A 72,089-nucleotide genomic window follows, 5' to 3' on the forward strand; every position below is an offset into this window, starting at 1 on the left:
ATCCAAAAACACCAAATCAATGAAAAATCACATACAAAATTTCGTGAACAAAATCTCCATAGCTTGTGCAACCATAGGTTTCTCTTCCTTCATCTCCAAACCTCCCCACCTCCAATCCTTCCTTGAACAACCCCTACCTCTCTCTCACCAAGAAGAGTTAGCGCTAATGGTCCTCCAAGTCCTGGCCCTCTCAGACTCATCCTTTTCTGCTTTCTTTTCACAGCTCCAACACCTCAATATTATCTTGTACTATTCCAGAGTCCGTCTCCACTGAGGTTGGCCACAAAGGCATGACACTGACTAATATGGGTGTCGGCGATGTTACTTGTGTTGAATAAATTGGATTCTTTACCGCATGTGAGAAGGGGAACCCTAATAATTTGCCCTTTTTCGATGGGATGTTTGATTTGATTTTCAGTAAGTAGTTGGTGTATGGGTGAACATTCGGTAGATTCGATATAACCGAATCTTTCAAAATGTAAAACCAAACCGAAATCTATTTCATTAAAAATTAAATCAAATTAATTTAGTTCGCTTTGGTTCCAAATTCATTTTCCAAGATCAAGTGCAGAAACAAAATTTCAATTTTTCTCCTCTCAATTCTCAGCCTCAAATCAAAATTTCATTTCATAAAATCATAGTTTGAAGATTAATATCAAGCAAATCTCATCAATAAACAAATAAATCTCAACAAGTAACAAATTTCATCAACAATTATTGTTTCCACCCAAAGACACAAAGGCTCAGTCACTCAATTACATATGCAATGGGTAGAAAATCTAATTCAGAATTTAAAACCCACAAAGGGAACATGCAATGCAATGGATAAACAATAGACTCCCTTGCGAGATCCATTTTCTTCTCAATCAACACTTCATCTTCTAGTCCACAACCACCACATGGAGAGTCAAGATGAGGGAGTCGCTTACGGCTTTCATTGAGGAAGCAGAACAATAACATAAAGAGCGAAGATCAAAGTCATTGGAACTTGTTCACCACATGATGGATGGTGACGCTCGGTGCTTTGTTGTGACTGTGAGGGAGTGAGGGGGATGGATTGGAGGGAGTGAGGAGGGAGATGGTTCTGAGGTAGTGAGGGAGAAGGAGAAGTGGGGGAAGGGGTGACAATGGAAAGCGACATCAAGCACAAACCATAGAGATTGAAGGTAGCTGAGGTAGTGAGGGAAGGAGAAGAAAAGATAGTACATATATATATATATGGGATGATTCAACAATTGAGATTTGAACATTATGAATGAACAACTAGGATCAAAAGTAAAAAAAAAAAAAAAGTTCAAAATTATAGAGCTGAGCTTCAGATTTGAACTCTGGGCTTTACCACTAAAACAAAGAAGCCTTTATGCATATCTGTATAGTGCCGATATATATCGGTTCAGTTCGGTTTCATCAAAATATATTCTCCAAAACTAAATCGAATTAACAGAAATTTTAAAAATTAAAATCAAACCAAAACAAGTTACTATCGAATTGAATTACCAAATCAAACAAGTTTGGTGATTCGAGCCAAATAATGCTCACCGCTCACCCCTTGGTGTAGGCGTTGCTTCCATTTAGGTGGAGTTGTATGAGAATGTGGCGTGACTGGAATCATTGCGTTGGCGAGGATGAGGGATGAGTAGAGTTGCTAGGTTCAGGAAAAGGAAGGGGGAAGAGAGAGAGGGAGAGGTGAGAGTGTTTCAAATGAGCAAATTTTAGTATTTTTCATTAATGATTAATGGCTAAATGTTTGAAAAATATTAAAATAAATAATGTGATTATTTAATTGATGAAATTAAATTGAAAAATGCAACAATATAAATTTCAAAATATAAGAACCGATTCATGAATAATGACAATTGAGCCGTTGCTAAAAATTCAAGGGCACTTAAAATCCACAAATGCACCTCATAGCAATCACATCCCCTGCTTTTACCAAAATTATGGAACTCCAAGCTCATACTTTTCTGAATCCTGTTTTTACATTCAGCCACATTTTCCAAATTCAATTCTTGGAATATAGGCTGAGTGAGTTTTGAGGGTGCAAATGTCATCTCATATCATCAGGCAACAAATTTGCTAAGGAATGAAATAATAAAGGTTAAAAAAACACAAGCAAGATGCACTAAACAGAAGAATATTTTGGCAAAAATCAGCACAAATGACGCTTCAATGCGTAATTTTTATACATGAAAAGAAAATATGCTGGGATTAAAATATTTAGATACACAACATCTGATATTTTATATCTATAATTACAAACAGCATAGTAGCACCAACCTTCAACGATAATCTAGATGAATGTGTATACCATAATAACTATTGAACTGTATGGAGAATCTGTTAATATGATTCCACCACATAATTTCAAGCACATACCTCCACAACAGAGTTTGGCAAGGTTGAAATTGATTCCCTGACGTAAACTGATTCTCACATACTCTGGATAGGCACTATCAAGTAAAAGGTGAATCTCTGGCTCCAATTTCACAATCAACTGGTACATCTAAAACCATCACAGATTGACAGCCAAATTATGAATAGTATCAAGCAAACAACAGCATCAATAGCAAGAATAATCCTCACTTGGCGACACCACTTCTTTCGAATACTTTGAGAGCTCGACCTGATCCTCATTGAACCCAAATCCTTTTGTAATGAAATTTGAGATGCTACTCCACCTTGGTTATTAGAATCCAATGAAGTCGAATCAATTTTAACTCCTCTATCTGTAGATTTCCTATGCTCCTCTAACTCAATATCTCTCATAACAATCACATGTTCCTTTGATTTCTTCTTCTCTTGCTTGTTAGATTTTGCCAACAAAGGGGCTTTAGTGGATGTAAGAACTTCAATTTGCCCATTTGCATCACTTGGTGATGGAGACAAACCCATATTATCAGATGAGGAAGTTTCAGTATTCCAATCATGTTGAGATACATGTTCCAATGAAGTTATTAGACGGCGAACAACAGGCACTAGTTGTTCTTGTATGTTGATTGAACTCAAACCTGAAAAACTTCCCCGTGAACCCTTTCTAGCTACCTTCTTAAACTCATCCCTCACATGTTCTAAAAAATGAAGTACAGCTGGGTTTCCAAGACCTTCATCAACAATTATAAAATAAACATAACCGTCTTCTATCAAAAACCCAAAAGTCCTCTTGCCAATTGTCTCAAAATACCACTTGTGATACGCAGGAATCCTTTCCAATGACAAGGCCGCCAAATTCTCAATCTCATCATCACCCCCACTATACACATACAAGTTCCGATTACCCCTAAATACACAACAATAATGAACAGTATTTTGAATTGAACCCATCTTGCTAAAACCTAGTTTAGAAAGTTTTCACATCAAGAACTTTTCTACACACCACCAAATAACTAAAACTCTACAATTGGGTTTTATATCAATATCAACCAGCCAAAGAACATACTAGGTGAATCTAAGAGACCAAGATTTGGAAGAAGATAAACACAATAAATTCCTCAATAGAATATATGAAATCCAAACAAAACACAAGAAACCCTTCAGCAGCAAAGTCAAAAGCTTCCAACAAATACCAGCAAACTCATTCAGCTAGACAAGTCCCTCAAGCGTTTCATCAAGAGTCTTACTAGCACAACCTGAAATAGTGGAATTAAAATCATATTGAAGGTCAAATAACTCACATAAGCACTCAAAACACAACATCGTAAAAGAAATTTAGGGTTTTCGATCAACAATCTTAGCTGCCAGTGCCAACACAACCCCAGAGAAAAATATACAATATTAAATAAAAAATTGACTTACGAAACAGTCAAGAAGTACAAATTTTGAGAAAATCCCAACAAAAACTATCCAATGAAGTGAAAGATCGATCTAAGAAACTGAAAGTTTCGTGCCAAAGTAAAGAATGGCAATCAAAATTATGTTTGGAGATCAGGAAGTGAAGAGAAAGATCAAAACATGTACATCATGTGCAAATTAACAAAAAAGTGGACTTTCAAACAGATCAATTAGATAAGTTTTCTTGGAAAGGAATCATTACCTGTGAAATTTTCCCAAAGCATTGAGGATAGGACTCGAGTCCGCAGGGAGAGAAAGAGGGACAGGGGCCGAGGAGGGGGGCTGGGCTGAGACCAAAATTTTAATTTGAAGCGTGAAATGGTAATTTTGCAGTCAAAGATAAAATCTGACGAGGTTAAAGAGTGATATTAGAGATTTTATTTTTATTGGGTTCACTTTTTAAGGCTTTTTTTTTTTAATTTAATATATTTTTTTCCTATAATATTAAAATTTATCAATTTACCTAAAAATAATAATTACAAATTACAAATTTATGATAAAGACTTTCCTCGATCGAATTGAATAATTTATGTTTTTATTAATTATTATTATTATTATTATTATTATTATTACATTATAAATTAAAATTAAAAATATAACTAAAATTAAATTTAAAATGAGTTAAAACTAAGTTTAACAAATTTAAGATAAAGCCTTAATTAAGAAATTAAATCAAATTACAGTTTATTAATTTATTTAATTTCATTTAATTTAATTTATTAAAATTTTAATTTTTTATTTTTTAAATTGAAGAGAATCAAACCGATGATACTTACCCTAAGAGTATCCATCAGCTTTATTTTACTCAATCTTAAACTTTTAAAAATTCATTTATAAATTTACACTCATTATATTTAGTCTAAAAAAATGTATTTGCAAATTTATATTATAATAAATTTTATAAAATTAATTATGCTTTGTTAATTTCTATTAAATTTAATTATCTTGCATTTTAAATCTTAGCCTAAGTTTATTTTATTTGTATTTTCTAGTATTTAGAATATTTAAAAAATATATTAATAAAAAATATTTTTTAATTAAAAAAAATTAAATCATTTAAAAAAAATACTTCCTTCTTTAATAAGAGAAAGTTATTTTTAATATAAAAATACTTATACATTATTAATATAAATATATATTATTAGTTTAATATTATAATAAATAATAAAAAATATTTTTATTAAAAATATTTTCATAAAACAATAATTATTATAAAAAATATTTTCTACATACGAATTATTTTTTATGAAATAATTAGAGTTTTAATAATTAAATTAATTATAATTTTAATTAAAATATATTTTAAATTATACATATTCACCTCTAAATGTAATTATCATTATCATTTAAATATTTTGAATTCATTTAATTTGTATGCTTAATTTGAATAAAATAGAATCTAATTTCTAAATATTAAATTTTAGAAAAGTTTAATTGAACCGATTAAAATATAAAGGTTAACAATGCACAATTAATTAATAACTATGTTCTTCTAGAAGTGAGCCGCAAATTTTATTTTATTTTATTTTTTCCCAATTGACATAGCCAGTATGTATGCCACTAATTTATAATTAGAGGGGAAGGGAAGAAACAGTCAAAATGTTTAGTTTTCTGGTTGATTTAATTTCAATCGGGATTTTAACTAAGAATTTGTAATTTTAAAATTATTAAATTAAAATTTATTAATAAATATTTACTACTTCCTTTGTTCTATTTTCAAGTAATGGTTTTGAAAATTTTTTTTTGTCATATTTTGTTTGTTATTTTAACAAATTAAAAATATTAATTTTTTAATTTTACCATTATTTATTATTATTTTCAATGATTTATTTTTTCTTATCACTTTTTTATATTGCAAACTTACTATAAGGTAATTTTAGTTAATTATTAATTCTTTTTAATAAAAATGAGGCTATTTAATTATTTTATTAATTTTTGTGAAAAATTAAAAAAAAACCACTTAAAATGGAAAGGGAGTAATTATTTATACTATTTCATCCATTTTTAATGTTGATTAAAAAAAGTAATTAAATCATTTAAATTATAACAAAATATAATTTAATTTGACTAGAGATTGTATTTAGTAGAAATAAAGATAAAATTTTAAAAAAAAATTAATTAATAAATACTTCTAATTTTTTTAAAATAATAAATAATTATAAACAAAATAACTTAAAAAAAAAAAAGACAAATAAAAGGAGCCAAGGCCATATTGTAATATTTTAATTTACTTTTTTTTATGTATAATTAAGTATTAAATCTAAATAAGAAGGATATCTTAATTATAATTTATAAGAGTTTAAGTGTGATATAGAATGGCATGTCATAAGACATTTTAAAAATTTCGGTTGCTATGAAATTTTTTTGATAAAATTCAAGGGTTATGTAATTAACCTATATTTTTTTAAATTTAAAATTCCATAAGCTGCATTTAGATTAAAAAGAAAAACAATTAAAACCTATTCTTTTTTTGTTTAAATTGTGTGCCTCAACATTCAAATTCATGAAGAGTGAGGGAAAAAATAAATTTCATTTTAATTTGTTAAAATTCAGGGCCTTCCATGCGGGCTTATCCCCAACCCTAATAACTAATATTGAATTCAATGATTTGAAATAATTTATTCAGCGTTTTCAAATTGCAATGCTACAAGAAATATCAGAGGATCATTATCATAAGCCAACTACTTCCAATTTGTCAAAGTAACATATTCCAGCAAATTCTGATTTCTCTTACTCCCTATCATCTCTGTTCCTCACACACATCATGCACAAGTCACAGCTAAATTACAGCAGGTATACAGCCAAACTATTACAGCTCCGGTAATGCCTTTTCTTTCTTTCTTTCTTTCTTTCTTTCTTTTTTTGAGCTGGGGATTAGGGGAGTGGGTTTGCCAGGTGAGGTATATGCCTTCGGCCACTTAATCAAACCAGACTAGACAATGCCCTTTTCTATCTTATTACATCCCATTATGCTTTTTATAGCACTGATACATTAATGAAATCCTAATCAAGGATTGATTCTCTCTTATAGCACCAGTGCAATGTCCAGGGATGCATCATCCAGGTGATCATGCGATTACTCTCCCTTCTTCAAGGACCTCGTAACTGCAACAGCAACGTGAACATCATCTTTTGGAAGGTTTTATGGAACCATTCTTTTCAGTTAAGCAGGATAACAGATGGGTTGGTGAATACAGTTTTGGCTCCACTGTCTCAGTTCATGCTGGGGATTAAACTGCCAACAGACAAACCAAGAAAAAATAAAAGAATTTCAACAACTTAAAATTGGCATACAAAATAGTAATATATCAACCACTATGATTAAATATGATTAATTAAGAGACTTATTGTTTGCTAGATATACAAAGAAGATAGTTGCTGTTGATGACATGAAAGAGACTAGATAGCTGATGCTGAAGCTAATTGTTATCTACAAGTATTCTCCATACGTTCAACATCTTAACATTATTAAGTGTCAATGCAATTATGCATATAAAGACATAATTCTTGCATTAATTTCTGCAACTGCAATGATGTTCACTAGTGAAATTGGTCAAATAATAACCACAGGGGCGGAGCTAGAATTTTTTTGAGGGGCCAATGTTATTATACATAAAACCGATTTGAAAAATTGTTAACCATACTCATTGTCTATATATTTTGATAAATCAATTTTGTATATTTAAAAAAATACCACAATAGAGAATAGTTACACTAATTTTTTTTTAAGGCCCCAATACTTATAAAAATTTATTAAATATATAACGAGAAATAAATAATTTCAATATTTTACATTGTCTATATCATAATAAAACAACTCAACTCAACTAAGCCTTTATTCCAAAAATTTATTGGAGTCGGCTATATAGATTCTCTTTTTTCACTCTAAACGATTTTGGGTTAAATCCTCGGAAATGTGTAATAATTATAGGTCATATTGTATTACTCTCTTCCAAATCAGTTTAGGTCTACCTCTTCTTCTTTTTCTATCCTCTAACCCAATGTGCTCTAATTGTCTAACTGGAACCTCCTTATGTCTACGCTTCACATGACCAAATCACCTCAATCTCCCTTCTCTCAACTTATTCTCAATTGGCACAACCCCTACATTTTCTCTAATACTCTCATTACGGACTTTATCTAGTCTAGTATGATCACTCATCCGCCTTAACATTCTCATCTCCGCAACTCTTATCTTAGACACATGCGACTCTTTCATTGCCCAACACTCACTACCATAAAACATGGCCGGTCGTATGACTGTACGGTAAAATTTTTCTTTCAATTTATTAGGAATCTTGCGATCACATAAAACTCCAGTGGCACGTCTCCACTTCAACCATCCGGCTTTAATCCTATGACTAACATCTTGCTCACATCCCTCATTTACTTAAGGATTGAGGCAAGATATTTACAATGATTACTTTAGGGCAATATCACTCTATCCAAACTAACTTTTTCCCTATCACCAGTTCGGCCTTTACTGAACTTGTAATGCATGTATTCTGTCTTCGTTCTACTTAAAACCCTTTGACTCTAGAGTACTTCTCCAAAGCTCTAGCTTTCTATTGACTCATTTTCGCGTCTCATCTATCAAAACTATATCATCCACAAATATCATGCACCAAGAGATACTCTATTGTATATGTTTCGTCAATTCATCTAGAAATAATGTAAAAAGGTAAGGGCTTACAGCTGAACCTTGGTGTAATCCAATAGGAAAATCTCTTGTATCCCCTCTCACTGTGCGCACAATAGTAGTTGTTCCTTTATACTATCTTTCAACACTTGTATGTATATAATAGATACTCTCTTTTGTTCTAACACTCTCTATAAGACATCTCTTGGAACACTATCATAAACCTTCTCCAAATCGATAAAACCATATGTAGATCTTTCCTCACATCTCTATATTTCTCCATCAAGCTTCTAATGGGAAAGATCGCTTCCATAGTTGAACGGCCGGGCATGAAGCCAAATTGATTGGGAGAGATAGAAATGTCATGATGTAGTCGATATTCCACAACTCTCTCCCACAACTTCATAGTATAGCTCATGAATTTAATTCCCATATAGTTTAAACAACTCTATATGTCTCTTTTATTTTTAAAAATAGGTGCTAAAATACTCCTCCTCTATTCATTAGGCATTTTCTTTGAGTTTAGAATCTTATTAAACAATTTAGTTAACCATGCCACTGTCATATCTCTCAAAAACTTCCACACTTCAATTGGTATTCTATCGGGTCCACAGGCTTTACCCACCTTAATTCTCTTAAGTGCTTCCTTTACTTCTGAAGATCTAATCCTTCTAGTATAATTCACATTCTTTTCTATCACTCTGTAGTCTATATTCACGTTATCACCACTTTGCCTATTATTAAAGAGATCATCAAAATAATTTCTCCATCTTTCTTTAATGTCCTCATTTTTTATCAACATTTTTCCTCATTTATCCTTAATGCACCTAACTGGATTGAGATCTTGATATTTTTTTTCTCTCCTCCTTGCTAATCTATAAATATCTTTCTCCTCTTTCTTAGTTCCAAGTTTCTCATATAACTTTTCAAAGGCCTGCGCACTTGCTTGACTAACTGCCTTTTTTGCCTCTTTCTTTGCTATATTGTACTGTTCATACGCTTCATTATTATCACACTTAGGTAATTTCTTATACCATTCTCTCTTTCTCTTCACTGCCTTTTGTACTTCCTCATTCCACCACCATCTCTCTTTTGAGGGTGGTCCATGTCCTCTAGACTCTCCAAGTACTTTTTTAGCTATTTCTCTAATCTTTGATGCCATCTGTATCCACATACCATTGGCCTCCACATCCAGCTTTCATGCTTCGGACTCGAGAAGCTCATTTGTGAACTTCACTTGCTTTACTCCTTTGAACTCCCACCACTTTGTTCGAGCTACAATATTTCTTCTAGCCTTACTTGAATTGTTCCTAAACTTAACATCCAAGACCACTAATCGATGTTGACTTGTTAAAGCCTCTCCCGGAATGACCTTACAATCCTTGCATAGAGCTCTATTTGTCTTCCTGGTTAAGAGGAAGTCAATTTAGTTTCTATGTTGCCCACTTTTGAAAGTCACTAAATATAACTCCCTTTTTATAAAGTAGGTATTTGCTAGTATTAGGTCATACGCCATAGCAAAATCTAGGATGCTTTTCCCCTCCTCATTTCGGCTACCAAAACTAAAACCTCCATGAACATTCTCATAACATTGCCTATCACTTCCTACATGTCCATTCAAATCTCCACCGATGAAAACATTCTCTTCATTCGGTATGCTTTGCATTAGATCATCCATATCTTCCCAAAATCTTTGTTTACTCTCACTATCTAGTCCTATTTGTGGAGCATAAGCACTAACTACAGTTATTGTTTCTCCTTCCAGTACTAGTTTTACTAGTATAATTCTATCTCCTACTCTTTTTACAGTTATTACGGCATCTTTCAATGTCATGCCTATGATTATGATCACTCCGTTTTTGTTTCTCTCATTTCTGATAAACCACAGTTTGTATCCTGAATTACTCACTTTCTTGCTTTTCTCTCCTACTCATTTAATCTCCTGAATGCAATCAATATTCACCCTTTTCCTTTCCAAAGTATCCACAAGCTCCAATAATTTTTCTGTAAGTGATCTAACATTCCAAGTACCAACTCCTCCTATCCTGTTCCTTCCTAATTAATCTCCTTCTATGATACCTTCTATTATTCTCTGTGCCTATCTTGTGTTTTGTTCCACTATCTGTTCTACTATCTGTCCTATGAACTAACTTCTTTACCCACACCTGTCCATGATGTGAGAACCCTTGCTTATTTAACAACACACCAAGGCGCCAATATAGCGCATCGCTTTAGGTGAACGCTCTACACCCTTGCATATTTCTCACTGCCGATGTAGCACGTCGTAAGTAGAGGACACCCCAACTTTTATATCATAGGAATCCATATAATGAGGTGTGACAAAATTTTACGCTGGTTGTGTCACCTACTGCAAGCCCCCTCCTTTATCCGAGTTTGGAACCGACTAAGCATAAACTACTTAGGCGGAGTTCTATATCATAATAAAACAATATAAATTATTTTTGAGGAGCCACTAGCTAAAATAAAATAATTTCTTATATAGGGGGCCAAGGATCACCCCCTCCACCTCCAAAAAAAAAAAAATTACTGCATGTAAATTTTGAATTGAAAAGATCTCTAGAAAAAGATTTGCAGCAGAAAGAAAATGCTATGGTGGTGTGCAAAAAAATGCAAATTACCACATCTGATATTCTCATGCTCTTCAGGTTCATTCGTCGCACCTCCAAATTCTCTCCCCACATCAGCACATTCAGATCTTCTTTCCTCAGCACTGTTATGAACAAACCTGGAGTCTTCATTCCCTGGCTCAGAATGTCGTGCAGATTGTGATTCACCAAAAGACTCTGTTGGCCCTGATTGAACAGATATTTCATCACTATTCCCTGCCACAGAAGAATCCTGACGAGTTTCTGCTTCATTATTAGGTAATTCACTTGGAACTTTAGCAGATGCAATGAGGGAAAGGCGGCAGAGAGGGCAAGTAGTGTGATTGGCAAGCCACTGGTCAATGCACTCCATGTGAAATGTGTGGCCACATGCAGGTATCTGTTGAAGCCTATCCTCTGCTTGGTAGTCCCCTAAGCATATGGGGCATCTGTAATCACAAAGATGACACCTCATCAGATGATATAAAGATTAGAAATGAAAGGATTTGGTATTTACTATGAGATCCGTGGATTTTTTAAGTAATGCATCTAATTAAAAAAATTTGTATCATTATGAGTATGGTAACAACTGTCAGATTTTCATGAACATAGTCCATACTTTATGATCAGATTATGTTTCTTTAAATATTGCATTAAACTCTCTCAGGACAACCTTCAGATTTTCATGAACATAGTCCATAATTTATGACCGGATTATGTTTCTTTAAATATTGCATTAAACTCTTTCATGACATTAAGAAACTTATACTTGACAAAACCAGCAACTACTCCTTATGACATCAAAACTTGTCAACTTGTCACCTTTGTTACCAAAAATCAATCCTCCCCATGCCATCCATCTGGTATGCTCCAAAGGGGTGAGTTAAAAACCATTATTCAAGACTTAGGCAACTTCAGCGATGTTAAGTATGAGGCATATTTCCTACATCCTATCAACCACGCAATATACAAAATTTAAAGCTTTTACGTAGTTATGCCCTTCAAGCTGAGTCCAGATGCCCCATGCTTTGTAAGCACCCAGAGGCAGTGATTATATAGCAGCAAGCTATCTTGAGGTCCATGCAAAGACTACTAACAAAACTAGCCTATTTGATAATCTTCTCATAAATAACGGTTCTGATATGAAATGGCCACATAGGATCCAAACAAGCCAAATAATGTAAACCATTAGAAGATATTTGTCCTTATTAGCAATGCCAGGATATCAATTCTCCCACAATATTAGCAAAGAGAAACAATCTTGAAAATAACAGAAGTACTAATGGAACTTCTTTTGCGGTTAACAAACTTAAAAATAGTTCCTCGTTGGTCCATATATAGCAATGATTTACAGAGGAATATATGATCCCTCAACCAGCATACATTGACCATAATGCTCAAGAATCAGTCTTGACCAACTCTACCATTCAGGCATTCTCGTCCTTTGCTCAACTCTAATCCACTATGAAGTTATACCACATCAAAATCATCAATGATATTCTTCCCCATGATATATCTGTGCAGTGAACAATACTCGAGGGAAAACCTAATGAATGAAATCATTAGAAGCTAAGTAGCAAGGTTGCCATAAGTGCTCCATTGACATCGAAATTTGTGCACATTTTACAATTACAAATATAAAAGCGATATATGAATATTTCCTGGGATAACAAAGCTCACTTCAAAAGAAAGTAAACTAATTTAGAATTTTCAACAAAGCTTGAACTATTTTAGGCCATTATCATTAAGTGATCAGAAAAATTAATATATTATGATTAAATGAAGGTCAAAAAGAGAAAATAGCAACAGAAATTTTGAACTTCTCACTTCTGATAAACACAATACGCCTTGTGAAATAATTAATAAGCATATAAACATGTAAATGAGTAGGATTTATAAAACAATAAACTAAGTCAAAGGAAGCCAGCTCACTGTGTGTCTTTGACAGAGAAGCTCTCCTTATACACAATAATGGGTAACATCTCTCTCATCTCTTTCTTCAAGCCCAATTCAGCCTGCTAAATCACAAGCAATAAAAATAAGAACATAAGCACTTACACACATGAATGTACACATAAAACTATGAAAAGATCAAATAATTTTAGAAAAACTATTAAAGGGCAAGATCTTACTCTAAAGATATCATTGCTGTCTTGTAAATTAGCTCGCATTCGAAGAGAGGCCCAATCAACACTTCTATGGCGAAGATAGAACAAGTAGAACAAGAAGAGGAGAATCAAGGTGAAGAAAATAGGCACGAAGAAGATGAAAGCTTGATATAGCTTCAGTTCAGTTGAAGCTGCAGAAGAAGAAGGAGGAGGAGGAGGAGATAATGTTGAGCAACAATCAAGAGGCTCTGATTTGGAATGAGACATCACCAATAATATGCTAGTTCAATCATACAAGACTCACAGATCCCACAAAATATTGAACACAAAATTATAAATCCCAGATTAGAAATGCAAGTTTCCACAGAGAACTCAGATAATAAATGAAGCTCAATAGCTTTGCAGTGTTGGACGGTACAAAGATCGGAGAGAGAATTACCAAGAAGTCAACAATGCAAGTGTTTGACGAAGACCCAAATGAGAAAAAAGTGCAAGAAAATAGCCAGAGAAAATAGCAAAAATAAAATACCCAAATGGGAGATAATCTTGAAACTTTCTTCGCTTAAGGCCAAAGAAAATGAAGTATCATATGAACAAACACAAGCCAATGGAAAAGGGAAGCTGAGAAAGAAATGGAAATGTGCTTTTAAGTGCCTGGAAGAGAGAGATCACAAGTTCAGGAAGGTAAGGTAGGTGAGAGATGATTCACTTGAAGTATTTCAAGAAAAAAAAAATCTTGACTAAAAAAATAAACATCATCAGGCGTAAAAAAAAAATAAAAATAAGAAAATAGAAAATCTGAACAATTTATATAAAAGAACAAAAGAAAGTAGACAGCGGGATAAATGCAAACAGACGAAGAAAACATCCGGGCGCTTGATGCTCTGTTCGCACGCAAAATTCCCTTTTTTTTTTAACTAAAAATTATGGATTATCACTATTATTATTGAGAGGGAAACAAATAAATAGCTGCTTTTTAGTTCATGTGGAGGCTGCTGGATTTCTGCAGCAAAAAGTTGCAAGGTCTCTCTCTCTCCAATAATATATTTACTAAAAATAGTTTTTTATAAATATTTTGTCAAATCTAACTTCATCTAATTGCTAAAGAGATATCACCCACCTTTTTTTAAAGGATATCACGCATTAGGTAAATGTTAAATTTGGGTCCTTACTTTTCTATTTATTATAATATATATATATTACATCATCATCATCTTTTTTTTTAATTATTCTTTAATTATTATATTTTAATAAAAATAATTATTTAATTTTTATATTTTAATAATTATATTATCTAACCCATTTTACTTTTTGTAAACTTTTTAATCCATGTACTTTGATAATTAGAAATTTTATTGTGTAAAAATTAAATTTAAATTTATATTCTTTTAAAATATTCAATTCCATCATTTTTGTATTTTTTTTTTGTAAAACAATTTTTCTAAATTATTTTGTTGATTAATTGGAGTTTTAAGAGAATCGATTAATTTTTTTGCATAGGCTACTTGTGCTATTTTTATCAAATATGAAAGACAGAGAGAATGAGTGGGTAAAAGATGCAAAAAAAGAATAGGGTGAGAGAGAAATAAAGAAAAGTAAGAAAGAAATAAAAAGGACAAAATCAAAAAAGTTTAGGTATAAAAAATAAGAAATAAGATTTAATTTATCCTCTTTACTTATTGGAGGGGTTCAATTTAGTTCATTTTAACTTTTGATCTAATTTAATCTATAAATTTTAATTTATGCTCAAATTAGCTCAATTAACAAAAATATTATTTTTTAATATTAAAATATAATATAAAAATAATTTATTTGATATTTTAATTATACAAATTATATAATATAAAAATAATATTTTAATATCATTTTTAAAATATTTAATTATTTTGTTTAAATAATATTAAAAAATGACTTTTGTTAATATTAAAATATTATTTTTATATTGTATAATTAATTAATTAATTTGTTTATATATCAAATAATTTATTTAAATAAATTATTTAATATTTAATTATTTTTTAATATTAAAATATTATTTTTTATATTGTATAATTAATTAAATAAAAATATTATTTTTATTATTCAATATTATTAATTGGAATAGTAATAATTTTTAATTTTAATTAATTACATGAAAATATAAAAAAATTTATATTTTCAGTTTGATTAATAATATTGAATAATAAAAATAATATTTTTTATTTTTATTAATTAATTATACAATATAAAAATAATATTGAAATATTTAAAAAATAATTAAATAATTACACATTTTTGTTAATTGAACTAATTTGAGCATAAATCAAAACTCATAGATTAAATTGGACCAAAAGTTAAAAATGGACTAAATTGAATCTCCCCAATAAGTACAGGTAGCAAATTGAACCTTATTTCTAAAAAATAATCAGAGAAACTAAACAATTAACGAAATTAAATTAAAATGACTAACTAATATATTTTTAAAAATATAAGAATTAATTAATTAGTTTCACTAAAATAGAGAGATTAAATCATAATTTGATTGGCATTAAAATCAATTCACTAATAAAAAAATTAACAGAGAGATTAAATAATTTTTTTTCTATCAAAGGGGACTAAATAGTTTAATAGATTAAATATAGATAACTAAAAAGTATATTTTTTAAGACCAAATAATTAATCCATATTACATATAAATAAAGGAGAATGAACATTGATTTGGTCAAAATTGTCATTCATTCTTAAAATAATTATAATTATATTTTTATTATTTAAATTAATTTTAAAATTTAAATAAATTTAAAATTTTTTATTTTAGAGTTAATATAAATTTAAAATTTTTAATCTTATTTATACTTAATTTCAATTAAATACAAACTTTTACGAGAAGTAATTAATTAAAAAAATTAATAAATAAAAAATAAAAAATATAATTTAATCGTATTACACTATTAAGTAAAATATTTTATTAGTATTTAATTTTTCATATTTAGTTATTTATTATATATATTTAAAAATATTTATTAGTTGCATATTGTTAAATTTCCATATAACATTTTTTTTATTTAAACGAAACAATATATTAATGTTTATAAAATTATGAATATAACTAAAATTAAATATTTTAATGACTATAATTTATAAAAAAATAAAATAAAAATAATATAAATCATCTAAACATAATTATTAATTTTAAAATTTATTAAATGAAAAACTTAAAAAGAATTTTATTTAATTTTAATTAAAAATTAATACTAATAAAAATTATTAAAATAAAGAAATAATTAAAGTTTAAATCAATTTATAAAAATATTTTTTATAATTTTTTTAAACATAATATAATTTTAATATAATTAAAGTTTAAATATGTAATACGTGTATTTATAATAATAGATTATATGTAAAATAATATACGTACAAATACAAATAAAGGATTAACTTTTTGAACTAATAAAAATATTCTTATAAATATTAATAATATAAATTTTTATTTTTATTTTTTTAATTATTTTACAGAAATTTTTTATAATTTTTAGTTTAAAATTAAACCTCTCTCTCTCTCTCTCTATATATATATATATATATATATATATATATATATATATATATATATATATATATATATGCAGTTTTCACTAGAACGAAAAAATTTTAAATTTATATTTATATTTTAATTAATAATATATTTATAACATATATAATATAATTTATAATTTAAAAAAATAAAAATAATTATTAAATATATTAAATAATTATTATATTTAATAAGATTTAAAATTTTTTATACTAAAGAATACGACAATATAAAATTTTAAGATATAAATATAATAAAAATAAAAATTTTATAATAATAATACACTAAACTAACAAAAATTCATTTAAAATTTATTTTATTTTTATAAATAATTTCTTCCACATTAATCTAGATACATAATTTTTCATAAAATATTATTTTAAATTTTTAATAAAAAAAATATACAAATCAAACTTAAAAAAATAAAGTAATAGAGTTTAATTAAATGAATTAAATTCAACGAGTTAATTTGTATTTATTATTAATTTATTTTAATTTTAAAATATTTTCAATTATTTATATTTTTAAAATTTATTATTAAAATAATATAATACATAATTTTCATAAAAATATAATAGAGTAAAAAAATTAATTTTAAATTGATAAATTTTTTTATTTATATAATTAATTAAAAATACATTAAAATTAATATTTTAATCTAAATAATTAAATATAATATTTATAATAATATGATAATATTATATAATATATAAAATTAATAAAAAATTATATTAAAAAATTATATAAAAAAAAATTAATCATGAATTTTTATAACAAGTATAATAACATGTAGTGAACCTTTTGCAAAACACTAAAGAAAAATAATTTTTTTTCTTATCTTTCTGAAAGAGAAAGATATTTTATTTTATTTAAACTTTGACAATTTTAACACAAGGGCGTGAATTTTTCCATAAAGGAATCACATAAAACAAACCATTTAGTTTATTAATTATTGTCAATAACAATTAATAATTTTAATGTATTTTTAATATCAAAATAATTATAAATTTGAATTTATTATACTAAATTTTTTTTAAACTATGAAATTTTGAGTTTAAATTAAATTAATTATGAATAAATAAAAAAATATATCTAAATAAAAAAATATATCTCACTAATTTTTAGCATTGCAATAAAAAACTAGTTATTTATTAAAAAACATTTTTTCTTATTGTAAATTAATTAATTTTTACAAAATAAATGGACTCTTAGTGTATTTGAATTGAAAGGTACATCAAACTTATGCTACTAAACGGTGACTCCTCCAAATAAAGCCATAACTATCATATATGCACAATTTAAATAATATTCAACCTCCTATATGATATGGTCATGGATGTCCAATAGAAATTGAGAAAATATAAGTATTCTACGTCTCATTATCCAAATCCAATACAAAGATAAGACCAAATTACTTGCAAGCATTGACTACAATCCTTATCCTTGCCAAGTGCCGACAGCTTCTCTTGCATATGCACATGTCTCTGTCATGGAGTTCTGTTTCATTCTTTGCTCCGAGCTATTGCTGCGAAGGAGAAATCAACATAACAGAACTGTCCAATGCCATTGCTGCGAAGGCTGCAGAGAAGGAGGTAAGGGCTAAAACTAATGAAAAGAAATAGAAGGACGTCCTCGTTTGCTGTGATCACAAGCCTGTAAAATCTATATCACCACGTGATTTGACAAACGTGCAGGACCTTCTCACAAAGAAGGCTCTTAAGTCCAAGAAAAAGAGAGATGTCAATTACCCGTCTTCGGAGAAGGACAAGCTTAAGAAGAAAGAAAGCAAGAGAAAATTAATGTTGAAAATTCAAACGAAGTTGCTATGCTTCTTCCTATGCTGGGTTTTGGTCTTTATAATCTTAGGCGAGTTGTTAACTGATGATGAGGGTCCCAAACCTTGGAGAAATTATTCTATGATTTTATAATCATTGATTATTGATAAATTTTATATGAATCTCATCATAATTAATAATAAAAAATTTATTCGCCATACATATAATAATTATATTCTGAAATTTTTTTAGACTATGATCTCATTTCTCCTGTAGATTCTCTAAAAGCATGATTTTATTGAAATTAAATAATAATTTTTTTGACATCATCTAATAAATGGTATTATCAAAATATTTCAATCTTCAAATATTTTGCAAATCATATATATTTTATTATGATTTAATTCTTAATTATGATAGATTATTATTACAGTAAATGAAATTTTAAAATAAAAATAATTAAATAAATTAATTACTCCTTAGTATGTAGTATGAAGCAATTTTTTTATTATTTTAATATTAATAACAAATTATAATTGTTAAGATAATTAGTGACTGGAAGATAAATAGATAATGATCCTAAATTAAAAGATATTTGCCTAAAATAAAGATGTTCACAAGTTTGAAGTGCCTTATCTTATATACTATGTCGGGTTTTACACGTGTTTTTATTTTTATGGATTGAGCTTTGAATTTATGTTTATTTTATTATTTATAATTTATGTAAAATCACATATGATAATAAATTACAGAGTATGTATTCAACATTATATTTAACATAAAGAATGTTAGATTTGTTGCTAAATTGAGTCGAAAAATTAATACTATAAATAGGAGTATTGTATAGAGTTTAGGCTTTGCTTATAGAGAAGGGTTTTCACCTATTAAGAAGAATGTTACTTACTTATTAAAGTTTTATAAAAAGAAAGACGCTTCAGTTTAAAGTGGAGAAATGATATAAAATTTAAAAGGAAGGAATTCTTGTACATTAGTGAGAGAGTTTTTATCAATATAGTTGAAGACACTATTTATAGTGTATAATGTAGTTAAATAGTAAATATATTAAATTATATCTAGAGAAAATTGGAAGGAATTAACTAATATATTTACTATGTAATGATATTTTTTTGAATATAATTGAGTTGATGGAAAAATAGATTCAAGGTTGTAATTAATGATTATTATTAAAAATTGTGAAAAATTATATACCCATGGATTTTACTTTACGATGGGCGACTCAACCACATAAATTTTAATGTTGTGATTTATTTATTTTATTTTATTATAATTTACACACTTCTGCTATATATAATTCAGAGTTTGAGAATTATTTTGATGATTTTAATCGAATGTAGAGCTATTGCAATGTATAAAAGGTCGCACTTATAACAATATTAATGCAAACTCAAGGTGGAGGGAAGTTGAAGTTAGTGAAGCTATCGATGTAAAACTACAAAAATGTATAAATTAATGATAAAATGAGAAAAGAAAAAAAAAATTATAACGATGAGGAGGAAAGTAATGTTAAAAACATTAAGATTTTTTAATATTATACAGAAATAATGGCATTAAGATTTAATTATTGTTACTAGCTTTGAATTTATGTTAACGTAAGAGTCAATTGAATCCCATTTTGCTATTTCACAAAACTAAATGCTTTTTATATTATTTATCATCATTATTATTTTAATACATTAGAAAGAATACTATTTATCATATTATCTGAGATATATATAATGATGAAAGTTTCTTTTATTATTTTTTATAAATTTATAATAATCTAAAAAATATTTTCCATTTTCAAAATAATTAGTAATTTTACATAAAAATGTATTAAGAAATTCTTTATATATTAACCTTCATTTACTTGTTAGTGGAAAAAAAAATAAAATATGGTATAATAAATATTTTAATATTAAATATTATAAAATTAATATGGTTTAAAAATAGAGAAATTTACAATTTGATCCCTGGATTTTGTCCTATATTACACTTAGGCTTAGATTTTAGGAAATTAATTATTTAATTTTTAAATTTTACACTATATTACACTTTAATATTTAAATTTTGAAAAATAAATTCTTTAATATATTCAATTTTAATATATAGAATAATTTAATTCATATAATTTTAATATTTATAATAATTTTATCTGTTGACAGAAAGTCTAAATTGTTTTATATATTAAGATATAGTGCAAAATCTAAAGACTAAACAATTATTTTCAAAAAATTCAGGAACTAAAGTGTAATATAGTATAAAATTCAAGATTAAATAATTGATTTTTCAAAATTTAGGAACTAAATATAATATATGACAAAATTCAGAGACTAAATTAAATTAAAAATAAAAATATACAAATTGAATTAAATTCAAATTAAGAATAAAACTGAATTAAATCGAATTTCTTTATTAGATTTTGTCAATTTTAAAAGAAAAAAAAAAAAACCAATTCAATCAATCACATTCTCATATAATGCAAAATTGTAGATTATAAGGAAAAAAAAAAATCAGCAACAATGCAGAACAATTGAGATTTGCATCCCAACAAAATAGCAGTCGAAGCAGTGTAATTGTTTTATTAGGCACACACCTCCATCCATCTGCACCATTTCTTCTACCGTACTTCCTAAATTCTAAGCCTACCATAATTATATTACAAGTTTTTGTTAATTGATTGATTTTAAAGTATTGGCTATTTCATCAATTGTCCATTTCACAATATATACAAAGGTATAAAATGTTATTTATTTATTTTTTCATCCTTTCTTCATTGACCTTCAACGAAATCTTAATGATCTTGCCATTCAGCTCTATTTAAGATTAACCGAGTTTTATGCTGATAATCAACCTGTCACAACCCTCTTCCCTTTTCCAAACTTAAAACTGATTATGCTTTGCTAACCTCGTAGAAGCGAAATTAAGGAAAAAAGAGGCTATATTAAAGAGAAAATCTTATATAAACTCTGTTCACACATGTATCGTAGACTAAGCCTGTGCTTTCAACTCTGTTCACTACTTATTATCAATTTATACAATAAGCATAGTTTTTAGGTATAATAATTAGCTACTAACTGCTAATTGCTAAATACTAATACTAACTATTGCAGCCACCAATTCAAATAGTGAATTAGACCCTTTAGAAAAGCTCTAGATATAAGAAAAAAACATTATCCCTGATGAAGTAATGGTGCATAACTGGGTGCCTACGGTAGAGGGGGAGCTTATTAGCTGCGAGTCTGGGACAAAGGACATACAAGGAGATGATCGTTTTCACTGTTTTAACATATATTATCCATGTAACATGTTCTCCGTTATTCACAACATGAGAAGAAAATCAGCTTCTCAGCCAAATTTTCAATTGCCAATATGAAGAATGCAGTTTCCGAAGTACAACCAAAAACCAAAGAGATATATTCCTGGGAAATATCCCAGTAGTGAAGGCTTGGAATCTTTATTCAATGAAATACAAGGAACAAACGGAATACAACAAGATAACATTTATATACAAGTCATGTTTCAGTAAGTTTTTATGTACAGGAGGTATCATTATGTTAATTGCCACTATTCCTTGTCAGGGAGATAAGAAAGCTCAGTGCTTGCAAAATTTCAATCAAACATCCCTTACCTTAAGCCTGATTTCCGTAAAAGATTTTGATGAATTTTTTGGGCTTAATGGAACAGGGCTGAACTTGCGGACCATGACCTTGAAAAATGGAAAGAATATTATGTAGAGCGCAGCCAAAATAAAGGGTGCTGCAACAAGCCATCCCAATAACTGCAAAAACATTGCATTATTATTAACCAGAATGTTTATTAGAACAAAATTAAAAAGTTGCTTGCAAATATCTGAATATCTCAGTTAAGGTAATTGCACTAAAGCAAGTAGGAACAAGAGATTTGTTGGAACATTTTGTAAGGTAAGGTGTTATGAATGAGAAGAGGCTTGCTCCTCAAAAAAGTCTTGTGTTCCTTGTTTTTATATTTTAGCCTCTTTTTCCTGGGAACTTAATAGTGATGCAAAGGACCATAATTGGTAGTTTAGGGTATAAGGGTCATATTGTGGGACTGGAAAACATCTCCGGCATAGTGGCGTTATTGTCTAGCAGCAAGGGAGTCTTTGTTATCTTTCAGTATCAGAAATGATATCACATTGGAGATTGAGATCCGGTAGTAAGAGTAGTGAGGTAGCAACAAAGAGTTCACTTAAAGTTCTCTTGTTTCAGAAGAGATAAATCAGAGAATCCCTAAAGAAGCAGAACAGAAATGCATGAACATTGTGCTCCTGAGAATAATATTTTCCTATTTTCTAACAGATCTAGCCTCTTCATTCTTTTTTAAATTTCTGTAACATTTAGACCTCCTTGCATACTTTCAGTGTGCATGGATTCTGCACTCTTCGCTGTTTGCTCACTTCTACCTCATTCTTTTGCAGGGAAACAGTAAATGTATTTGATCTGCAACCTCATCCAATTAATCAATGCAGCATTATCTTCATACGTTGTACAAAATTTGAACTAGCTATTTTATTTATTCTATATGCCTTCAAGTTTTCATTCTAATCTAATCCAAAAGAATCATCCCATTTCTTCTCCCATAACTTATCAATGCTCCATACACCAGCTTCACAAGCCTAAAAACCTTTTTTTACATCAGTCAATTAAAGAAACCAGTAAGCTCCAACCCATGTGACTGCAGCACTCATAAATCAACAGAAAACAATAACTGACAGTGATGTGGATCCCCATGGTTTACAAGACTGTTGAACATCAAAACCCAGTTTTCCAATCAAATGTCAAATGGCTTCCATAGTGACATCTTCAGTAATCATCTGGCACATACGATTAGCATAATTATTAAATGTCCATTCTTGTACACTTAACGCTTGGAACTTTGACCTCATCAATATTTGTTTATTTTCCAGCCTCCCCCTCTAGTAATGAATGTCAGCAGCTATACAATAGGCTAAGTGCATACATATGACAGTCTATCAAGCCAAATGGAGCAGCACAAGTGCAAATAAGATGATATCAAGTTGTTGACAGCTGAAGTCATCAGACTCGGATCATGCGAGTCATCTCAAGCTTTAGTTGAACAAGATAAATGATGAACTCTCAATCCACACAGCTTGACCACACAGCTGGAGATGGTTTGTTTATTCCATGAGAAAAAATTCATACCTCGTTACCAATCAATAGTCTATAGGATGTCTTCTTTCACTAACTATTTACTTCTACCAGGACTATTAAGTTGCAGAATGAAGAGGATAAACTCTGCTTAACCCAACAAATGATAACCATATTTATCTAAACCTTAATCCCAAAGTAATACTTCAATTCAAATTTAACCCCTAACAAGCTGGGGCTACTAAGGTACTTAAGAATCTAAAAAATATGTGTCAGGGAACAAGAGAAATCATCTCATGTCCAACTGCCACTGTCACCAAGGCACCAACAGTTCCTTAAGATGTCCAATACCTTCATTTCACACTTCTGCATCCATTTCTTTCTTTTGATATAATCATTTTTGGTGCCTAATCCTGAGATGCAGTTTACACACAATGGTTATGCAGCAACACTACTGTCGATATTTAGAGAAATGTAAACCACCGTCGAAAACTTTAAATGCCAATCGAGGGCTCTGTTTGTGTATGAGTAGGTAGGGGGGAAGGAAGAGGAGGTTGGTTCAACAAAAATAAATAGATAACAGAAGAGAAAAAAGATGCACAGTCATATATATATGCGAAGCAAATGAATTGAACTTGAATGTCTCAAATGGGCTACCTACCGCATGGGCAATGCTTAATAAGACCTCATGTGAAGCTTGTCCGGTCAACACCTTCTTCAAAGCATCAGATGTCAATGGAAAATGAGGTCCACCATAGATAACTTCACCAAAGCGCAAGAAGGGTACAACAAGACTTGAAAGCAAAAAAAAAAAAATAAATAAATAATAAAAATCAGTATAGACAAATGAGTGTGGGTATGCATGAGGTCCTAAAATACTTGTATATTGGAAAAGAATCAACTTAGCATCACATCCACACAATGTACATTAAACCTCCTATGTGTATTGGAAGAACCAGGCACCAAGTATTACTCAACATGCTTGAACATCTCAATATAAAATCATAACAAATTGGAAAAATGTGAAAGATAATAAATCCATGCTAGCATCATATACAACTCAACTCAACTCAACTAAGCCTTTATCCCAAAAATTTGGGGTCGGCTATATGGATTCGCTTTTTCCACTCTGAACGATTTTGGGTTAAATCCTCAGAAATGTGTAATGCTTCTAAGTCATGCTGTACTACTCTCCTCCAAGTCAATTTAGGTCTACCCCTTTTTTTCTTTCTATCCTCTAGCCTAATGTGCTCTACTTGTCTAACTGGAGCATCCGTATGTCTACGCTTCACATGACCAAACCACCTCAATCTCCCTTCTCTCAACTTATCTTCAATTGGCACCACTCCTACCTTTTCTCTAATACTTTCATTACGGACTTTATCTAGTCTAGTATGACCACTCATCCACCTTAACATTCTCATCTCTGCAACTCTTATCTTAGATGCATACGACTCTTTCCCCAACACTCGCTACCATATAGCATAGCCGGTCGTATGGGTAAAATTTTCCTTTTAATTTATTGGGAATCTTACGATCACATAAAACTCCCGTGGCACGTCTCCACTTCAACCATCCGGCTTTAATCCTATGACTAACATCCTCCTCACATCCCCATCTACTTGAAGGATCGAGCCTAGATATTTAAAGTGATTACTTTGGGACAGTGCCACTCCATTCAAACTAACTCCTTCCCTATCACCTTTGGCCTTCACCGAACTTGCAATGCACGTATTCTGTCTTCGTTCTACTTATCTTAAAACCCTTTGACTCTACAGTACTTCTCCAAAGTTCAATCTTCATATTGAATCCTTCTCGTGTCTCATCTATCTGAACAATTTCATCCGCAACCATCATGCAACAAGAAATACTATCTTGTATTTGTTTCAGTTCATCTAAAACTAATGTAAAAAGGTAAGGGCTTATGGCTGATACTTGGTGTAATCCAATTTAGATCGGAAAATCTCTTGTGTCCTCCCACCGCACAATAGTAGTTGCTCCTTCATACATATCTTTCAATACTTGTATGTACCTAATAGATACCCTCTCTTTGTTCTAACGCATTCCATAAGACCTCTCTTGGAACACTATCATAAGCCTTCTCAAAATCAATAAAACCATGTGTAGATCTTTCTTCCCATCTCTATATTTCTCCATCAAGCTTCTAATGAGAAAGATCACTTCCATAGTTAAACGAGCATGAAGCCAAATTGATTGGGAGAGATAGAAGTATTATGACGAAGTCGATGTTCCACAACTCTCTCCCACAGCTTCATAGTATGGCTCATGAGTTTAATTCCCATATAATTTGAGCAACTCTGTATGTTTCCCTCATTTTTAAAAATAGGTACTAAAATACTCCTCCATTCATCAGGCATTTTCTTTGAGTTTAGAATTTTATTAAACAATTTAGTTAATCATGCCACTCCCATATTTCCCAAACACTTCCACACTTCAATTGGTATTCTATCGGGTCCATAGGTTTTACCCACTTTCATTCTCTTAAGTGCTTCCTTTACTTCTAAAAATCTAATCCTTCTAATATAATTCACATTCTTTTCTATTGCTCTATAATCTATATTCACGTTATTACCATTTTGACTATCATTAAAGAGATCATCAAAATAATTTCTCTATCTTTCTTTAATGTCCTTATCTTTCACCATCACTTGTCCTTCTTTATCCTTAATGCACCTAACGTGATTGAGATCTTGACATTTCCTTTCTACTCCTTGCTAATCTATAAATATCTTTCTCCCTTCTTTAGTTCCAAGTTTCTCATATAACTTTTCAAAGGCCTGTGCTCTTGCTTGGCTAATCGCCTTTTGCCTCTTTCTTTGCTATCTTGTACTGCTCATATGCCTCATTATAATCACATTTACGTAATTTTTATACCATTCCCTTTTTCTCTTCACGCTTTTGTACTTCCTCATTCCACCACCATCTCTCTTTTGAGGGTGGTCCATGTCCTTAGACTCCCAAGTACTTTTCTAGCTACTTCTCTAATCTTTGATGCCATCTGTATCCACATATCATTGGCCTCCATATCTAGCTTCCATACTTGGACTCAAGAAGCTCATTTTTGAACTTCACTTGCTTTACTCCTTTGAACTCCCACTACATTGTTCGAGCTACACTATTTCTTCTGACCTTACTTGAATTGTTCCTAAACTTGACATCCAAGACCACCAACCTATGTTGACTTGTTAAAGCCTCTCCTGGAATGACCTTGCAATCCTTGCATAGAGCTCTATTTGTCTTCCGGGTTAAGAGGAAGTCGATTTGGCTTATATGTTGCCCTCTTTTGTAATTCACTTACTGTGACTCTCTTTTTATAAAGTTGGTATTTGCTAGTATTAGGTCGTATGCCATAGCAAAATCAGGATGCTTTTTCCTCCTTATTTCGATCCAAAACCAAAACCTCCATGAACATTCTCATAACCTTGCCTATCACTTCCTACATGTCCATTCAAATCTCCACCAATGAAAACATTCTATTCATTCGTTATGCTATGCATTAAATCATCCATATCATCCCAAAACCTTAGATTAATCTAACTGTATAGTCATATAAGTGGGGAATAAGCACTAACTATATTTATTGTTTATCAGTCTAGTACTAGCTTTACTAGTATAATTCTATCTCCTACTCTTTCACAAATTTACTCTGCGTCTTTCAATGTCCTGTCTATGATTATACCCACTCCGTTCTTGTTTCTCTCCTTTCCTAAACCACAATTTGTAACCTGAATTACCCACTTCTTTGCTTTTCTCTCCTACCCATTTAGTCTCCGAATGCAAGCAATATTCACCCTTCTCCTTTCCAATGTATCCACAAGCTCCATTAATTTTCCTGTAAGTGATCCAACATTCCAAGTACCAACCCTGATCATTCTCCTATCCTGCTCCTTCCTAATTGGTCTCCTTCTATGATATCTTCTATTATTTTCTATGTCTATCTTGTGTTCTGTTCCACTATTTGTTCTATTATCTGTCCTATGGACTAACTTCTTTACCCACACCCGTCCATGATGTGGGAACCCTTGCTCACTTAACACCACACCCGGCGCGATGGCGCCGCTTCGGTGAACGCCCTACACCCTTGCATATTTATCACTACACCCGGCTCGATGTAGCGTCGTTAGTAGAGGACGCCCCAACGTTTATATCATTTGAATCCATATCATAGGGTGTGACGAAATTTTTACGCTGGTTGTCACCTACCGCAACCCTCCTCCTTTATCCGGGCTTGGGACCGGCTAAGCGCAAACTACTTAGGCGGAGTTCCATGCTAGCATCATATACTTTTATATTTTCCAGAACATCACATTGATCTTGTCAATGAAAAATTTAAAACTCGTATTCATTATCAATGACAAACATCATGCAAAACAATGATCTACATAGCAGAAAATACCTCAACTCTATAGGCGTTGCAACAAAATTAGCTAACAGTACAGTTGGAGCATGGCACAGAGACCCAAGCAATGCAATAGCCATTCCACATAGCAGAACAGTGACTCCTGAGAATGACAACATTAGCTCATTCAAGAAATTTTTTGTTGTGTTTAATAACCTTATAAATTCTATCTCCTCTAGAATCAGAAAATTATAGCACAAGCTATAAGAATTGCAACATAGCAAGTATTTAAAACCATTAGCCAAATCATAACCCAACTAGTTTGAGATTAAGACTTAGTTGTTATTGTTGTTGTAGCCAACTCACACAATCACTCAACACTGCCCTGTCACAAAGGCAATCAAAGACAAGCACCCAAAATCCTGATGCAGAAAAGAAGAAAGAAGAATCCCTACAAGATCCACAATATAAATTGACTTGTAACAATAATTCAACCTCTTGTACAAAATTCCAGCTTGTACACTAGATTTTGTCATGGCTATTTTCTTAATTAGCAATTGTACAATACAAATGATTCAGTTATGAAAATTTATTTTGGCTTTCAGAAAATACGACTATTAAGCCTTTTTTTTCCCTCCAGCCTGTCATCACACTACGCTAAAACTGGGCTGTGGGTGTAATTTACAATCAATAAGCTGTTTTTATCATTACTTTCCTATTATCTGAAATATATGGCAAAATAATTCCATCCATTCCTTGCATATGATAACTATTTCAACTGCCCAAAATAATTGTCACCGCATTATACTGATATATAGCAATTTTGCTCCATGCTGTTAGACACTAAAATAGTGAGACACATGATACCAAATGCATAGACAAAACTTGCATTATACCACATTGTGCAACTGCAATCAGGCTGCCCATAACTCAAAGGAACAACTTTCATCAATTCCAAACCAACCTACTAATCCACGTTGAACATTTCTATCTATGTTGCTCAAAAGAAATGTACCATGGACTCCAAAATTATGGAATGACATTTAAACAAAACAAAAATGCGAGGAAAAAAGGAGAACCAATCAAAATGGCTTTTCAGACTGCAATCAAGATGAGCAACAGTAGTGCTCATGGCATCAGCAGATATTTGTAGGACTTCTAAGTTCTAATCATTTCAGAATCAAAAGCAATACTTCCAAAATGCTTTAAGAACTTCATACCACATATTGGAAATATTCCTATAGTAATTCCAAGAGCTGCAGAGAATGCCAGTTGTTTCGGCTCTATACCTCTGCATAAAGTAAAAATAACAACTTATAACAAACCATCAACATTTGCAAATATAATAAATCACAATAAACAGCTACCAACTAGATATAGAAAATGAAACCGAACCTTATACACTACTACCTGGACAGCAAATGATGTTATAAGAAAACAGCTGATTACATTTTATTGAATAGTTCACTGAGGAGTGAGGAAGATCAGGAAGTGATAGATTGTACCACATAAGATGCAAAAGAACCAACGATTTTTAGCTTTAAATTCCTTCAAGAATAGAAAAACTGAAAAACCCATTTAAAAAAATATATTCTTGAGATATGCGGAAGTCTCATAACTCAAAAAATAAATGACTCCTAAAAATCAGTTTCAAACCAACCAACACCACCACCCCCACCAACCAACCCCCCCCCCCCCCCTCTTCTCCCAATAAATAAATAAAGTTCAATATTCTATTATTCTTGTTTCTAATATAGGATTTAGCTGCTTTAAATTGAAATTTCGTGCCTAGAACAGACTGGAAAAATACTATCCCAAAAAAAAAAAATCATCCATTAGTTTAAACCAAAATGTCTATAAGTATCAAATTTCCCACTTCATCAAACTTCAACTTGAAATAAAGGAACAGAACGCTACAAAGAGGAGGCAAAATATCTATATATCACATACAAACAAGCAGAGAAGCTTAAAACATCCATTGGCATTAGTTTAAACCAAAGTGTCTATAAGCATCAAATTTTCCAACGTCATCAAACTTAAGCTTGAACTAAAGGAACAAACCACTACAAAGAGGAGGCAAAATATCTATATATCACATCCAAACAAGCAAAGAAGCTTAAAACAAAAAGAAAGATCACAGCAGAGGAAGATCAAAGACTGAGAGAACCTGCTTAGAATTTGGTAGAGAGGATCGAGGATTTTCTTGTTAAACCAAGACTTCAATCCGATCATCGATACCACCATTTCTTCTCCTCTCTTAACACGAAAAAGAAATCAATTTCCACTGCCTATTTCAACTCGAATTTCAATAAAAAAAATGGCAGAAATGAACCAATTTAGGATTCATCAGAAAGACAAATTCATTTAATTTTGGTTATTTAATTCGTCTCCCTCCCAGACAAATTCACAAAACCCCCAAAAAATTCAAATTTAATTAATATTAATTTATTGGTCGTCAATCTGAGATGGCATGGCAGAGCGAGGAGAAGATGTCGAAATCAACTGAAGAGCTTCACAGATAGATGGGTAAGTGGGAAATTCTTTTCTACATCACCGGGTGTATATGGAGAAGATCCAACAAATTAATCAAGTGTGGGGACCGCTGTTTACCTGATCTGTGACTTATGATTAGCGAACACGATTTCGCCACGTAAGGGATGTATTCTTTGGGTGATGCAGAAAATGATTTCTCCATCATTCCATGACGTGGATTCTCGGTTTCTCTATCTGTCCTCATTCCTGGACGACCAAGCAACACGATTTCGTTTGCCTGGCATATCAACTTAAATTACAATTTTATTTTAATATTAGTTTATTACCCGCACATATTATATAATAATATAAATATTATTATATATATATGTTTTATATTTTTAATATATATAATTTATAATATAAATTTTAAATATAATTAAACAATAATTTATGCGCTATAAATATTTAAATATATAAATTTTAAATAAAATAAAATATTATTAAGAAAGAAAATAATTGTTTCATTTATTAATTTTAAGAATTAATTAAATTAATTTTTTATAAAATTAATTTAATTAATTGTATTTTATTAGTTTAATTAATTTATAGTTTGAGTAATTAAAAATTAAATTAATAATAGTTACTTAATGGTTATTTGAAAGAAGAGAGTTTACAACAATTTTAAACGATTCTAATTAGTTCTAAGGACAGGGCAGATGACTGTAAGTAATTGCAGAATATAACAAAGTGTGTTTCAGAGTCTTTCAATACTTTCAGATAGAATTATAAAAGTCAGATACAATATAACATGAAAACCCCCAACAACATCAAACAATAACAATTCAACCAAACTTTTGTAGTTTTTTATGTTTATTTTATCATTCTTTTATTTTTCTAAAGCTCTCCCATTTAATTTCAAGTCTTATACTTTCCTTTTAAACAATTAAAGTATTCAATTCTAGTTTGCTTATCTTTAATTACTTATTTTTCATGAGATTGATGAAGCTGCATATAATAGAGTCAGTTCCTACAATTGTTTGATATGAAAAGTCAGAGCATAATTTCAGATGATATATTCAATATTTGGCATGCCCGCGCACACGTAAACTGTGAGACAACTAAATTACTTTCCAAAAGAAAACAAATAAACAAATATATATATATATATATATATATATATATATATATATATATATATATATATATATTTATATATTCTCAGGTACATGTTTGTTTTATTTATTTTTAGTTATTTTTTAATTGTATTTTTTATTTAAAATTTAATTATGTTAACTTTATTTAAATTTATAATTTAATTATAAATATAATAAATATCGACACCATATTTTGGCCGATCCCCGAAATCAATAGACTTTGAAATTTATCCCCAACACCAAGTCCCCATGTCGTTCAATTCATTACCGATCTCTCTTCAAAGGGATTAAACCAACACCAAGTCTTCATTATCGATCTCTCGAACTAAGTATCAAGCCGCCTTGCCAGCCGATCACATTTTCGATCTCTCGTCAAAAAAATCAAACCAACATTAAGTCTTCGTCCCATCCAGTCTTATTTCTGACCTCCATTCTATAAATATTGTGGATAATCGTTTGATAAAGTTAAGGTTTGAATCCGGTCCAATCTCCATTTTATAAATATTGCGAATAATCATTTAATAAAGTTAAGGTTTCAATCCGGCTTAATGGTGTTTCTGATCTTAAGTGTTCAAATCAGGTTTCCAATCTTAATAATCTTAAGTTCCGCTCGGTTTTGTTCTCGGCTTAGGCCGATCTCATGCTTATCATGTTTTTCTGATCTCTCATACATAGATTAATAATCGCTTTCAAGCTTGGTGTTCTAATATGTTCAGACAATCAGGCGCTTATACAACTTAGATACTTTCCAATCTCATCAAGTGATTGAACAAAAGAGAGAACTTTATTTCATTTCAAAGAAAAAAATACAAGTCATTCGGCTGGAGGATCACCCCCAGCCTGTTCTACATTTCGCTCACCCTCTCTATCTCCCTCGGCCTCCTCTTTGCTCTCCTCTTCGTCTTGGGGAGCCAGGTCCACCATCCAGGAAAGTCCTTGTAACAGCCCGATCCTTCTCCAGTTAGTATTGTCCGCTTTGGCCCATGGGCCTCACGGATTTGTCCCTTGGGAGGTTTCATTCCCAAAAGCGCTACGACTGTGTGAGGAAGACTCCCACATATATGGCCCAAATCTTTTCTTCCCGTTTCCGATGTGGGACACGAAGTTTCCACCCTAGTGCGTAGCTGGTTGAACAAGCATGTCCCAACCCCATCCCTGGGTCGTGACAAGCCCACCAGCTTCCGCCTGGTGCGTCCTCGCACCACACATCGTACTAGAGGGAGTCTAGCTCTGATACCAATTAATAGCCGATCCTTCTTTCTTAGTATTGTCCGCTTTGGCCCATGGGCCAAAGCGGACAATACTAACTGGAGAAGGATCGGGCTGTTACAGTCCTCTTCAGGATAACGCTTCTTGAGCTCGGCCAAAAGATCCCAATGGGCATTCACATAAGCACCGGCCTCCCTCATCACTGCCTCTTCTTCTTTCGCTCTAAGTTCTTCAGTGAGGCGAGTGACATCAGCAGCTCGGAGAGCCTGAGCTTCTTCAAGAGCATGAGCCTGCTCGACCAATTTATCCTCATAGAATTTCATCCGCCCCTCAATTTCAGCTACATATTCCCGAGCGAATGAAAGTTGGGCTTGGGCGGAAGCTGCTTCCTGACCCACCTTCTAGATCTCCTGCCTCAAATGATGAGCCTTTTCCCTGATAATATGCTGGTTCACTAAGCTCTCCACGCTCAAGCTCATCGTTTGGGCTAGGAGATCATCAATGTTGCCCTGGGTCAGCCTGTGCCGATCCTCCTGGAGGCATGTGGAAGCTCCCAGAACCTTTGCCAAACCCGGATTCTCCCGAACAGATCAGTTCTTTTCCAGGGAGTGAATTAGGACCTGAGCGCCTAGGGAAAGGGTCCTGGAAGTAGGTTGGGAAGGACCTCCTTTCGCACTCGAAGCAACTGGTGGAGGTGGTGGCGGCTCTTCTTATCGAGGAGGAGACCGAACCACTTCTAGTTCTGGGATCGGCAGTCCCGAGGGTCGGGACGAGCCTCCCTGCATCTCTCTTGGATCATGCCTCGGCGTCTGTGAGGCCTCAGCGCGCTTCATCTCCCGCACTTTCTTGGAGACCTCCCTCTTACGCTTTCGGCTCTCTTTGGAAGCCTCGCTGCCTGCTATACTTGCACAAAGAAAAGTCAGTGAGTTCTCTAAGGCCTAGAGATCAGAGATATAAAAAGTACCGAGGCCAAGGTCAGAGAGCTGAAGCTCGCGTTCTTCACCGGTAACCAGCCGCATCATCCAATGGTGTAGTTCGGCCATCACCGCATCTAAATAGGAGAACTTTTGAGTGGCCGCCTGATCCTTTAGCTCCATTACCATTGCGCCCCCTTCCCTACTCAAAGCGATGTGCTTCGGAAGTGATGGGCCCAGATGCAGCTAGCTACGTGGGAAACCCTCAAAACCATTCGGAATCTTGCTCCTCATAATAAAGAAGCGATTCTTTCAATTCTTCAGTGAGGAGGGCAGATCGGTAAAGAGCCCACAATGCGGTTTCGCCTGAAAGAACCAGTACTCATCGTCCTTTCGACGAGTGAGCCTATGTAGCTCAGCGAGCACCTTCGCCATAGGATTGAGTCCCTTAGCTCGGTAGAGGCCTCTGAAGGCTACCAGGATCCGCCATGAGTTCGGATGTACTTGGGCTATACATACTTGGTGGAATTTCAGAACTTCCTTGAAGAAGTCATCAAGAGGAAACCGCAGCCCGGCTTTTAATTGCTCTTCGTATATCATGATCATATCATTTTCTTTGAAGAAATGATCGGCTCGGAGATCGCCATGACATCTGATAAGCTCGTGTGAGTCAGTCCGAAGGTTATATTCTTGGCTAATTGTCTGAAGATCGGTTTCTTGAAGGATTGACAGCAGCTCATCCACGGGAAGGTTTTCTCTCCTGAGGAATGCATTCGTCTTGAGGGTGCCGCTTGACCACGGGCTGAAACGGAGGTCGTAGGAGGTTCAGATCGCCCGCTTGGTCCGACCACTTCAACTTCATCTGACGACCACGAGACATGAACGGAAGGGGGGCTCGCCGCTCTCTGACCCTCGGCGCCGCTCATTTTCAAAGAAAAGAGAGAAATTTAACTAAGAGAAAGATCAAAACCCTTACCGGAGTGTGATCGGTGTCGGAAGAACTTGAAGAAACAAGAGAATTTTGGAATCGCTCGCGAGGTGCTGAAAATGACATAAGGGAGCAACTGATTGACCCTTTCCCTATTTATACCCATATGAGCATTCAATGCTCACAGTGTCCCAAGCGACGCATCGGTTAGCGGAATTCGCCAGCTTTTCTGACACATCGCAAGAACATTCCAGAAACTCCATAAATAAATAAGGGGAGATCGGCTAGTTAAAGATCGACAAATTAAGGTAGAATTACAGATCAGTTAAGGGCTATTCAGTTAGGAATCAGATCGGATATACACATTAGAGATCAAAAAATAACCAATGCAATAATAATAAAATGATAATTGTCAAAATAAAATTTCATTTCCAAAAGGTCAGATTACATCATTTGGGCGATCTCAAAAGATCGGATTACATCGTTAAGGACCTTTAAAGGTCAGATTATATCATTTGGGCGATCTCTAGAGATCGACAGTACATCCTACCTAGCAAGAACCTATGTCAAAGGCTAGTCTCGTGGCTGAATCAAAAGATGTGTCTGATCAGAAAGCCAGCCACAGGCAGCGAATGGATGTACAGCTCAGATGGAGTGACTATGACTCTCATGAGGATGAGGAGTCAATGTCATCGACCAGAACTGAGTACAGTCGGGACGCCCGATGTGGTGAGGAGCCAAATGAACTTCAAAGGGCAGTCACCGATGTTAAGCGGGAAATTAGCAATCTTCTCGCCCGAAATCGGCTCACCGATTATATCGGTAGATTGACTCGAGATCGGTATGATCGATATTTTTTATCTTGATCAGTAAATTAGTCCGGTTCTCTCACTGTCATTAAATATGGTTACCATGATTTTTCGATTACCGGGGTCATAAATTTTCAGTCGGGGAGCTAAGAAAATAGTCGGAAAAAGATCAAAAGCAGTCACCATGGCCAGAATGTTACTGGAGAAATTAGAACAGAAGAAGAGAGAAATGGAAGGAGGAGAAATGAAATGTGGGAGAAATTCCCCGTTGAAGGCATATATATATATAGAGGGTTTAAGCATTTATTACTAGCAGAAATCGAAGCGGATGCCTCGGTAACAGAATGAATAAATGCTTTGACTGAATCAGCCCGGATAGAGGGGAGGTTATGGAATGGGAGAGATCGGGAAAGGGGCCTGGCATGAGAGATCGGAAAAGGTCATGGTGGAAAGGTCAGAAGGGATGGGAGATCAGAAAGCAAAGATAGAATGAGACAACTTCCAATAACTGTCGTCATAATCAGAGCCGAGATAGTTAAAGCATTGCAGACGAGATCAAATCTTCACCGCACGCCTCATTTGCAAAATCGCCCACATTGCTGACAGGTGCCAAGACATGTCATGACAGTCCTGTACATCTCCATCTCCACCGTTGATCTTACTTGTAAGGACAATTCCAGAGCCCTTGGATCAAAGAGAAGACGACAAGACCGGCGTCTTTTATTCTAGGCCCTCGGATCTCCCTTGACAAGAAGATTTTGAACTATTAGATTAGAAAAGAAAAAGGACAAATATTCTGAATAGGATCTCAGCCCTCCATTTTGATTCTCTTCAATTCTCAGGCATCAAATCATGTCATTTAAAATCCAAACCTTCCATTTCTCTCAGAGGAAATCCAGACCCTTCATTGGGAGCACCCGTTCCCTATATATATCTGCATGCAATACTGTTAAGGGAGGACGAAAAAAGGGGTGGTGATTATAGTGGAAAGGCTCTGAAATTTGATTCAGTCTTGCTACTCTGCTATTTTTAAGCTTTCAAAATAGGGAAACTTCAGAAACCAGTTTTCTAAAGTATTCTCGTTGAAGGAGTGTTGGACATTGAAACTCTTTATTTTCAGTTTGTTCATTACTCTGCGATCCCATCTCTCAATTTTAGTTCTGTCTTCATCATCTTTATATCCACTTTTATTTTCCAAGCTCAATTTCATTCAAACCCGGTTATTGTTATCTCGACTCGATTGCATTTTAACTTGGTGTTCTTTATTTCAAGGCAAGTATTAGTCCCTAGACTATTAGCACACAGCTCTACAATATTTGTGACTCCATATTTAGTTCAATAGATTCGACTCCCTACAGGTGAGTGTCTAGATCGTTGCTTTATTTAGTGCTCGCTTTTTATTTTCTTCGTTTTCATGCTCGTAATTTTCGTGAAGTTTATGTTATGACAAAGAGCCCCATGAAGGTAGTTATTCTCTTGAGTTTACCTTTTTGGTCATCAGTTCATGTTATTTATTTTTAGCCTTTATTAACTCCAAATGTAGGTGTTCTGGTCACAGGTAATGCATAGGTAGTTTGATAAAATGTCGGTAGCTGTATCCTAACACGAGAGTTCCTTTAAAATAATAAAAGTTTGAATAATAAATCGGAGGAAAATTATAAAGTCAAACCACTAGACTAGCTCAAAAGATAACTTGGTATAGTGGGGGATCGAGGTAAGATCGGATCCCAGACTAGTAAATGGAAGAGATCGAATATTGCCTGTCAAAAGGTACTGGTAAGGCGATCATATAAGAGATCGGTAAAATTCAATCTGGTTTCCTCTCCCTAATTATAAGGTATCAATGGGTTAAGAGAAGCCTTGTTTGAGTTCTCAGCGTCTTTTTATGCCAGAATCCTTAGCCTAACGTTCTTACGATATACGATCGCGATTAAATTTTAAGAGGTCGGGGGAGAGTTCTTACCCAATCCTCATTCAAACAAAAGAGATTGGAGGAGAGTTCTTATCCGATTCTCAATCAAATTTTAAATACTTAAAGAGATTGGAGGAGAGTTCTTATCCGATTCTCAATCAAATTTTAAATACTCAAAGAGATCGGAGGAGAGTTCTTATCCGATTCTCAATCAAAATTTTTAATAAATATTTAAAGAGATCGGAGGAGAGTTCTTATCCGGTTCTAAATCAAAATTTTAATAAATGCTTAAAGAGATCGGAGGAGAGTTCTTATTCGATTCTCAAATCAAATTTTAATAAATATGCGGAGATCGGAGGAGAGTTCTTATCCGAGATTCCCACTCAAACTTTAAACAGATTACCCCTAGAGATCGGGAGAGGTTTTTACACAGGTTCTCTCAAATCCAAACTAAAATAACACAATACGCAAAGTAATCCTCTAAACCAAAACCACTACGCAACATCAACTCACTAAGGGTCGTCTCATGTACTTATGTATCTGGGTAACCCGAACTAGTGAACAATCAAATATTCCCTTTTATCTAAGGGATTAACATCATCATTCTAACCTCCCTAACTATTGATTTTAATTTATAAAGAGCATAATGTTAAATCTGTTTGCCCTCATAGAGGGACGAGGCGGGGTGCCTAACACCTTCCCTGCCCGTATATGGACCCCGAACCTAGAATCTCTATTTTCGAAGTGGTTTCATTTTAATTTTATTTTCACAAATGGTTTTCTTTAATTTCCCTCAAAATTAAAGTGGCGACTCCTCACTCTTTCCCACTTCGGTGAGTGTTCGTCCAAGCAACCGCAAAATACCTTGCGATAATAAACAGTAATAAACATAAGTAATTAATTACAAATTAATTTAAAAATAAAATATTATACCAAAAACTATATATTAATAAATCAAATTTAACATGAAAATACACTGAGCTTTACAAATTATTTACATAAAATATGGTATAAAAATAATATATAATATTTAAAAATTATTTCCTTTTCGAGAAGTAATTTGATTGTTTTATAGCTTACAGTTGCACAAGCATACTAGATACTGAGTATATCACCTAGGATTACGCTCTGACTTCTCGGATCAAACGATTGTAAGAACTGACTCTACTATGTGCAGTTTTGTCAATCTCATGAATAACAAGTAATTAAAAGCAAATGAACTCGAATTGAATGCTTTGATTGCTTTAAATAAAAGTACAAGATTTAAAAGTAAATACAAGAGTTTTAGAAAAATAAAAGACTGATAAAATAAAGATAAAAGATTGCTAGAGTTTGATTGAGTTATTGTTATTGATGTATTGGGGGTTTTTCATATTGCAATATATCTGACTCTTATAGCTTTCCTTGTAGGTACCTGAAAGACTCTGGAAGACACTCTCATGTTCTGTAGTTATCAGTAATTACCTACCCACTCCTTAGAACTGCTTGGAACAGTTCGAAACTACTATCAATTTCCTTCTTTCAGATAACCATTCAAAAACCACGAGATATTTAATTATTAATTATCTTATACCATAGATTAATTAAATTAATAAAATAAAATTAATTAAATTAATTTTGTAAAATTTAATTTAATTAATTCTTAGACCTAAAAATAATTAATAAATAAACTAATTGTTTTTTGTATAAATAATTGCCCTCCTGCTCCAGGATTGGCTGACTAAGCCATTCTTTGTTGTTCAAAATTTAAAAATAATCTAGTATTTCTTGTGATTTTCTTGGGAATTTGAAATTTAAGCTAACTCTATCTCATAAGAGTTTAATTTCCTATGAAACTCTAATCACTACAAATCACAACTCCCATAGAGTTCTAATTATTGTGGTCCTCTTAATTACTGCAAATCATGATTTTTTATGGACACTTAAAACTAATTTATCTTTCATTCTCACAACTATTACCATCAAATCAAAAGAAACCAATTAACTTATTTTTCCTTCCTCGCCCTTTCTTTCTCTTTCTTTCTCTCTCTTGTCGGTGGGTCTACCTATCACTGTGCGATTGCCTTCACTGTTACCGTTCACACCATTGCCATTCATCTTCTTCAATCATCCATCACTTGACTCATTTTGTTGACGCACCATTCCACAGCCATTTGGTTCCAATCCTACAACTGTGTGATTCTTTCTTCGCTAGTTTCATTGGGTCACTCTTCACCATAGCATTCTCTTTGCCGTTAAGCTTCATCCATGGTCCCCCTAACCGCTGTCAATGACATCATCTCAATGCCGACTTGTATCACTCCACCAGTTCGTGGCACTTATGTTCTTGCTTCACTCGATTTTAGGTAAATTGAAAATTTCCATCACTTTTTGATATTAATTCTATCATATAGTATTTGAGAATTTGAATGGTTCTTATTGATTGTCCCTAAATTTGAGAATTTTGTAAGTACTTGCAGTATGTCGATCAATACCTGCAACTTGTCTATATCCGTTAAGTATAAGTATTATTTATTGAACTTGCATGTCAGTACCTGTGTTTCTTGCTTGATTATTGTTTTAGGAATGCACATTTGATATGTCCTTTGTGCTTGTACAAATGGCATCAGACTCTCCTTCTCATTCACAAGTACCTGCCACCTCGCAGGTACTTACACTACCATTTCATAAGTACCTATAGCTCCACTAAGTATAGCTCCCCTATTGTAGTACCTTGACATCTAGTTTCTTTGTTGTAGGGTCCTACATTTAAGTACCAGCACCGAGTGCAAGAACTTCTATCACTTCTATGCCTACTAGATGAATCTTACTCTATTTTATATTATGTGCTTCCCCAAGTACCATTGTTGACCCACAGTGTCTCTACAGGAGCCTTTACAGGTACCTTTATAAGTACCTAAAGGTACCTGGAACTTGGTACCTCTACAGGTACTTCTGCAGGTGCTTAGCCTTCATCTGCTCTTGTCAAGATTCCTGTAAGTACCTACGATATCCTAAGACAGCTGTACACTTGAAGAGCTAATTTCCTCAAGTGTTTTTCACATGTGCCTAGCTTCATTTCTGTCACGACCCAACCTATGGGCTGGACTGACACTAGGACCTGGGCCAGCCTAAAGTCCTCGAGGCCCGTAGTAAGCTTAACTATTCCTCAATCCAACTCTAAGGCCCATTTGGGTCCAATTTTAAGAATTCAACCGGACATAGTCCGGCCATAAAATGGACCATTCAAAGGGGAGTTTTTGACTCGCCCGACCTGTAAATACAATATGTAATAAATTGGGGAGCTCAGCTCACCCTCCACATAATCAAAATGCCATAACTCAAATGGGAGCTCAGCTCCCTCATTCAATACCATCATGCATACAGTTAATAATTTTATAAGTTAAACATAACTTTTATAATGCAGGCCCAAAATAAAAATAAGTACTTTTAGCACATGCGGAGTCTAAAATTTAACTCAATTGTACAAAATACATTAAATACTATTAATGGACCTGCGAAAAAGAAGAGCAGGGTAGCCACAATAAATAATCCTCTTGTAACCTAGAAAAATAGATGAACAGGAGTGAGCATTCGACTCAGAGAGTAAATTACCAATTTTAACCATAATTTCTATAGCTATCTAAAGCTAATACACCCTGTGGAGTGAAATGCAATATCATCATAATTTTCATATAATTCATATCATAACAGCAAAAATGCAATTTGGAGCACTCGCACTCACACACCCAACACTGTCAAGCAATACATATACCCAATACCATACCACACGCACGCCAACGCACACACACTGCTCTAAATTACCACAAACAACATCCATAACACTTCATCAATTTAAAATGCAATATAAATCATGCCTAATATTTAACTACGTAGATATATATTTATAAGTGATGCATGGGCATGCATAAATATATAATAATATCGAAATTACAATTAAAATTAATATTTTATTCACATACTTAACCGAAGTCACTGCTTCGACTGGGCAGAGGAGGAAGGCTGTCCCGGCTCATCTGACAATTTTATAGTAATTATTTAATATATTTGACTCGATACAAGTTTGGAAAAGACTAAAGACACCCTAGGTCGTGTCGAAAATCTGACAGAGTCTCCCCTATACCTAGGACCTACCCAACCTGCAAAAAGGTTCAAAATACACTTCTATATTCACAAATCACACATTTACAACTCAATCACATCACATGGCCCCTCCTGGGCCCATCCAAACAATCAACAATCACAATGTGAAAAATTACAGTTTAGTCCTTATAATTAGCCCCTTTTGCAAAAACTACTCATATGAGCTCTAAAAATTCTAAAACTTTGCCCCGCGGTCCATAGTAATATTACTAAGCTAATGCAAAATGAATTATAATTTTTTAAGCTACCACGAATATTTTATAGATTTTTAATCGAATTCAACCATTAAATAATTAAGAAAAAGTAAGGTTCGGGTTTACCTATGCCGATTCCGACCCTAGAGACGCGTTCAGGATGTTCGACAACAGTGGAGTAGCCAAAATCTCGACCCAATTCTAAGGCTTTTTCGGTAGCCTGTCTGCCCGGCCCGAAATTTACAGACCCGGGCAACCATTGAATTTTCGCAAATTTAAGGTACCTACACAATACGGGAGTTAGTACATAATTTTTACTGAATTTTCTAAGCTCATTTAGTGCTCAGAAAAATACTATGAAGTTTCACGGGACCCACCGAAAAACGGTGTTGAAAAATTTTAAAATTGGTATTATCGCAAAGCTCTCGACGAGTGGAGCACTCCGGTACTCTCGGTTTTCTCGTGGGGTTCACGGTTTGATAGAAATTTAGCCTAAAAATAAAAATAGGCTAAAACTTTCCGAATAAAAATTATTCAAACCGCTCGATGGATTTTGATATTCTTGACGTATATGGAAAGCTCTCGAGGTGTAGAAGTGTTTTGGGATAAGACCCGGTCCTATTGGTGACCGAATGGGCCGGAATCGGCTTGGGAAAGTGAAACGACGAGCTTGCGTTGGGTGGGTTTCGCACAACATTTTCGGCAGCTTGGAGGCTTGCCGACGACAGGGGAGAGGCGGGGGAGGTGCGCTGGAGTGTGGGGGAGGGCTAGGTGGCGGCTAGTCGACGAGGGCCAGAGGGAGGAGAGAGAAAATGGGAGAGAGAGAGAGAGAGAGAGAGAGAGAGAGAGAGAGAGAGAGAGAGGACGTCGGGGACGGGCGAAGAGGAAAGAAAAATAGGAAGAGGTTCGGTCTGATTCGACTGGTCTTATCCGGTTCGGTTCTATTCGGCTGGTCCAATTCAAGATACAAAAATTTAAATTTTTACTCTGCCTTAAGACTGAAAAATAGGCCAAAAAATTCTAAAAAAATTCTGAAAAACTCAAAAAAATTCGTAAAGTCTAAATATATTTTTAGTTTTGCCACGTAGTCTTTAAATTAATTTTTAAAAATCATCAAAAAATTTCAAATAATTTTCTAAAATTTAAATAAAACAAAATATAAATAATTACCCATAAAAATAATAAATTTAAAATTTATGGGTGTTACAGTTTCTTTATTTTTATTTTTTTGTAGAGAATGTAAGTGTAGGCCTCTAGCATTTTCTCATCAAGTGCCAGTATCAAATATTGAGAAGTTGTCTATCCAGCCTTGTTCCAGAGCCACTTATTGACTCCAAGCTTCCTCCAATAATTTTTCTACATGCTATAGTCGTTATATCTTGATGTAATAAATTTAACATATATATAAATACTTGAATATTTGTTGAACAATAAGCCGTGTTTTGGCTTTTTATTTATGAATGAAAGTGGCCATAAGGCCTACTTGTTACATTAGCCTTTGTCTGATTACATGTGAATCTTCAAAATGTTAGTTATTGTGTCAGTTTTTTCTATTTAATTTCTACAAGGATTCTATTATTTGAGGCTATGGGTCAGCCTTGGCTATTTTATGCTTGGTGTTATTTCATCAGTTTCCTACAAGGTGTGATGGCTTTGGACTTACAAAATCATGCCATTTGAATCGTTACCTTAAAAGCTGAAGCAATTGTAATTGTCATAAAAGGAATTTGGAATGTGGGCACATTGATTCCTCTTATATTGCCTCCCAAGGGGATTTCGGTCTGGTGCCCCCAAGTTCTCTAATACTATCATGTTTAGCTCCTCCAGCTTAAAGAATTGGTCATTAGAAGCTGTAGGAACTTGAAGACCAAATTTTCCTCAATCACCTGAAAGCTAGAATTTGGCTTATCTAGGGACTTATCAATTGGAGTTGTAATGTTAGGAACCTAGACTATAGGAGCATTGGTTCCCATGATGATGTTGTGACCATTACCCCCCGAGTCTAGAGTCACTTTGAAGTTATTACCCCCTAAGCTAAAGAAGCCAAAAGTAATCTTGGGTGTCTGCACCTGCTAAGGGGCTAGTACTATCTGAGGGCCTGCAACTGCATTATAAACACTAGGGTGAGTGACCAAGTTAGTGTTACTGAAAACTTGGGTGGGTGGCTAAGCTGAACTGGTGTTCTTGGTTGATTAGTCACCTGTTCTTCTCTCCTGTGGGGTGGCTGATATCTTTCTTCACAACTAGCACGGCTTCCATCAGCAATGTCATGGGGGGTACATGGCTGAGGTTGTCCCCTGAGCTTATTGGTGCCTTTGGATGCCATGTCAAATTCCTTTGGCCGACAGACCTGGCCATCGGTTGGTACTGGAATTAGTGAATTAAGTTTATCAACTACATTTTCCATACCTATATCAATTCTTTCCACTAACTGGTTAAGAGTTCCTAACCACTGTTCCATTTCTTTCATCAAGACACCAGTGATGGTTGATGGAAGTGTTTTCAATGAATTAAGAATTCATTTGCAAATCTCATCTCGCCCCTAAACTAGGTCAATAGGCAAGGTACGTATAGTCTCTGCAACAATTGGATTTTGAATTTCTTCTTCCTGAGGGCCTACAACAATTGGATTTTGAATTTCTTCTTCCTGAGGGCCTAACCTCCTTTCAAAGCATTCAACCATGAGAAGAATTTGAACATTCAGGCCTTCTGCAGTAGAACTTCCATCTGTGTCCTGAGATGCAATGGTTTTTTTTACTAAGCATGCTTCTGGTTTTCAGAGGCATGGTGTTGCTTGTAAAAGCAGTGGTGTGAATTATTGAAATGAAACTGTTTAAGAATGTATCCCACTAGGCATACCAAAAATTGTTTCCTTTTCGGGAAGCAATTTTGCTATTTCACAGTTTACGGTTGCGCGAGCGTGCTAGATATTGAGTATATCACCTAGGATTGCGCTTAAACTTCTTAGATTAAATAATTATAGGAACTGATTCTACTATATGCAGCTTCGTCAATCTCACAAATAATAAGTAATTAAAGGCAAGTGAACTAGAATTGAATGCTTTGATTGCTTTAAAGGAAAGTACAAGGCTTAAAATTAAATGTAAGAACTTTGGAAAAATAAAAGATTAATAAAATAAAGATAAAAGACTGGTAAAGTCTGGTTAAGTTATTGTTGTTGATGTGTTGGGAGCTTTTCATGTTGCAATATATTTGACTCTTATAGCTTTTTTTACAGGTACCTGAAAAAATTCTGGAAGACATTTTACCACATTATACAGTTACAATAGTTTTCTGTCCACTCCTTGAACTGATTGGAACTGCTACCAATTTCCTTCTTTCAGATAATCATCCAATAATCATCAAATATTTAATTATTAATTATCTTAAGCCATAGATTAATTAATTAATAAAATAAAATTAATTTAATTAATTTCATAAAAAATTAATTTAATTAATTTTTAGGCCAAAAATAATTAATAAATAAACAAATTATTTTTTGTGTAAACAAAAATTTTTATTGAATTTTTTTTAGCAAAAGTACCGTTTCATTATATGAAAGTTTAACTATATGGATAGAGCTACAACAATGACTAGCAATTTTAACACCCAAGCCCAAAACTCATATGGCTCAAAGTCCTTACAAAGAAACCTTAGAACAATCAAAATGTTTGACTCGCATTTAACCCAGCATAAATGAAGCAACAGTAAATCCACCACCGCTAACTCCACTTGCTACCAAGGAGAGATGATCATATCTCTAGAAATTTAATACCAAGACCTCTGAGGACATTCAAGGTAAAAACAGTTAGCTCAAATCTAATTCGTAAGTCTTGGACAGATATCATCATCCCCTAGGCATGGTTAAACTAGAAGAACTATCATCTATTGAAGAAGAGCAAGACCCATGTAGATGCCGGATGAATTGGGAATGATAAGGCAGAAACTAAAGCATCTCAATCTCCTATAGCCTAAGACTGATGACCAACATCGAACGGTCACGATATCCCTTGAGTTGTTAGCCAACTGGAGAAACCCCCTGAGTCGAGCCATAGAGAAATCAACAGTAGATCACCACAAATCTCTCACCATTAAACAATCTATCTGCAAGCAAAAACGCAAAGACAACTATGCACAACCCAAATTGAGTTGGGGAGGGAAGACCCATACTTTGACTGCGGAGAAGCCCTATCCTACCCAATTGAGCAGAGGAGGCCATAATTCTGCTACTCGGAGAAACTAGACGCACTAAACATAGAGAAAATCACTCACTAACAGAGAGAACAAGTCTCACTTGTTCCCCAGATTCTTTATTGAATAGCTAACCTAACAAAACATGTCATTAATTATACTACCTTATCATGGTTTAGTAATGATAATTTCTTGTCCCTTATTTTTTTCATACGAATAACCAAGCTTTCTCTCCATTACTTGCTAAAATTTAAATTTTTTTTAATGAAAATTACATGTTTGGTTTTACTATATATTACTATAATTTAAAATTAAAATATATACAATCAAATTATACTTTGATCAACATGATATTGCTTGAAAACCACAATAAAAAATAATGATAAAATTTTTTTTATAAAAACATTTTTTATAGGCATACTAGTTAAATCAAAATTAAAATAAAAATAAAATTAATAGTTGAATTAATCAAAATATGATAGATCTAACTAAATATTAATTATATTAATTAATTTTCTCATAAAGAAAAAATTGGTGGGGAAGAACGATTTATAAAGAATTTTAATTTATACAAATTAAATTAACATTGTAAAAGCATTTTAATTCATTCACAAATTTATCCTTTCATTCATATTTAATTTTTTAATAAAAATTGCATATTTATTTTGATCATATATATATCACTATTATTTAAAATGAATTAATAAACTCCTAAAAGTTTCAAAGTATAAATATATCCACTTATTAAGAGAAATAAAATAATTAATTATTAATAAAATAATTTAAAATAAAAAAAAAGTTAAAAAATTTTAAATACTATGGTTAATGATCAACCATAATTATTATATTATAATTGTTTAAAGACTAAGGTGAAAAAATATAAGAAAATGCATAAAAAAATTTATAAGTATATTAATTGAATTAAAATAAAAATAAAATTAGAATTATAGTTAAATTTTGAAATAGGATAGATTTTATTGAACATTAATATGAAAAATTATTGATATTAATTCAAAACATACAAAAATTAGTAACCTAATTTTTTTTGCATTATGCAATTGTCTTTCTAATATCTTAAAATTCTGTAAATATCAAACAAATATAAAATTAATTTGCTTAATCTAAATACTTTGAATTGAACAAATATGTAACACCCCAAATTTTATTAATTATGAGTATTTTTGATATTTAAATTTTATTTAAATTTTAGGAAATTTTTTGAGATTTTTCGGATTTTAAAAATCGGGTTCGATTTTCCGAAAATATAAACTTTGATGATTTTTAAAAATTTATTTAAAGACCACGTGGCAAAACTAAAAATATATTTGGAGTCTACGTATTTTTCTGAGTTTTATGGAATTTTTTCGGAATTTTTGGACCTCGTTTTCGGTCCCGAGGCAGAGTAAAAATTCAAAATTTTGTATTTCGAATCGAACCGGCCGAATCGAACCGGACCGGATCGGACCGGTCGAATCGAACCGGCCCCCTTTCCTTTTTCTTCTCCCGCGCGTGTCTCTCTCTTTTCTCTTTCTTTTCTCTCTCCTCCTCTCCCCTGCGCTGCCGCTTCCAGATTTCTCGGCCAATCCACGATCCGCCACCGATTGGACCGGGTCTTGTGTCCAAAATCATCTACTCGGCGAGAGCTTTCCATAGACACCAAGAACGCCGAAATCCATCGAGCGGATTGTCCGATTTTTGCTCGGGAAGATTTTCGCCCATTTCGACTTTTGGGCTAGATTTCTCGAAAACCGTGAATCCCACGAAAACCGAGGCTACCAAAGACGCTCCACTCGACGAGGGCTTCGCGGGATATTAATTTCAAAATTTTCCGACAACGTTTTTCGATGGGTCCCACGGAAATTCGCAGTGTATTTTCGAGCATTAAATGAGCTTAGAAAATTCTGAAAAATTTATGTACTAACCCCCGTGTTATGGGCTTCGTGTAGGTATTCTCATTTCGCGGAAATTCGACAGTTGACCGGGTCTGCGAAATTCCGGCCAGACAGACCCGTTACCGGAAAAGTCTCCGAATTGGGCCGAGATTTTGCCTACCCCCCCATTGTCAGACGTCCCGAGCGCGTCCCCGAAGTCGGAATCGGCAAAGGTAAACCCGAACCTTGTTTTTTCGTAATTTTCTAGTGCTTAAATAGGATTAAAAATCCATAAAATATTCGTGGTAGCTTAGAAAATTACGATTCTTTTTGCAATAGCTTAGTAATATTGCTAATGAAAGCCGGGCAAAGTTTTAGAATTTTTAGAGTTGATTTGGGCAGTTTTTGCAAAAATGGTCAATTATAGGGACTAAATTGAAATTTTACATATTGTGATGAATGATTGGTTTGGTGGGCCCAGGAGGGGCTGTGTGATATGACTGAGTTGTGGATATATGGATTGTGAGTATAGAAGTGTGTTTTGAACCCTTTTTCAGGTTGGTTAGGTCCTAGGTATAGGGGGGACTCTGCCGGATTTTCGGCACGACTTAGGACGTATTTGGGTCTTTTCTTGATTTGTATTGAGTCATTTGTATTAAATGATTGTAATATGATTGTCAGGTGAGCCGGGACAGCCTTCTTCCTCCGCCCAGCCACCACAGTGATTTGTCGTCAAGTCTGTGAGTAAAATATTAATTTTAATTATAATTTCGATATTATTATATGTTCAGCATGCCCATGCATCACTTATATGCATATATTTATGTAGTTAAACTCTAGGCACGATTTATGTTGCATTCATAACTGTTAAAGTGCCATGAATGGTGTTGCGGTAATTTGGAGCAGTGTGCGTGCGTTGGCGTGCGTGTGATGTGGTGTGGACTATGGATAGGACGGGTAGACACGGCTTGAGTTCTTCGCTGGGACCCGGTCCTTCGGGGTAGACACGGCTTGAGTTCTTCACTGGGACCCCGATTTGGTATTTAAGTGGAAGTCCGAAATGAGTTCTTCACCGGCACCGCATTGATTTAAGAGAGTCAGATAGGGATCGGCTCCCATATACTATGAATGATGTTACAGGGTGTGTGAGTGCTCCAAATTACCTTTTTGATGCTATGATGTGAATATGGTGTTGATGTTGCATTTCACTCTACAGGTTGCATTAGTTTCAGATAGTTATAGAGATTATAGTTAAGATTGATATTTTACTCTCTGAGTCGAACGCTCACTCCTGTTCAAAAATTTTTACAGGCCACAGGAGGATATTTTGTTCTGGGTTAACCTGCTTTTCTACCTCGCAGGTTGTTTATCAATATTGTGTAATTTTAATTACTCCTAGAATTTCCGCATGTGTTAGCAGTATTTATTTGAATTTGGTCTGTAATATTTTTATCATGTTGGACCTGTAAACTTAAATATGTTATGCATGTTGATGGATTGGATGAGGGAGCTGAGCTCCCATTTATTTTATGTTGATGAGTATGTGGAGGGTGAGCTGAGCTCCCCAATTGAGTATTTATTGTGTTTACAGGTCGGGTGAGTCAAAAACTCCCAGTTGGAAAGTCCATTTTATGGCCGGACTCTGTCCGTTTGTTTTCTTGAAATTGGGCCCAAATGGGCCTTAGAGTTGGGTTAATGAATAGTTAAGGCTTACTACGGGCCTGGGGCTTTAGGTCGCCTGTGTCCTAGTGCCGGTCCGGCCCATAGGTTGGGTCGTGACAAATGTGGTATCAGAGCTTAGGCTCCAGATTCTTAGGGAATGTTGTCTAAAGTGTTGAGAAGAGTCTAATAGGAGTCACATGCGGAAATATAGGGTCCACATTCGTCTTGCATTGTCATCTTTGCTTCTAGTTTCTGCTCCATATGTTATGTATAAATATGAGTCTATAGAGCTGTATAATGTGCAGTTTTGAATTTTGTGGGCTAATGCTGCTGAATTTCAGGAAAATGCGTAGAAGGTGAGAGCCGCCATCGCACTGAACCAGATGTGCCCGACGAAGTGTCGACAGATGAGGCGCCGCCAGGAGGCGGGGTAGGAGGCCTAGAGCTGCCAAGTAGAGGAGCAACAACCCGAGAGCAGAATCCTTTATGGCACAGGTCCCATGGACCCCATGGCAGCTACTCTAGCTGGTGTGCAGAGAACCATCGACTTGATGGCTCAGTATATGGTCCATGGTCCACAGCAGCAGCAGTCCACCGCACCAAGAGAGGAATCTTACAAATGCATCATAAACTTCAAGAAGTAGGTGCCCGGTACTTATGATGTGTCGACGATGCATATCGGTTTTTGGATTCTCGCAGACAGCAGAAATGTAATTACGATTGGTGATAGAAGATTGATAGAATGTATGCAGCACGTCATGGGGCCCATGCCTAGGCAATGGATGAATGACTACGTGTTACCTCGGATGGAGGGTTTGACATGGGCTCAGTTTGTGGAACTTTTTATCAATCGGTTTGTGCCAGAAAGCTTCAGAGATCAGAAGCAGTGGGCCTTTGAGGCCTTAAGACAGAATGGCAGTGCAGAGATGAATATGCTACTGCATTTCGAATTGAGCAGATATGCCCCTACAGCAGAGCTACGAAAAGATGAAGGTGAAAAGATTCCTAAAGGGGCTTGACAGAGGTATGCGAACTGGCCATGATGTCCGATCGCCTTTTGATGTGGTGGTGGATCGAGCCAGACAGATTGAGGTTAGCTATGCTGTGGATGATAGCGGAAGAGCAAAGAAAAACAGAGCAGAGGGTTCTTCAGGTGTTCCCCACATGGGTACTATGGATAGTGGTGGCCAAACTACTTACAGAGGAAGAAGCAGAAATAAGAGGAGTGGTTTTAGACACAAATCCCGAGGGTTCAGACCAGGGTACGGATCCAGCAGTGGTAACAGTTCAGGGCAAGGCAGTTCTGGCTCTGGTTCAGGATCCTCTTTGGCACCGTGTGCACAGTGTGGAAGAGGACATTCAGGACCTTGTTTGATGGGGTCAGGAGTATGCTTCAGGTGTGGCCAACCGGGCCACTTTGCTAGAGACTGCCCCGTTTTCAGTGAGCCACAGATGGGGTCACAGGGTTCTGTTGCAAATGTTCCTCGACAATTGTATCCGGGTGCTTCCAACATGGCAGGCAGTCAGTTCAGTGGCCAACAGGGCCGAGGACAAGGGGGACGTGGAATTGGAGGCAGATCAGGAGGTAGAAGTCAGTATCAGGGTTCTGCCACTCAGGGTAGGGGACAAGCTCGAGTTTTCACCCTGACCCACCAGGATGCTCAAGCTTCAAATGCAGGCGGTGTATTCTTCCAGTCTGCTCTATGAGGCTCGTGTTTTGATAGATCCGGTGCTACGCACTCATTTGTCTCCCCGTGTTTGCCATGAGGTTGGGTAGAAACCCTACAACTTTAGAGTGCCCTTTGTCAAGAGCTACCCCACTTAGTGACAACATAGAAGTAGACATGGTATTTCCGGTAGCCCGGTGGTAGTGGATGGAAAGATCCTCCAGCAGACTTGGTTCCTCTACCGAATGGATTTCATGTAATCCTCGGGATGGACTGGTTGGCAACTCATTATGCCACCTTAGACCAGGAACAAAGGTGTATTTCCACATACCTGGTGTGGAAGAGTTTAGCTTTGATGGTGACAGGAGCGTGGCTGAATATAATTTGTTGTCAGCTTTTAGTGCTAGAAATATGTTGAGGCGTGGATGCCAAGGTTATTTGGCATTGGTGAGAGATACCTCAGTAGAAGGTGTCGGCATGGAAAATGTTCTGTTGTCGAGAATTTATGGATGTCTTCCTGCAGGAGCTTCTGGTTGCCACCGTAAAGGGAATAGAGTTCGCATTGATGTTATTCCTGTACAAACCCCATATCCATGCCACCTTACAGATGGCACCACAGAATTGAAAGAGTGAAGGAGCAACTACAGGAGCTTTTGGACAAGGGTTTCATACGTCCGAGCACTTCACCTGGGTGCTCTGCTCTATTTGTGAGAAAGAAGGATGGGTCATTGAGGTTGTGTATCGACTACGCATACCGAACAAGGTCACCGTGAAGAACAAGTATCCACTTCCTGATCGATGATTTGTTTGATCACTCCAAGGAGCTAGATTCTTTTCAAGATAGACTGCGATCAGGCTACCATCGCTTGAGAATCGGGAATGAGGACGTGTCCAAAAGCGGCTTCGTGACAAGATATGGTCATTATGAGTTCTTGGTGATGTCTTTTGGACTCACTAATGCACCAGCGGCCTTCATGGACTTGATGAACAGGGTGTTCAAGCCATTTTTGGACCGTTTTGTCATCGTATTCATAGATGACATTTTGGTGTACTCTCGGACCGAGGAAGAACACGTGTGGCACTTGAGGATGGTGTTGCAGACGTTGAGGGAGCACCAGCTATATGCCAAATTTTCAAAATGTGAATTTTGGCTAGAAAGCATCTCATTCTTGGGACACGTGGTTTCAAGTGACGGTATTCAAGTGGATCCCAAGAAAATTGAAGCTGTAACTGATTGGCTTAAGCCTACAACAGTCACTGAGGTGCGAAGTTTTCTGGGTTTAGCTGGCTACTATAGGCGTTTTGTGCAAGATTTCTCCAGGATAGCGGCTCCCCTAACTAAGTTGACCAGGAAGAATGTTCCATTCATTTGGACAGATGACTGTGAGGTGAGTTTCCAGAAGCTTAAGGAGTGTCTAACCACTGCCCCTGTGTTGACACTACCTGTGAGTGGTGAAGGATACACCGTGTATTGTGACGCCTCCAGAATTGGCCTAGGGTGTGTTTTGATGCAGAATGGAAAGGTAGTGGCTTATGCTTCAAGGCAGCTGAAGAAGCATGAGCAGAACTACCCCACCCATGATTTAGAAATGGCGGCTGTAGTCTTTGCACTAAAAATCTGGAGACACTACCTGTATGGGGAAGTGTGCGAGATATACACCGACCATAAGAGTTTGAAATACATCTTCCAACAGAGGGACTTAAACTTGAGACAGAGGAGATGGATGGAGCTTCTGAAAGACTATGATTGCACCATCGGTACCACCTGGAAAGGCCAATGTTGTGGCAGATGCCTTGAGCAGAAAATCTTCTGGCAGTTTGGCGCACATTTCAGTAGAAAAGAGACCATTGATTCAGGAGGTACATGAGTTGATGGATCAAGGTTTAATCCTAGATCTTTCAGATGAGGGGGTATTGTTGGCTCACTTTTCAGTGAGGCCAGACTTGAGGGACAGAGTTAGAGTTTCCCAGCACAGAGACCAACAACTGATGAAGATCATAGAAAGAGTGCGAAGGTGAAGGTGGTGAGTTTGGATTTGCCAATGATGGCGCCCTAGTGCAAGGTTCTAGGATATGTGTGCCCGATGTGGACAACCTTAGGAATGAAATCATGCGAGAGGCACACTACACACTGTACAATGTCCACCCAGGCTCCACCAAGATGTACCATGATGTGAAAGATAGCTATTGGTGGAATGGCATGAAGAGAGACATAGCAGACTTTGTGTCCAAGTGCCTGACTTGTCAGAAGGTGAAGTTTGAACACTGAGACCGTCGGGAAGCTGCAAGAGCTCCCTATCCCGTAATGGAAGTGGGAAATGATCACTATGGATTTTGTGGATCGGGTTGCCTCGCATCACGCGAGGATATGATTCGATATGGGTAATTGTAGACCGCTTGACCAAATCAGCTCACTTCTTGCAGAAGACTATATACTCGTGGCACAAGATGCCCGCTCTACATTCGAGAAATAGTCGATTGCATGGAGTTCCGGCTCATAATATCCGATGAGGGCCCCGATTCACTTCGGTTTTGGAGAAAGTTGCAGGAGGCACTTGGCACACAGTTGAACTTTAGTACGGCTTTCCACCCTCAGACAGACGGATAGTCCGAAAGGACAATCCAAACACTGGAAGACATGCTTCGCATGAGTGTCTTGGATTTTGGAGGTCAATGGGATGAGCAGCTAGCTTTGGTGGAGTTTGCCTACAACAACAGTTATCACTCCAGCATAGGGATGGCACCCTATGAGGCACTATATGGAAGAAAGTGTAGGTCTCTCTGTGTTGGACAGAAATGGGGAAGCGAAGGTGCATGATGTAGACCTAGTGCAGACACTTGCAGGTAGTTCCTTTAATCGTGAACGATCGAGGACATTTTCAGAGATGTAAGAGTTATGCACTCCAGACGGAGGGATGTGGAGTTTGCAGTGGGCGACTATGTATTCCTAAAGGTTTCTCCAATGAAGGGAGTCATGAGATTTGGAAAGAAGGGCAAGTTGGCACCTCGGTATATTGGACCTTTTGAGGTTACTGATAGAGTGGGAGCAGTTGCCTACCGGTTGGAACTACCACCCAACCTTTCTCACGTTCATCCCGTGTTTCACATCTCCATGCTCAGGAAATACATTCCCGATCCTTCTCACGTACTGCAGCCGGATGTGATAGAGCTAAAAGAGAACTTGACATTTGAGGAGCAGCCTGTAGCCATAGTGGACTACCAAGTGAGACAGCTGAGATCTAAACAGATCCCTATGGTTAAGGTTTTGTGGAGGAGTCAGTCAGTGGAAGAGTGCACCTGGGAGTCAGAACGGGACATGCGTAGCAAGTACCCGTATTTGTTCAATGTATAATCATGTACTTTATTCTGCCTTGTGTAAAAAATTCGAGGACGAATTTTCTGTAAGGGGGGAAGAATGTAACACCCCAAATTTTATTAATTATGAGTATTTTTGATATTTAAATTTTATTTAAATTTTAGGAAATTTTTTGAGATTTTTCGGATTTTAAAAATCGGGTTCAATTTTCCGAAAATATAAACTTTGATGATTTTTAAAAATTTATTTAAAGACCACGTGGCAAAACTAAAAATATATTTGGAGTCTACGTATTTTTCTGAGTTTTATGGAATTTTTTCGGAATTTTTGGACCTCGTTTTCGGTCCCGAGGCAGAGTAAAAATTCAAAATTTTGTATTTCGAATCGAACCGGCCGAATCGAACCGGATCGGATCGGACCGATCGAATCGAACCGGCCCCCTTTCCTTTTTCTTCGCCCGAGAGCGTCTCTCTCTTTTCTATTTCTTTTCTCTCTCCTCCTCGCTGCCGCCCAGCTCCGGCCAAATCCGGCCGATCCGGCCACCGATTGGACCGGGTCTTGTGTCCAAAATCATCTACTCGGCGAGAGCTTTCTATAGACACCAAGAACGCCAAATCCATCGAGCGGATTGTCCGATTTTTGCTCGGGAAGATGTTCGCCCTTGTCGACTTTTGGGATAGTTGTCTCGAAATCCGTGAATCCCACGAGAAAACCGAGTCTACAAGCACGCTCCACTCGACGAGGGCTTCGCTGGATATTAATTTCAAAATTTTCCGACAACGTTTTTGGTGGGTCCCACGGAAATTCGCGTATTTTTAGCATTAAATGAGCTTAGAAAATTCTGAAAAATTTATGTACTAACCCCGTGTTATGGGCTTCGTAGGTATTCTCATTTCGCGAAATTCGGCGATTGACCTGGTCTCGAAATTCGAACGCATTGCACTGGAAAAGTCTCCGAATTGGGCGAGATTTTGCCTACCCCATTGTCGACGCCCGAAGCGCCCTCAAGTCGGAATCGGCAAAGGTAAACCCGAACCTTGTTTTTTCGTAATTTTCTAGTGCTTAAATAGGATTAAAAATCCATAAAATATTCGTGGTAGCTTAGAAAATTACGATTCTTTTGCAATAGCTTAGTAATATTGCTAAGGACATGGGCAAAGTTTTAGAATTTTTAGAGTTGATTTGGGCGCTTGTGCAAAAATGGTCAATTATAGGGACTAAATTGAAATTTTACATATTGTGATGAATGATTGGTTTGGTGGGCCCAGGAGGGGCTGTGTGATATGACTGAGTTGTGGATATATGGATTGTGAGTATAGAAGTGTGTTTTGAACCCTTTTTGGTTAGGTCCTAGGTATAGGGGACTCACGATTTTCTACACGACTTAGGACGATTTGGGTCTTTTCTTGATATGTATTGAGTCATTTGTATTAAATTATAGTAAAATGATTGTCAGTGAGCCGATACCTTCTTCCTCCGCCACCACCACGGTGATTTGTCGTCAAGTCCGTGAGTAAAATATTAATTTTAATTATAATTTCGATATTATTATATGTTCAGCATGCCCATGCATCACTTATATGCATATATTTATGTAGTTAAACTCTAGGCACGATTTATGTTGCATTCATAACTGTTAAAGTGCCATGAATGGTGTTGCGGTAATTTGGAGCAGTGTGCGTGCGTTGGCGTGCGTGTGATGTGGTGTGGACTATGGATAGGACGGGTAGACACGGCTTGAGTTCTTCATTGGGACCCGTCCTTGGGTAGACACGGCTTGAGTTCTTCACTGGGACCCCGATTTGGTATTTAAGTGGAAGTCCGAAATGAGTTCTTCACGGCACCGATTGGATTTAAGAGAGTCAGATAGGGATCACTCCATATACTATGAATGATGTTACAGGTGTGTGAGTGCTCCAAATTACCTTTTGATGCTATGATGTGAATATGGTGTTGATGTTGCATTTCACTCTACAGTTGCATTAGTTTGAGATAGTTATAGAGATTATAGTTAAGATTGATATTTTACTCTCTCGAGTCGAACGCTCACTCTGTTCAAAAATTTTTACAGCCACAGGAGGATATTTTGTTCAGGTTAACTCGCTTTTCTACCTCGCAAGTTGTTTATCAATATTGTGTAATTTTAATTACTCCTAGAATTTCCGCATGTGTTAGCAGTATTTATTTGAATTTGGTCTGTAATATTTTTATCATGTTGGACCTGTAAACTTAAATATGTTATGCATGTTGATGGATTGGATGAGGGAGCTGAGCTCCCATTTATTTTATGTTGATGAGTATGTGGAGGGTGAGCTGAGCTCCCCAATTGAGTATTTATTGTGTTTACAGGTCAGGTGAGTCAAAAACTCCCCGTTGGAAAGTCCATTTTATGGCCGGACTCTGTCCGTTTGTTTTCTTGAAATTGGGCCCAAATGGGCCTTAGAGTTGGGTTAATGAATAGTTAAGGCTTACTACGGGCCTCGGGGGCTTTAGGCTGGCCCAGGTCCTAGTGCCGGTCCGGCCCATAGGTTGGGTCGTGACAAAATATTAGGTAAATAGCATCATAAAATTTTGAGATAAAAAATAGATTTCTTTTATATTAATTTCAATAACTAATTTTAAATATTTATATTGGATATGTCATTAATTTGTGATAACGAATTTATAATACTAACAATAAAAATAATTTAAAATAATTAAAAGACATTTTGTATAAGAAATTGTTAATAAATTTTGATTTTTATGTTATAATAATAATAATAATAATAATAATAATAATAATAATAATAATTTACATAAATTTTTTAATAAACAAATTAATTCAATTTAAGTTAAAATAAAATTAAAATAACTAAAAATTAACTTCAAATTAAAATAAAATTGATTAAATTCGATATGAAAAAGAATTTATGAATAAAAACTATGATGTAGGAAACCTGTTTTATGAAGTTTGCAAGGAAATATTTGGAATTTAAAAATGAAAAATTTTTATGTCCAAAATTAATAATAAATTTATAATAAAAATAAGTTAATTATATAATTTTAGGTATCTTTGTTTTTTCTAATATATTTTATGGTAGATACCATCAATATTTAATATTAAGTTATAATTAATTTATAACTGAATTAACCAATAAAATGTAAATTGAAAATAGAAATAGTTTATTTTTTAATATGTGTGAATGTTTTTCTTTTATAAATGTATATAATATTTGATTTTTTTTACCACATACAACACATATATAAATTTATATAATTTATGAACATATTAATACATAATTATGTTATTTTTACAACTTAAACAATAAAAATAAAGAGTTAGCGTAATTAAAATATATATATATATATATATATATATATATATATATATATATATATATATATATTACTTGATACACATCCGCAATTGTACGGAATCGCACAAGTAATATATGAAGAGTAAAATATTATTCCCATAAGGATTACCTTTAATTACCAAAATTATATTAATTATTCTAATATCTAGATGATCAATGTGTATTAAATTCAAGAAATTAAAATTTAGCTAAAATTGAAATTAACTACAGTTAAAAATTAATTAAAAAGAGTAATAAAAACTTTAGAGTTAAAATCAAGTGAAAAGTGATTAGGTGTATTGATTTCATTTGATCTAATAATCAATCTCAATCAATGTTGTCTAATAATTAAATTTAACTACTTTTAAATGGTTAATAATAAAAATAATCTAATAATATCTTCCGGGCATTATCAAACTTTCTAATTAATGAATTAATTCCAATTTCCGAATAAAGACTTATTCAATCAATTAGAACATTAAGATTTAAGATTATGCTCGGTAAAATGTAATGTAATCAATTATGAAATGCAATCAAAATTGTAATGTAATGTAATGTAATTATTATTACATTCATCTATTTGGTTGCAAAATAAATATATAAGTAGTGTAATGTAATTATAATTTTTATTTTAATATGTAATTTATTTATAATATTAATAATAAGTGATAATAGTTACAGTAATTGATAGTGGTGGTTAAGTGGTGACAATGGTGGCGATAGCGATAATTAGACAATGGTGGTAATGGCAAGGTGAGGTAGTCATGGTGGTAGTAACCAACTGCTAGTAGAGGTAACAATAGTTAAGCAGTCATAATAGTGGTTAAGTGATTGTAATAGCGATAGTGGTAATGAGATGATGATGGTGATGGTGGTAGCGGTAATGGTGATTATGGTGGTGGTGATGGTAGTGGTAGTAGTAATAATATTGATAATAAATAAAAAAAATCAAAATAACTAATCATAATTATATCTATTTTTGTATGTAATAATCATTATGTTATTTTAAGTATAATCAATTATATTATGTAATTATTATTCCACAACGTCAAATTTTTTTATGTTACCAAATAACAAAATCAAATATGCAATATAATTATAATTATGTTACAATTTTAATTACGTCATACCAAATATAACCTAAGATTATTTTTTAAAAACCCCATAGGATTAGCCTTAGTTTCCACTCTCAGTTAAAAACCTATGATAATTGCTATAAAATCAAATTCATAATCTTATTTTCCAACCATAAATTATAAATCTAAAAGTCATTCAAGTATTTAGTCAAGATACCTAAAAGTATTAAACATAAAATAGCAACTAATACAAAGTAAAGAAAATTAAATCAAAATCTAGAAATTAACATTAAGTCAAGCTACATCAAGATTCCTAGCTAAAAAATTTAACCATTCATGATGTCAAGAACAAAAGCAAAATTTCTCAAATTAAAACTAAACATTATCTCTAAAAAATAATAATAAAAGAAACTAAAAATAAAAGAAATGAATAGAAGAAAATAAAAAAACTCTATTGCTGATGCCAAAGTTTTCTTTCAAACTCCCACAAGTCTCACCTCTTGAGCCTTCCTTCTTCAGCTAAATTTGAAGGAAAATGAGTATTAAACTCTCAAAAATTGTTCTTCTCCCTTCTTTTTCAGCAAAAACCTCAACTAAGTATTTATTGAGGTGTCAAAAGCTAATTAAGTGAAAAAGAGCTGAAAATATCATATCTCAGGCAGGCCATGCGCTTGGCCTGCATATATATATATGGAGACCCACATCAAAAATAACAATAAATTAAAAGTTAATATATAACAAGGGAGAGCTAAGAAATTGGCTTAAATTATTTTGGTGTAAGCAGCCTGAGGTCAAACAATCAAACTATGTTGACAATCATCAATACTCTCTAAGTCATAAAAAATTCTAAATACATAAGATATTTTATTTAATTTTACTAAAAGTTATTGATGAATTGTGAATTATATAAATAGTATCATTTTACCTATTAAAAACTTTTTACGGTGAATATAAAATGACATCATTTTATAATAATTTTAAATCTACCTTTAAGTAAGGTTATCTTTATATATATACGAGTCCAATATGTATTTATGATGATTTTAATTAATTGAATAAAATGTATACTTTAATCAAATTCAAATTTCATATTTAAAATTTTCCTTGTTTTGGTCATAACTCCTTTTCTCAAGAAAATAGAGAGAAATGTAACTCTCTAATTTCTAAAAGAGAGAAAATCTTCTCATTCTTCTTCTCTACTCTTTAGGAGTTTGCTTCTGGTCTCTTATGAGTTGTGACCTTCCCTTGTCCATTTTCAGGCAAGGGACGGTTTTCTTTCCCCAGCCCAGAGCGTGGGTTGCTCACTCCCCACCTCCCACAGTGTTTGTGGATAAATAATATTAGAGTATTTTTGTGGTAGATGTGCATAGAATACCAAAAAGCATTGCCATATCGCTCCTGTGAGATGCTGAGATTGGCCCCTAATTTTGGCTGCTGGAGAAGTTGATGCTAGTGGGAGTTTTTCTTTTGGCCTCAGCGGAGTGTCGGTTTGCAAGATATCAAATGGTGTGAGGTCTTCACATCTATGGCTTCCTAATTTCTGGCGTTGATTGATGAGTGATTCTGCTTGGAGCTATGGCGACGGCTAGGTTTCTCTTCTTCTCTTGTAAAGAAGATGGTTCCCGAATCTACTACTTGGTTCGAGTTCAATATTTTCTTTGTTATTTCGTTATTGTGGCTCTGTTTATAATGGTTTTTACTAAATGAATCTATCATATGCCTTCAAAAAAAAGGTTAGATTTTTAGTATCATTAACATTTTTTAGGCTAACAATAAAGACAAACAAATGCAGGCAAGTGGGAGCCATGCTTTCCAAACCCTTATAAAATTCTCTCTCAAACTTAAAAAAAGGCTTACAAAAGTTTATATATTTTTAATCATTTAGCCTTTCAAAGATGAAATATTATAATGCAAACTCTTTATAATTTAATCATTTCAAATATGAAACAATACCTAAAAGCTTTTCTAAGTTCAACTCATTTTTTAACTTCATTATATTTTGTTAAATTTAAAAAGAATATTAACTAAATTACGTTTTTAATTCATTTTAATTTGAATTTATATAAGTGATTAATTTATTTTATATATCCAAATGATTAGCCAAATAAATATTCTAATTCTTTTACTTCACTATTCTTTCACAATTTTGATACCATGATAAATTCAAATTGAGTGATAATTAAATTAGATTTTAATTTATTTTTAATTTAAATTTATATAAATAATTAAATTAATTTATATATCAAAATGATTAGTTTAATTATTAATATATTATCCTTTTATCTCATATTCTTTTCAACGTGGGATTCCAATAAATATTACCCAGAAGCTATTCCTTTTTGAAACACTTTATATCCTAATTAAACATGGCATACAACTTTAAATACGAATTGACCTTTTTTCTTATAAGCAAATGATTTTTTTGATAAGAAGAGGTCAGCAAAAACTTGAAACTTTCGTACTAAACCTGGGCTAACAAGTCTCCCCTTAGAAATCGACTTAGAGACAAGCATGCTAAGTGAAAAAAAAAAAAAAAAAAAACCTGACAAGAGAGTACAAACACCAAAAGCAACATTGCCAACAGACTTGAACAAAACCAGCACAAAAATAGCAGCAAAACCAGAAAAACAGAGCCGAAAATAGCAGCAAAACCAGAAAAACAACCAGCCAGACCAAGAAACTATCACCAAAACAAATAGACCAACATTAACAATATTATGAAAACAACACATCTAAAAGGATAAAACCAAAACAAGTTGAAAAATACCCAAAAACAAGACAACAATGAGGCAGCACCACACACAATCATGCCAAAAAGTCGGTAGCAACAGCACAAGAAACAAAGCAAACTTGACCACATCTCAAATCACCCGATGAAGCTGAGATCAAAGCAATAAAGTAAAGTCTTCAAAGCGCTGGTGACCCTGTTTTGCAAGCAAGTCAGCCATGCAATTAGCCTCTCTAGGGTCATGCACAAAAGAAACAGGGGGCAAAGTATATATAGTGATAGAATTGACAGTTGCCATGGTGCCGGATCCGGATTATTAACCAATGAAAGAGCAACTCTAGAGTCTGACTCCATAAATATACCAGCAGCCAATGTGCTAAGGTCAGGTTTGGGGGAGAAAAGATGTAGAGCTTTCTCTATTTCCTTCATCTCAGCAACATTGGAGTCATTGCAACCTAATTCGCTGCCCTGCCCTCCGAACCACAAACTGGGATGCACGTCCCAGAAGGCCAGAACACGAAACTCCAGCGTTTCAAATGATTTGGAATGTATCCTGGTTCGCTGAAATAGGCGTTCCAAAGAGGCAGGCAGTGGCAACACTAGAAAAAGATATGATAAGAAGGAAAATCAGAGGAGAATTTGACTACAAACAACAAAAACTTTGGTATCAGCATTACGTTACCATCTCATTGAGCAGTCATATGATTCAATCTTCTTCTTCAATAACGAGATTTTGCCAATCCCCATCCCGCATGATTCACACCCAATACCAACACCAATAACAAACATGGAGAAGAAGTTAAAACAAGTGCCAAATTCTTCTCAAATTTTAAACTTTATTGTTGAAATCCAACCAAAATCTCTTGATCAGAAATTTTGCTACAGTTTCCTGGTCTGCACATTCATTGATGGTGGAATCAACAACCATTCCAATGCTTTCTAATGTGATTTAGAGTGGTTTGCAAAGATGGAATATGGGTTCTGATGATTTTTCTATGAGGTTGATGCACATTGACTTAAAAGCAAGAATGGAAGATCCAAATGAACAGTCCTTTGAGCTCACCTTTTCCTTTCCCTGTGTGTCTGGAAACAAAAAGGAAGGTTGTTGGTCTTTCCTTGTTTATTTCCATCCGGCAAAGTCTATCCTTCTCTTTCGTTTACTCCTACGACTTTTAGTTGTTTCCTTCAAAACAAACAGAGGGCTAAGGTCTTCTTCCTCCAAGTCATTTGTGCTAGTTTCCATGTAATTCTTGAAGGTGCTTCTACTACGCTCAGTCTCACTACAACACTTGTCATGACGACGTCTCTTGGCTTTGTACCTTTCTTCCTCAGTTTCTTGATTACTGTCATCAAGCAGATGAGATGTTCCATTTAAAAAACTAAGCATTCCTTTATCCACAGATGTCTGCGACAGAGAGAGAGGTTTTATTTTTTTTCTAGCTGGAGACCAAGGAATAGGTGACACAACAAAATCAACATATTTCTCATCTTGGTCATATAGTAGACGGACTCCACACTCGATTACATTACAACAATTTAAAGGACTGTTGTTCATATCTTGCGGGTAAAATTTGATTATGACCGCACTAAATTTTCCAAAACTGTTATTTTTCATGACGTCCAAACAGGGATCAAACCCCACGAACACATGATCTGACTTGATAAATCGTCTATCCTTCCAGCCATACCAACCACCAAAATCACAATGGAGATCCAGGAAATCACCATAATTATTCTTGAAATGGTAACTGCATCTAAATTGGAAACTGGATTCATCAAAACACGAATCAAATGCAACAAGTGCACATAGAGTGAAACCCAAGAAATCATTACTAGCCCAATATGAAGGCAGCTCAATTGTTATTGAAGATTTCCAACTTTGATGCCCAAACCATTTTGGAATTGTTCTTCCTGGAAAGCATAAGCTGGAAGGCCCGGCTGGTACAGAATACATCTATTCCATGAAAATGATCACTTTTAGCACAAGAAATTACCAGTGAAATAAAAATTAAGAAAAAAAAAAGATGAGAAAGAAAGTGCAGTCAACCTGATTGTGTAATCTTTTGGTGAAAATCTGAATTTTCAATAGGGCATATGCCATGATGTTATTGCAAGCAATCTCATCTAAACTGAGACAATTGGTGAAAAAGAAGTCACAGATGTTCCCCTCAACTGCAGTCGATTTGGTCGAAACATTTATCAGCGATGTGCAATCATTTGCATCTAATTTTGTTAGCCGTGGTGGAAGCTCTGGTAACGATAAAAGCCGCTTACAAGACCTTAGGCCAAGGTATTGCAGCTCCGGGAAGTTCTCAAAGCTTATATGTAAATGCTCAAAATTGTTTCCACTTAAGTCCAGTACTTCCAGAGAGGAAAAGCAGCGGATGGTGCAAGGCACATGTGATATACCACAACCACTTAGGCATAGCTTCCGCAGATATTCTAAATCTGCATTCCAGTCAGGTAAGCTGCTATAAAATTCAGGCATTTTGACAAGGTTTTTGCAGTTCCCCAATTCCAAGACAGAAAGTCCTGGAAGATTTTTAATTGGCAACGGTAACCTTCTTATGGCTGTTCTGTCTAAGTATAGATATCTCAATGAAACCATAGTCTCCAAAATTTCTGGAAAATTCTCAAATTTGGAGCAGCCAGAGAGATTAACCTTTTGGAGAGATTTCAACTTACAAAAACTGCTTGGGAGAGTCTCGAATTCTGTACAGTTCCTCAGATGCAATTCAATTAAATTAGACAATGGCTCAATTGATGATGGAATTTCCTTTATTGCTGTCCCATCTAAATATAACTCCCTTATATTTCTTGAGACCTCAGGAAACATGGTGATACTTGAGCAGCCAGAGAGAATAAGTTTTTGAAGGGATGCCAACTTAGAAACGGTACAGGGAAGATTCTTAAGCCTTTTGCAGTTCATTAGATCCAAAGTAGAGAGTCTACGAAGACAACCAATTGAGGAAGGAAGCTCTTCTATTGCAGTATCACTTAAGTACAAATATCTGACATTCTCAGAAAAATCCGGAAACCTGGTGACATTCAAGCAGCCAGAGATATCAACAATTATAAGAGACTTCATAAAACAGACATTGTCTGGAAGATTCCCAAGTTGTTTACAGTCCTTCAAATTCAATGCAACAAGTCCACTGAGGTACCCAATTGATCGGGAAAGTTCTTCTACTGCAGTCCCATTTAAATTCAGATACGTCAAGTTCCCTTTAATTTCTGGACACCTCTGAAGATTTGAGCAGCCAGAAAACTTAAGAGTCTTGAGAGATCTCAGATTAATTCTACTTGGAAGACTCATAAGACTAGTGCAGTGACTAAGATCCAACTCAACAAGCTTGTCTAGATACTGAACAGATGAAGGAAATTCTACCAAACTTGTACAGTAATCAAAATTCAATCTCTCAAGATTTGTAGCCAGTGAGAGGTCTGGAATTGCAGTTAAGTTCTCACAATTGCTAAGATTAATCTCTTTCAAATTCACAATATTCTGCCAAAAAAATATAACCAGCTACACTCAATTAGCATCTATCTAAAGAATTTTTCAAAATTAGAAAACCAAAGTTAATATAGATTATATACCATACCTGTACTCCTCCCCACAGTTGTTGAACATTGCCGTAAGAGAGGTCAAGTTTGACCAGGTTCTCTGGCTGAAAAGTAGATGGCAAAGATTTCAGAGGGAATCCATCCCAATGGAGATACCTCAACTTATCAGGAAGTGATCCCAGACCGTAAGGAATGTGCACTTTGCAGTTATTTCCAACTCCAGAGTCATAAATTTTGAGCAATCTAAGATTATGCATCTCATTAAAGGCTCCAGAACTCAACTCCATTTCTCTTATGTTAGAAATGTCTAAGAATATCCCTTCAACTTTCTCAGTTCCCTAAAAAACACAGCAAAGGTCAAATTAAGACAGAAATTTACTAAAGATCCAAAGCTATATAGATTTTATACTTTTAATTTGGAAAAATGCTTAATGAAAGTTTCTTTTAAGCATACATCAATGAGAGAAGGAAGCACAAAAAGTACTCATGCATTCTCACCAGATTTTTGGTCAGCAGTTGATACACATCTCTTGGATTCCATAATCTGCTGCGTTTTCCTATCTGATTAATTGATTCTTGGCGAACAATTTCATGAGCCATCCCTTGCAACAAATCATGCATCCCTATCTTGTTTTCTGAAATTGTGATGAGGCACTTATCAGCTAGAACACTAATTCCAATATCAGAACCATCTAGTAAACTTTTTACGAAATTAACTTGTTGGCCTTTAAAGAAACACGCAATATCAAGAAATATACACTTCTCTTCATCATCTAGCAAATCATAACTAATTCTTAACACGTTATGAATTTTTTGGAGGGGAACCCTTTCAAGTTTGTTCAATGCACTTTCCCACTCACTTTTACTCCTGTCAAATAAAAGAGAACCCAAAACTTTAACTGCCAATGGATTGCCTTGAGCAGTACTCACAGCCCTCTTTGATAGCTCTACAAGATCCATTTTGGGATAGTTTTCCTTAAAAGCATTTAAACTAAAGAGCTGGAGAGCTCCATGATCGTTCAATCCCTCAACTTCATATATTTCGTCAACTACATTCTTAAGCAATTGTCTATCTCTAGATGTTATGATAACTCTACTTCCAAGGCCAAACATATCCCGTGTTCCAATTAGGAATTCCACTTGAGCTATATCATTCACATCGTCAAGAACAACCAAAACCTTTTTACGTCGAAGCCTTTCCTTTATAGAAGTGGATCCTATACTGGGAGTGCTAATATGAAGATTTTCTTCCTCTAAGATTTTAGAAAGAAGTTCTTCTCTTAAATGGATTAGTCCCCCACATTTTTCTGATTCTTCCCTGACATTTGAAAGAAAGCAAGAACCTTCATATCTACTCGAGATAGTATTGAAAATAGCACCAGCAATAGTTGTTTTACCAATACCACCCATACCCCAAATACCTACAATACGGACAATGGGCAATCCGGTGCATAACAAAGTTTTAACTTGTCTAACGCGTGAATCCATTCCAACTATGCCTTTTGAATCACTTGACGACCCACAACTCAATTTCTTCAAAATATGTTCCACAATTTCATTCACTAGTTTGGACTCAGGCCTACAAAATATGAAAAGGAAACAGTAGTAAGTAAAAAATAAAGAAACAAGGAGGGGTTATGGGCAGTCTTCGATGCATCTTTTTCAACATTTTCTTTTTCGGTGTAGTGGTCGGCTGGTATTAAACTTTTGAGTTTAAACTTTCATATAACAGAAAATTATTAAGAAAACAAAGAACAACACATACCTAACTTCAAAAGAAATGCCAAAAACAGTATTACATTACCCTTATTGATGACCAAAATTGATGTGAACATTTCATTTTTGGTTTTGGAAGGTTCTGCTATAGCAGAGAGCTTCCGGAACCTTAAACCCATTGGCTGGAAGCAGAAGTAAAAACTGAACCCCTCCCCTGGATCTGAAACTATGTTTCCATATTTTCCTACTCCTTTCTATTTCTCATAAACCTCTTCTCTCTGTGTTTGTTTGTTTTCCTTCACTCTTAGACAATGTGTTTATCCTATATGCTTGTGACATTGACACCGAGACACTGAGACACATGTAATTTTCATATAATATCCATTTATTTTATGTTTTATTACACATAATCAATATTCATTTTTTCATTCTTTTTTATATTTTATTTTTATTTTCTACATTTAATATTAAATTACAAAAATTCCATATTTCACTTTTTATATTTTATCATTCTTTTCATATTTTATTATTCATTATAGGATGAATTATAATTTAATCATTGAATATTATCATTATTAATGGGTCAATCTTTATGTTTTGAAAATAAAATGAAATGTTTATAAGAGTATAGCTAAATAATGAGTCAACTTTTGTTCAAATAATTTAAACCAGGCCTATGACTATATTCGTTTAAAAGAAAAATCTAATGGTTTTAGTTTTAGTAATTATAGCTAATTTTAGTCAATTAGTTACAATTTTATTCAATTGATCAAAATTAAGTTTACATCAAAATTAGGATGAAATTATTAAAATTTAAAGCCTTATTTTTAATCAATCAGATAAAATTACAATAAATATATTAAAATTGACTAAAATTACTATAAAATCGAAATCATTAGATAAATGGTAAATTTACAAAAATATTTTGAATTTGTATGATTAGGCATTTAAACTAAAACAAAATCTATGTTTTTTTTTATATATATTTCAAATCATTTTATTGAAGTTATTTATATGGGACAAATTATAATATTTATACATGTAAATTAAATTGCAATAGTCTCTCTGTCATCTCCAATATGAAAAATTAAAAAAATGAAAGTATATTACACTACCTACCTAATCATGTAGGAATCCCATCCAGATATATTTGCTGCTTTGGTGAAGTCAGCTCTCCACCTGGGGAACTTGTCCATTTTCTCCTTAAAATTCCTCTCAAGCTCAAGGAAAGCATTTCCAAAGCTTCCACTTAGTTCTTCTACATTACATGGATTTACATGGTAGAAAACAGGCAAAACAATTTGCCCATGAGTTTGCTTGCATTCAAGTATTTTCACCAATTCATCCACGCACCATGGAGAAGTTGCATAGTTTTCTGAGAATATGATTACTGAAATTCTTGATTCTTCGATCGTTTTCAAAAGTGCAGGTGTTATTTCTTCTCCTCTTTCAAGTTCATTGTCCATGAAGGCCCTTATTTTTTTACGACACAAAGCGTCGTAAAGATGGCTAGTAAAATTTTCACGTGTATCCTTTCCGCTAAAACTAAGAAACACATCATACTTCCATTGAGCCATGGTGGACACCATATTTGACAGGTAAAAAATAAATCTATGAAGGGCTATTTTGATCTCCTACAATAACAAGAAAAACGAAATTATATTTGATGATTATTACTGCAAAACTAAAACTCTCTGTATGTGTGTGTGTGTGTGTGTGTGTGTGAGAGAGAGAGAGAGAGAGGGAAACCATCAGCAAATATGAAAGTAGTCACCCAGCACACATCAGTAATTCTTCAAATTCTAGATAAAAATCCGGCCGACAATATTTTTTCAATATACCATAAAATTTCATGCATTCAATTTGACATTCCTTTGGCCAGTGAAAGATTATATATATATATATATATATATATATATAAACAAAATATGAACGTAAGAAACACTGCAAAAGCCAACTAAAAATTCCTCTTGCAGCTCTGGTAAGTTATAACCTAGCTATCATCTTTTTAACATACAAGTATAGGTTATAAAACTACTCTTTTAAGGACTTAATTTTGGTATTCATATTTTTTAAAATATTATTTATATATCCAATAATAAAAAAAAATATTATTATAATAAAGGGATCAAATTGAGAAGCTTGGGGTTATTTCAGGTTATAATTTATCACAAATCTTGTCTTTTTTTAGCAAGTTCGAATTAGTTCATTTTGATTTACAGTTTTAGGTTATCGATCAACTTGCTATATAAAAAGGATATTGAATAATTTCTAAAATTAAATCGTTTTGAGTGAAAATGTTAATTTTTTATTAAAAAAATTCACATTTAATTTTTTAGTCTAAATTTGGATTGATCAAAGCAGTCTAAATGGATCATGCAGATGTCATATTGATTCTTAATTTTACGTATCATTTAGGTTCAAATCATTCACATTGGATACAAATTTAAGTGGGCTACAAATTGAGTCAGTGGGATGAATAAAAAATTATCACATCTAAATAAAATACATTTACGTTATACCTTACTGCAGAAAAAAACGGCTACAAGTGAAAAAAAAAATATTTTTAATTTGTTTTAATTTCACATGCACATATGCAATGTTTGCATGTTTTCTTTACGAATACAAAACAAGCTCTCAAAGTGTTAATTTTTTTAATATAAATGTGAGTCCTAAATTGAATACTATATTAATTATTTTATGAATTTTTTTACCAAAATTTGGTGAAAAAAATCTATCATTAATAACATTATTTAATTATGATAAATTAAAATTTTATGATCACAATAAAAATTATATATATATATATTATAAAGATTATTGACAAATTGAATCCAAAATTTAGACATGCTAACTCACCAACCTGGCATACCCAAATTAGGAACCACATTTCTATTTTTAGCGGAATTTTTCTTTTTAAGACTTAATTGACAAAGTTAAAAAGAAGTTAACTTAATTTAAAATTCACGATAAAATGGATGAATTTATCAATTTTCTTTTAAGCATAGAAATGAATAAAAAATTTTAAGATTAGCCTAATTAACAAGCATTTTTTTCTTTAATTTTGTTAATTGATATTTTAATTTTAAGTTCATATTCAACAATATATATTATTTTTAAATTTTTTTATTTTTAAATATTGAGGTTTGTAAGTACATAATTGATTTGTCTACTATCAAAATGAGAAGACAAACTTAATTTTGATTTTATTTTTTTAGAAAAAGCTTAAACATGTAAGTACTGTATATAAAAAATTAAAAATTCACTCATGACAGTATTTGACCCCAGCTAAAAAACCTCCAAAACTTCGTAACATTACATTATATATGTCGTTTTCATTGATATTACAATAAATTGCGAAAAATTTTGACACTTTTAACTCATAATAACAAGCGTAGTGCATAGGTTTGAATTTAAAATTAAAAATAAAAAAAAAAAATAAAAAAAAAAAAAACACACACACACACATACACACACGCACGACACACAAAGAAAGATATTCCCTGTTCTCCACAAAAAAAGAAAAGATATTCCAAAAAAAAAAAAAAAAGCATAGAGTGATTACAGATATTCATGATTAGAAGAGCTAATACACCATGGATGGATTCAGATCCAATAAGGGAAGTTCGGTGGGTTTCAATGGAAAGAGCAGATCAGTGTTTTATTTTATATCATGTACTGAAATTAAGTCCTCAACACTAAGATTTTTAACTTACAGTGGGAGGATGATCGATCCGTCAAAGCCTGCGAATGTTCGTTTCGATCCACCGCCGACGTCCACGAGAGTGAAGAATTAGTCCTGCTTTGTGATTGAAGAAGAGAAAATTAGTCCAACGCGAGCGTGTTCTTCCTTTAATTATTCTTTCATTTACTTTTGAATCCCTACCATCAGTCTATAATATATAATGTAGTGAATTATTTTAGGTAAATTATTTTTTGGTCCCTGTATACGTCTCCCACTTTGAAAAATCGATAATAAGAAGCATAGATTTGAAAGCATCTCTTGCTATCCATGTGTCTTGCTTAACCGTGTATCTGCTATGGGAAATGGTCAGATGGTTGATGAGTCTTCCATCTCCGAATGGGAGGATGGAATCAGATCGGGGCCATGTGTTGGGTATAGGGGGCGTTGATAATGTTTCCATGTGCATTGGACGTTCTTGGGGGATAACATCTTTGTTTCCTAAAATGCTAGTGGGAATGTGCAGAACATTTATGCAGAATCACAGTTACCTTTGTCTTCAGAACCAATTGGAAATTCAGAAGTTTTGTGGGACCAAGTGAGCGTGGCAGGAGCCGTGTGGTTTTTTTGACATGTGCCGACTTGTGCACCTATTCCCCCTTGCCTAGTGAGATGCGGTGGGCAGCTCCATCTTTCCATTTTTTAAATCGAATGTGAATGGGGGAATCTCTAGTTCTACAGGTAAAATTGGCTTGGGTGTTGTAGTAAGGAAAGAAAAGGGTGATATCGGCTACTGCTGAGCAACAAATAGGGCGTGCAGAGGTTGTTGGCTCTACCATATGGGATGTGGGATGGGAAATGCAAGTTATTGTGGTTTTCTGAATTTAGTACCTGAATCTGACTCATTGGGTTTGATTGCTGCAGTAACAAATAGAAACTCAGTGCTGGTTCCTTGAGTTCAATTGTGGATGATGCTAATTTTGTAAGAAGAGATGCTAATATGGTTGCACACCATTTCGCTAAGATGGCTCTCCAGAGTGATTCTGAGATGATTTGGGTGGAGGAGGTCCTTCTTGTGATTCAATCTTTTGGATTGCAAAATTTGACTCTTTAATGCAAGTTGAATTAATTATTTCTCTAAAAAAAAGCATAGATTTGAATTGAAAAAATCGAAAAGGAAAAAAAAAAAATAAAAGAAAAGGCATAGAGTGATTACAGATATTCATGATCAGAAGAGCTAATGAACGCCATGGATGGATTCAGATCCAATAGAGGCAGTTCGGTAGGTTTCAATGGAAAGAGAAGATCAGTGTTTTATTTTATATCATGTAGTGAAATTAATTCCTCAAGAGAGTTTTTTTCGACTTACAGTGGGAGTATGATCGATCCGTCAAAGCCTGCGAAAGCTCGATTCGATCTGCCGACTACGTCCCCGAGTGAAGAAGTCCTGCTTTGTGATTGAAGAAGATAAAAGTAGTTCAACGCCTGTGTTCTTTCTTCAATTATTCTTTCATTTAATTTTAAATCCCCACTATCAATCTATAATAA

General features: G+C 34.0%; 4 protein-coding genes and 1 long non-coding RNA gene across 16 annotated transcripts; 1 reads left to right on the forward strand and 4 right to left on the reverse strand.

Annotated features, from left to right (window-relative positions):
* Positions 1 to 2,118: 2,118 nt before the first annotated feature.
* LOC110649052 (phytolongin Phyl1.1) lies at positions 2,119 to 4,186 on the reverse strand. Its single transcript, XM_021803451.2, has 2 exons — positions 4,031 to 4,186; positions 2,119 to 3,626 (listed from the first exon to the last, which is right to left on the reverse strand). Exon 2 carries the CDS (start codon positions 3,319 to 3,321, stop codon positions 2,491 to 2,493), a length of 831 nt encoding a protein of 276 aa, XP_021659143.2. The 5' UTR covers positions 3,322 to 3,626; positions 4,031 to 4,186; the 3' UTR covers positions 2,119 to 2,490.
* Positions 4,187 to 6,495: 2,309 nt separating this feature from the next.
* On the reverse strand, positions 6,496 to 14,215 carry LOC110649053 (RING-H2 finger protein ATL7). Of its 2 annotated transcripts, none has more exons than XM_021803453.2 (4): positions 13,206 to 14,215; positions 13,006 to 13,091; positions 11,107 to 11,522; positions 6,496 to 7,063 (listed from the first exon to the last, which is right to left on the reverse strand). In XM_021803453.2, the coding sequence occupies exons 1-4, from the start codon at positions 13,446 to 13,448 to the stop codon at positions 7,059 to 7,061; spliced, it is 750 nt and encodes a 249-aa protein (XP_021659145.2). In that variant the 5' UTR covers positions 13,449 to 14,215; the 3' UTR covers positions 6,496 to 7,058. The 2 variants fall into 2 exon arrangements, with proteins under 2 accessions (XP_021659145.2, XP_021659146.2); XM_021803454.2 differs by having other exon boundaries at positions 13,006 to 13,088; positions 13,206 to 14,212.
* A 7,708-nt stretch (positions 14,216 to 21,923) lies between these two features.
* LOC110646474 (uncharacterized) lies at positions 21,924 to 30,543 on the reverse strand. The gene is made up of 5 exons (XM_058131417.1): positions 30,163 to 30,543; positions 29,216 to 29,286; positions 28,053 to 28,158; positions 24,297 to 24,429; positions 21,924 to 22,287 (listed from the first exon to the last, which is right to left on the reverse strand). The coding sequence occupies exons 1-5, from the start codon at positions 30,237 to 30,239 to the stop codon at positions 22,123 to 22,125; spliced, it is 552 nt and encodes a 183-aa protein (XP_057987400.1). The 5' UTR covers positions 30,240 to 30,543; the 3' UTR covers positions 21,924 to 22,122.
* A 17,162-nt stretch (positions 30,544 to 47,705) lies between these two features.
* Positions 47,706 to 49,370, forward strand: LOC131171388 (uncharacterized). The gene is made up of 4 exons (XR_009142077.1): positions 47,706 to 47,792; positions 47,871 to 48,028; positions 48,477 to 48,535; positions 49,107 to 49,370. It is a non-coding gene; the product is annotated as an uncharacterized LOC131171388 (long non-coding RNA).
* A 12,038-nt stretch (positions 49,371 to 61,408) lies between these two features.
* Positions 61,409 to 72,073, reverse strand: LOC110646476 (disease resistance protein RPV1). 11 transcript variants are annotated; one of them, XR_009142082.1, is made up of 10 exons: positions 71,911 to 72,073; positions 71,758 to 71,778; positions 71,433 to 71,626; positions 70,576 to 70,661; positions 67,979 to 68,493; positions 65,642 to 66,722; positions 65,182 to 65,481; positions 63,627 to 65,084; positions 62,262 to 63,533; positions 61,409 to 62,178 (listed from the first exon to the last, which is right to left on the reverse strand). XR_009142082.1 is itself a non-coding variant. In XM_058131419.1 (7 exons), exons 3-7 carry the CDS (start codon positions 68,446 to 68,448, stop codon positions 62,700 to 62,702), a joined length of 4,143 nt encoding a protein of 1,380 aa, XP_057987402.1. In that variant the 5' UTR covers positions 68,449 to 68,493; positions 70,576 to 70,661; positions 71,911 to 72,073; the 3' UTR covers positions 61,409 to 62,699. The 11 variants fall into 11 exon arrangements, 1 of the variants encoding a protein (XP_057987402.1); XR_009142083.1 differs by having other exon boundaries at positions 70,576 to 70,658; positions 71,433 to 71,649; XR_009142080.1 differs by having other exon boundaries at positions 71,433 to 71,649.
* Positions 72,074 to 72,089: the final 16 nt, after the last annotated feature.

Source organism: Hevea brasiliensis, chromosome 12 (assembly GCF_030052815.1).
Source record: "Hevea brasiliensis isolate MT/VB/25A 57/8 chromosome 12, ASM3005281v1, whole genome shotgun sequence".
Classification (NCBI taxonomy): Eukaryota; Viridiplantae; Streptophyta; class Magnoliopsida; order Malpighiales; family Euphorbiaceae; genus Hevea; species Hevea brasiliensis.

Excerpts from the sequence above, each read along its gene's own strand:
- LOC110649052 (XM_021803451.2), bottom strand. The coding sequence starts at position 3,321 with ATGGGTTCAATTCAAAATACTGTTCATTATTGTTGTGTATTTAGGGGT.
- LOC110649053 (XM_021803453.2), bottom strand. The coding sequence starts at position 13,448 with ATGTCTCATTCCAAATCAGAGCCTCTTGATTGTTGCTCAACATTATCT. Across the intron at positions 13,092-13,205 it reads ACAGCAATGATATCTTTAGA|CAGGCTGAATTGGGCTTGAA; the intron begins GTAAGATCTTGC and ends CTTGTGATTTAG. Across the intron at positions 11,523-13,005 it reads TTCTCTGTCAAAGACACACA|ATGCCCCATATGCTTAGGGG; the intron begins GTGAGCTGGCTT and ends TTGTGATTACAG.
- LOC110646474 (XM_058131417.1), bottom strand. The coding sequence starts at position 30,239 with ATGGTGGTATCGATGATCGGATTGAAGTCTTGGTTTAACAAGAAAATC. Across the intron at positions 29,287-30,162 it reads CTCTACCAAATTCTAAGCAG|AGGTATAGAGCCGAAACAAC; the intron begins GTTCTCTCAGTC and ends TACTTTATGCAG. Across the intron at positions 22,288-24,296 it reads TATTAAGCATTGCCCATGCG|TTATTGGGATGGCTTGTTGC; the intron begins GTAGGTAGCCCA and ends ATGTTTTTGCAG.
- LOC110646476 (XM_058131419.1), bottom strand. The coding sequence starts at position 68,448 with ATGGTGTCCACCATGGCTCAATGGAAGTATGATGTGTTTCTTAGTTTT. Across the intron at positions 66,723-67,978 it reads TGGGATTCCTACATGATTAG|GCCTGAGTCCAAACTAGTGA; the intron begins GTAGGTAGTGTA and ends CATATTTTGTAG. Across the intron at positions 65,085-65,181 it reads AACTGTGGGGAGGAGTACAG|AATATTGTGAATTTGAAAGA; the intron begins GTATGGTATATA and ends TTTTTTTGGCAG.